The sequence below is a fragment of the Paroedura picta genome, chromosome 15 (assembly GCF_049243985.1).
Source record: "Paroedura picta isolate Pp20150507F chromosome 15, Ppicta_v3.0, whole genome shotgun sequence".
NCBI lineage: Eukaryota > Metazoa > Chordata > Lepidosauria > Squamata > Gekkonidae > Paroedura > Paroedura picta.
In genome coordinates this window covers 4,135,345-4,196,292 of record NC_135383.1, presented here as the reverse complement: position 1 = coordinate 4,196,292, position 60,948 = coordinate 4,135,345, and the positions used below count along the sequence as shown (strand labels likewise).

Here is a 60,948-nt window from a genome sequence, read left to right as displayed (position 1 = left end):
GCCTGCACATTTCCTCAGACAATGCAACAGGGATCATAATAAGAGTACAGATATAAAGGCGAAAGGCAAGTTTACGAACTTGCTCCTAATTTATTTTCTCCTTAGATCTGTACTCTTATGATGCTTGTTCCATATGGTCTGAGAAAGAGTGTGTGCACTTGAAAGCTCACGCCTTGAATAAATGTGGGTTGGCCTTAAAGGTGCCTTTGGACCCCGATGTGGTCAGGCTGCTTCAGGCCAACACGGCGACAGGCTTGAATCAGATATGCAGGCTGTTGGAGAAGGCTCTGTAGCTTCTAGGAAGAATTCGGGCTAGGGTGCAAGACCCGGAATGAGCTAGGAGGGATTTGAACTGGCTGTCCGTCCACCCATCTATCTTGCCTGTCTCTCTGTCCTGCTGCAGCTTGGTGGAGGGGGGAAGAGCAACAGCCTCTCATCTGGAGAGCCGGGTTTGCTTCCTCGCTCCTCCTCCACACGCAGCTTGCCGGGTGACCCTGGGCTCACCTCAGTTCTCTCAGAGCTCTCTCAGCCCTACCTGAGTGCCTGCTGCAGGGAGAGGAAGGGAAGGCGACAGTCAGCCGCTTGGAGCTTCCTTCGGCCGCTGGAAAGCGGGGTAGGAACACCAAGTCCCCTACTCCCCCCCCCCCCCGCTCTGTCTGTCTCTGTGGGATGCCAGCCTCCCGGCCGGGCCTGTCACTCCAAAGCTGAGCTTCCCCGTGGAGAGGAGCGATGCTTTGGAGCGGGCATTCTCCAGCGCTGCCTCCCGCCCCCACCCGCAGTTCCCCCGCCTGGAGCTGGCACCCGCACCCCCTCGCCCACGCTTGGAGGCCGGCGTCTCCGCCCGCCCTTGCAGGAAGAGGCGGAGGGCCACGTGGCCGGGGGAAGCCGCCCCATTGGCCGCCTGCAAGGGGGGGCCGTTTCCCAGCTGCTGCTTTGCGCGCTCCGGGCTTGGCGAGGCGGCCGCCCGTCGCTCCGTCCGTCCGTCCAAGGAGAAGGGAGAAGAGGGGGGGGCAGCGCCCTTGTTGCCCCAGCGCGGCGGGCCCGGGGGGAGGGGGCGTGTCCCTCCCTGCTTCCTCCCCCCCCCTCCCCGGCGCCAGAGGGAGGAGCCCGGGCCCTTTAAACGGCGAGGGAAGGAGGGAGCGCGAGGGCGCAAGGGCGCGCGCGCGCAGGGGGACCCCCTCTTGCCGCCCCCGCCCCGCCCCGCCCCGCCCCGCCCCGCCGCGGCGCTGCCAGGCGGCGGGATGGCCCCGGGGCGGCGGGGGGCGCGCGGACGCTGAGGCCCCCTGCCCTGCCCTGCCCGTCGGTCCGGCCAGGCGGCCGCTAGAGGGCGCGTCGGGGCGGGCGCTGCCCGGCGGGGCGAGTCCCTTCCTGGTCGGCGCGGCGCCCTGCCCTGCCTTGCTTGCCCGCCCGCCCGCCTGCCTCCTTCCCTCCCGGCCTGGCTCCCGCCCCGCCTCCCGGCCGCCCTCCCGCCCTGGCTCTCCTATGGCGGAGACGAAGATCATCTACCACATCGACGAGGAGGAGACCCCCTACCTGGTCAAGCTGCCCGTCCCGCCGGAGCGCGTCACCCTGGGCGAGTTCAAGAATGTGCTCAGCAACCGGCCCGCGCACGCCTACAAGTTCTTCTTCAAGTCCATGGACCAGGACTTCGGGTACGCCGGCCGCGCCGCGCTTTGGTCCGGGGGGCTCGGGACCGGGGAACCGGCGAGGCCTGCGCGGGGCCCGGAGGGCGCACAGACGGGGCGGGGGGCGAAGGAACCTGCCTGGCGGGTGGCCCAAGTGGCGCCCCAGGGGGGGGCTCGTCTGGAGGGGCCGCTGTGCGGAGGGCGTCGCTGTCAGGCCCACCCTGCAGGCTCCCCTCACGTTGGAGGGGAGCCTGCCGCAGAAGGGGCATCTCCGCAGGGTCGGCCTCCGAGGTCAAGGTTGTCCTTTTTCCCCAAAGGAGGGACCCAATGTGACCTGTGTTGTGTTGTGGGGCTTTCTCTCTGAGGCCCATGAATACAGAGGGGAGGACAAGATGTTGTCCTCACCCTCTGCCGGACTGCTGAGGCGAGACCCCCTAAGGCAGCTGTGCCCCTGACAGTCTGCCCAACAAATACCTGGGCGGCGGGGGGGGGGGGGGGTGCCAGGGCCTCTGGCTTTGCACGGAGGGGGGGGGGACGTTTGATGTCACCTTATCCGTGGAGAAACAAGAACACAGGCTTCACTTTGTGTCCGGAAGCATTTTGTTCCTTTGCGAGGTGTGTGGGGTGAAAATGAGGGGGGTGGTACTCATTAAGATGTGGCAAAGGCCCCCCTAGGTTACCTCCCCGGCCGTGCCATGGGACGTGCATGGTGCTAGTGATCGGAGCTTCGGGTTCAGGTCGGGAGTGCCGAGTTCAAATCCCACCGCTGCCCAGAGTGACCTTGGGCCGGTTGCTCTTTCACAGCCTACCTACCTCGCAGGCTGGTTGTAGAAGGTCAAAGAGGAAGGTAGAATCACGTAGGTGGCTTTGAGCTTTTTGGCAGATGGGAGAGGGGAATGAAATGTATGGACATATTTCTTGCCTCCCCGGATTCAGTCCTCTTTTCCCCCCTCTGCTTGAATTTTGACATGGGGTTCAGTGATCCTTGTAGCTGAGCCCCTACCCCTACAGGCATCCGAAATCCAGGGAACCTAAAGCGTGTAGCCTTGAACTGCCATTCAACTTCAACCTGGGATGAGGTCTCCCCACAACTTGTGGGGCCACCTGACCCTCGTCTTGTCTGAATCAGGGCTGGGTTAAAAGAGATTTGCATCATATATGCCCGGAAATGGTAGAATTCCCTGCATAATTTGCATTCCCCAGTGCGTAATTGTGCAACTTGTTAGCTGAGCTTAGATGGTTTTACATTTCTGCAGGCTCGTGCCTCTCAGTGTCGGGTTAGCCGTGGCAGCTAAATGGAACTGCCATGTTCAGGCGCAGCGTTCCTGAATGTATCACTCCTCCACATGCAAACATATGGGTGACAAATTGTACCCTTGTAGGCTTTTGGGAGGGTTCCCTGTTTAGGATGCTTCGACTCATGTTTGGGGAGGGCAGGGTTCAGCTTTCCGTTGCGGGGAGAGGAAGGGGAGGTGACTGTGAGCTGCTTTCAGAAAAAGGAAGCAAGCTGCGTGACCTTCAGCCAGTCTCAGTTCTCTCAGAGCTCTCTCCACTCCAAGTTCTCTCAGAGCTCTCTCATCCTCACCTACCTGTTGTGGGGAGAGTAAGTGAAGACGACGGTGAGCAGGTTGAGAAAAGTTGGGTACCAAAAGCCAGCTCTTCCTCTTCTCAACAGGAGAAGTCTCACATGATGTCGGCCCTTAGATTATTTCAGGGAACAAACAAACAGGAGACTAAATCCAGGCCTTGTAAATGTTTTGGGTCTTCTCGGCCTCTCCCACTTTTCAAAGGCCTGTTTTTCTCATCAGTTTTAGCACACAGCAGCCAATTGGCATTAATAAAAAAAGAACAACACCCCCCCCCCCACACACACACACACACACATGCACACAGATCACCTCCGGCCTTTCCATGCTGACGTGAATCAGCGTTTGAAATGTAATAATCCCTCGGTCATAAATCACCCCCTTCCCTCGGTGGCAGATTCCCCGGTACCTGTGTCTATTTCTGGGCATGGCACCTCGGTGTTGGGTGTCACTGAGGAAAGGTCAGGCCAAGAGGGTGGGGGGAGGACAGACCGACAAGTTGTATCCTTGCTGGCTTAAGGGGGATTCCCTGTTTACAATGTGCCGACTCACGATTGGGGGGAGGGTCAGCGTTCAGCTTTCGGGGTCCCTTGACTTTGTGTCGAGAAAAGAAGCAAGTTCCTAGTCCCTCTCCAAACCTATGTCGGGCAGTGCCTAGCGAGAGAAGGATTTCCAGAAAGCCAAGGAGCCAGGTAGAGGAGTCCCCAAAAGCAAGTTGTCCTGACCTGGGTAGCCAAGGATATCCCTCCCTCCGGCACTCCCTCCCCCCCTTCCTCCTCCAGTTCTGCAAATGGAACAGATTACATGGTTCTATCAGAGCCAATGTTGTTCTTCACCCATTGCACGTCACTCATTTTGCAGCACCCGGTGGGCAAATTCGGTTTTTTTGTGGAGGGGCTCTCGTGCACGCCGGGATCCTGGCTCCGCGGCTCGCCTGACGACAAAGCTTGCACCTGAGCAGAATGCTGATTCAGCCGCTGGGCGTTCTGCCTTCCGCGTCGTCCAGGCGGGCTCGCTGCCACTTAGAGAGATCACAAAGGAAAATGTTTTCAATCACTTTAGACATCCACGCCTGGTGTGTGTGTGTGTGGGGGGGGAACGACTTGCACAATCATTGCAGGGCTTCTGCAGTAGTGGGGGCGGAGGGGAGAAGGTTGGTGGGGTCATGGGCACTAACCAGTAGGTGCTATCTGCAGTGATTCCCTCTCCCGCTCAGATTGAGCCATTCTAGATGCTGGCAGAACGCTGCTTTGAAAGCTCTCCCTGAGTGACAACCCCCCCCACACACACACCAAAAAAAGAGGTCCATCCCTGTGTAGCAGAGTGAGGATTCGGTTAAATTGAAAGGTTGCACCCCTTTTTTCAGTTTACCCATTGCTGTGGTGTGGCAGAAGGAAAAAATGCCAGTTTTACTTTTCCCTTCTTGTAGCAAGCTCTCCCGTCCGTAGATGCCAGCCTGCAATAAGCTGATGGGCAGTAGGTTTAGGATGGACAAGGGAAATGCTACCTTACGCAGAGAGTGGTTAAAATGTTTCAGAAAGGGATGTCTGTCAATGGCCTCTAGCCATGGTGACTGCGGAGAATCTACAGATTCAAAGGCACTAATCTTCTGAATCCCAGAGCCAGGAGGCAACCTCAGGGCAAAGAAGACCTTGGCCTCTATGCCCTATTGCTGACCAGTGTGTGAGACAGGAGGCTGGACTAGATGGACCACTGGTCTGATCCAGCAGGGCTCTTCTGATGTCCTTAGGAAGGCCTCGGCCTCTCTGCCCTGTTGTTGACCAGTGTGTGAGATGGGATGCTGGACTAGATGGGCCACTGGTCTGACCCAGCAGGGCTCTCCCAATGTTTTCATGAAGGCCTCGGCCTCTCTGCCCTGCTGTTGGCCCTCCAGAGGAATTGGCTGGCCCCTGTGTGAGACAGGAGGCTGGACTGGATGGACCCCTGGCCTGATCCAGCAGGGATGTTCTTCTCAGCCCAGCCTTAGGAGCATGGTGACAGAATCAAGCCCTTTGCTGAGATTTCCGTGGTACAGATTGCCACGATGGTCTGCGCCAGCATCCCTTTTTAAAAAAAATAAAAGCAGCTCTCCTAATTCTTTGAAGGCCTGGGCTCAGGTGCCGTCTGGCTCCGCTCAGAGCATCCGCCGTACAAATTACAAGCCGGGGAGGGGAGGGGAGACCCTTATCTGCTAGGGAAGGCTCGGGAAGACAGATCCTGTTAAATTTCTAATTAGCTTCCCCGATTATAGGCCTTTTTTACTACCAGCTCGGGAGCCGCCGTAAAAATTGGATTTACCGTGGAGCACCCGCCGTCGGCACACTGCGGTTTGCCCGCCTGCCCGCCAGGCAGGGAGAGAGGGTGACCCCAGCAAAACGTCCTTATCTTCCTGTCGCAGGACTCGTGTTTGAATCTCTCCCTCCTCTCAAGTCCAAATGGAATCTTTCGGGTTCTCCCTCCTTCCCCTCTTTTCGTTTTGCTTTTGAGGATTGGAAGGGGCGTGGTGACCTTGAGAAGCCGGCCAATCAGATGTGTCCCGATCTGGATGGCTCGGCCGGTCTGGGGGTCCGTCAGGGTCAGGGGATCCCCCGGTTAGGGGATCCCCCGGTTAGGAGCGCCTCCCCACAGTTCAGGGCTGTCAGGAAGCAGGGGGGAATTACGGGCCTGGAGGCAGTGGAAAGGGGAGGAGCCCCAATTATAAAAATGGCTTCCAGGGGGCGTGGCAGAGGTGTGGCCTCTCTGACATCACTTCCAGGATTTCACAAAGCCTGAAAGATGTTTCTGGGGTCTCTCGCTGGTATGAAAAAAGGCTGCCTTAGGGAGAAAAATTGGGTATAAATGAAAGAAATAAATAGTTCCCCCCCACACACACACACATCCCTCCTGCACCCAGAAGAGGCACCCAGAATGCTCCTCTGTGGGCCAAGAGCCATGAGCATGGGAAGATCTGCTGTTAGCATGGGGGGGGGGGGAAGAGACCAGAGTGACCTGCAGCCAGAACTGGGAGAACGGAAGCGAGGGAAATTCGTTCTCCGGCTGCGCGTTTCCTGGAGGCATTTCGTCGGCCGCGGCAGGGAAACAGGATGTCGGGGCTTTTTAGAACCTGGGGTTCTGCCAGCGAGGCGCTTCTCGTCTAACATGCAGCTAAATTGACCCTCCATATTCAGAAGCAGTATACCACGGAATACAAGAGGGGAGGGACAAACGAGAAAAGAAAGGCGGGGTTGTTGTGCTCGCTAGCGAGCTTCACGAGGGCCTCTGATCAGGTGCAGGATGCTGAACTAGATTAGACCTTTGGCCTGATCCTTGCAGTGAGGTCTTACTAGTTGTGATTGCTAAATGGAACCTCCGTTTCCAGAGGCAGCTGGCCTGTGAGTCCCAGTTGACGGAGCTAAGGGTTGGAAGGTCTCTTCCTTCCATGCAGAACCCCAAAGGCTGCTCCGGCAAGAAGGATGCTGAACTAGACGGGACCCTTCCTTGAATCGAGTAACCAACTTGTGGTGGTATAGATTGCCATTGCCCTAGCCTTTTGAGGAACCCTGGACACATTTTTCAGACTTTAAGAAACCCCAGAGGTTGTGCAATGGTGCCAAATATGGTTAGAAAGTAGTAGTAGAAGAAGAGTTGGTTCTTATATGCCACTTTTCTCTACCCGAAGGAGTCTCAAAACAGCTTTCATTTGCCTTCCCTTTCCTCTCCCCGTAATGGTGTATGACGCTTTTAAGCTTTCTCTTAACCCATCGTCTTCCCACAGGGCCCCGATGAGCAAATTGGGACCCTACGCGGCCCCTTGCGGCTCATTCAGCAAACCGTGGGGCATTAGATGAGGCGTACTGTCTCCCGCTAACAAAATTCGTGATCGCCCTGGAAAAAACACATCTTTCCGCTTCCCCCTCCTCTCCGCCCCCCTCCCCGGTCTTGCAAAGCCATAATTAAATTAGCGCTGCAGCTTGAAATCCTAAGTGCAGGGTTCGCTCCCGATTTCGGTTCCTGGCGCTTTGGCTCCGTGACTCCGCGGCGCTGTAATTGGGCCAGCGGTTTCCAGCTTGGCAGAACCGTCTCTCCCACCAAGCAAATTATCTTTAAAAAGAAAGAAAAGTGTCTTTTGGGCCAGGAAAGCAAATGTGATTTTGGGGGTGTGTGTGTGTCTGTGCGTTTCGTTTCCGTTTTTCTCCTCCGTCCGGATCTGACTCCGCAGCGCTGTGCGTGCTCTCATCGGGTTGTGGCTCCCCCCTGCCCCGGATCCTCCTGCCACAATAGCCCAAAGTTCGTAATAAATAATTCCGCTGCTGGAAAACAAATGTGCAGGGTTGGGCCTCTTCCCGGCCGCGAATGAGGGGGCAGCAGGGCGTAGGCTATGGGGCTGGAGTGTGGCCAGGAGCTGGGGGAAGTCGACTGATTACCCAATGGCACTTTCCGATACCTTTGAGTGGAATTCTTGGCCGGCTTGTTTAGACCTTGCAGGGCGGGGGGGGGGGGGGAGTTCAGGTTCCCGATGATCTCAGCAGAATGGTTACGCAAACTTTTTAAAAAGCCCGCCTTGCTGCATCAGCCCAAGGGTCTGTCAAGGCCAGCGCTGTGTACGTTCGATTGTATATTGGCTTCATTTTTATCCCTCCTTGGTCCCCAAAGCGGGTTACGCCCGTCTCCGTTTTATCTTCACAATAACCCTGCGAGGTTGGGTCAAGGTTGTCCAGCAAGGCTCCATGCCAAGGTGAAGATACAAACCTGAGTCTTCCCAGTCCTTTTCCAGCAAGAGCACTGGTCATGTCACCAAGCATGCGGCACAGCAGGGCAGATTTCGGGAGGAAGGATGCCCTCTCGGCTGTGAACCTCGCCATCCGGCTCCTGCCAGGAAGCGGAGTGCGGCTTTACATGGCCGCCTTGCTTCGATCAGCGCTCTCCGTGCCCTTCTCGAGAGCAAAAACCTTCTCCCCTTTTGTCAAGACGGCGCCTCCCCCCCACCCCTCGCTAGAGAGATTTGCTCCGCCTTCAGATCTTGTTCAGAGAATTGCTAAAGCTCTCCCAATCCACTTTGAATAATCCCTTTCCTCCAGATGGAGGTTGTTTGACACATCTGCCTGCGTAGACAAAGCCCCGGAGCGTGGCACCCGGCCATTCCCCGCAGAAGGAAGGCAAACGCAGCACCGGTCCTCTTCAGAGCCAAGAGCAGAGACGGCTGTCCTGTTAATGGCCCCTAGCCACAATCGCCTAAGTGGAACTTCCATGTGCAGAGGCAGTATTATCTCAGAAGGCCAGCTGCAGGGAGGTGAATAATAGCAGGGGGGGGTATAGCTGCCTTTGTAGCCTGCTTCTGGGATTCCCATGGGCCAGGGGTGGTCAAACTGCGGCCCTCCAGATGTCCGTGGACTACAATACCCATGAGCCCATGCCAGCTGGCAGGGGCTCATGGGAATTGTAGTCCATGGACATCTGGAGGGCCGCAGTTTGACCCCTCCCCATGCCATGGGCAGTTGGTTAACCACCGGGGGTAACTGGATGCTGGATAAGATGGATCTCTGCTCTCTTGCGATATGGTGTACTTAAGGATGGAGCCTCCACGTTCTGGGGCAGTATACCTGGAACTGGAGCCAGGGGAAACAGAGGGGCGCATGGCTGTTTCCTGCACATCTCGTTTGTGGTTTGAGCAATTGGGCTGCTTCGTGGAGAGTGCCAGTAAAGGCTCACCACCTCCACAGGCAGCCGATTCCTGCCCAGCGTCGTTTTTATTTTTACAGGCTTTACAGAAAATATTAATTTGATTTTTAATTTTCTGGTGGGTGCGTGTGTGCGTGCTTTATTGCCTCGCTCGAGTGGTTCTTGTTGATTTTGCCGCAAGGGGGGTATTGTGATGAGATTCTTTGGGCTTTATTCGTTGCTTTTTATGGACGAGTTTATGGCGGGCCTCGTTTTAATTCGTTGATTGCTTTCGCCGTTTTGACTCCGCGCTTAGCACGTGTGCAGAGGTGGGGGCCTGGCGCATTTTAATTAAAGATCCCATCAGACCCCGTTCGTGTTTCCTGTATAGTTTGGGAGTTCCGACAGGCTTGGAAATACCTGGAGATCACAGAATCGTAGAGTTGGAAGGGCTCATAGAGGCCATCTAGTCCAACCCCCTTCTCAATGCAGGATCAGCCTAAAGCATTGGGAACGGTGACTTCTTGCACTTTTGATGTGATGCTTCTGTTAATGCAGCCCAAGACTGCATTTGCCTTCTTTGCTGCCGCATCACACTGTCTGCTCATATTTAACACCTAAGGGGGGGGGGGTGCCTGGATAGCCCAGGCTACCCTGACACATCAGATTTCTGATCCTAAACAGGGTCAGCTCTGGATATTGTTTAGATGAGAGATCTCCAAGGAAGCCCAGGGAAACTGTGCACCCTGCGATGTAGGTGGGCTGAGAGAGCTCTGATGGAACTGTGACTGGCTCAAGGTCACTCAGCTACCCTCCTGTGTCTCAAAGCGGCTTACGATCGCCTTCCCTTCCTCTCCCCACAGCAGGCACCCTGGGAGGTAGGTGGGCTGAGAGAGCTCTGATAGAACTCGGACTGGCTCAAGGTCACTCAGCTACCCTCATGTGTCTCAAAGCGGCTTACGATCGCCTTCCCTTCCTCTCCCCACAGCAGGCACCCTGGGAGGTAGGTGGGCTGAGAGAGCTCTGATAGAACTGGGACTGGCTCAAGGTCACTCAGCTACCCTCATGTGTCTCAAAGCGGCTTACGATCGCCTTCCCTTCCTCTCCCCACAGCAGGCACCCTGGGAGGTAGGTGGGCTGAGAGAGCTCTGATAGAACTGGGACTGGCTCAAGGTCACTCAGCTACCCTCATGTGTCTCAAAGTGGTTTCTGATCGCCTTCCCTTCCTCTCCCCATCACACATGCCCTGTGAGGTAGGTGAGGCCGAGAGAGCTCTGATGGAACTGGGACTGGCCCAAGGTTACCCCACTGGCTGCATCAGGAGAAGGAGTGGGGAGTCAAGCGTGGTCCACCACGTTGGAGGGTGCCGCTCTTAACCACTAGGCCAAGCTCGTTCTCCAGCAAACGGAGTGGCCATCCAGAAGGGCAGTTGGCTCTCACTGTTGACCCCAGGGAGCAAACCCCGTTTCCCACCAGGACTGCTACTCGAGTGCAGGGGTAAGCACACCCATCCTTTTACGCATATGGGAACCCTGGAAGATGCTTGCTCCCATGACCCGCTCTTCCCCCGCTGTTGGTTCTTTGACCGAAGGGTATCCAAAGAGAACTGTCGAGAGCCGAGCTTGCAGGTTGATGAAGAAGGTGGAAGAAAGCTCTAGGGAGGAATTTCGAAATTTCGGAGGGCCTGGGTTTGGAATTCTTGGCATCTCCACGGCAGGAGTGTCGGACCACCTCGAAAAACGTCTTGAGAGCTAATCAAGACCTGGGAGCAGCTCTTGGACTGAAGCTTTTTCACTGTGGGGGGGAGGGACTGTTTGTGCTCCCCCCCCCGCATGACGCATCTTTCCCCCTCACCTAAGAGAATGCACTCTTCTTTGCTCCTTCCATACTTTCCGCCATGTGGCCCATCCCTAGTCCGAGAGCAGAGATGCAAGACAAAGTTGCTAGTGGACTTACAGCTTGTACCCTTCCTGTAGACAGCTAGCTTGTCAGGAAGAAGGGCCGGGCTGGCGGGGAAAAGTGGTCTATCAGTGCAACTGGGTCTCAGGGGTAGAGTTAGGAATTACGTAAATTAAAGGGCTGGTTTAGAAATTAAATTTCTCCACCAGCCCTCCCTGCAGGGCGGGCTCGTGGCGGTTCACATCATGAAATTCATACAAAGTCAAAATCGTAAAAGTCAAAATTGTCTGGAGAGCCTCAGTTTGGCCACCCCTGCGCTGCACCGAAGAACCTTTTCTATCTCTTTCACGGCTGCCCTTCCCAGCCTCGGTCTCCTTCGGATTTCCCGGGTGCCGCCTCCCATTTGCTCCCAGGTGGAGCCAAGAGAGATAAAACCTCGGACACGTCCCATTTCTGCATTGTCCGCCTGGTCGCCTGCACAAAAGGGCTCTTGTCCTGGTGACTGCCTCGTCGTCAATAGCAGCTTGCGTTCTAATTGGGATCGGCTCGGTATGCCCAGACGGGCGGGCAGGGAGGCAGGCAGGCTGCGAGGTTGGGGGACGTGGCTTTCGCTCAGCTGGGTGTTTTCCAGAGATTCCCTTCCCACGCAAGAGCCCTCGTTCTCGGGAAGGCCGACACGGCGCTCATCTTGTCCTCGCGCTTAATTGAGAAGGACACGCTCGGCGAGCAAGGACAGAAGGCGGCAGTGTGCGGGGAGGGAAGCCTGCATGCTCACCCCGAATTCAACCCGTGCGGGAGCCTGGTCTTTTGACGGCACCTACGGGGCTTTGTGGGGGGGGGGGGAGGCCCGTTCAAAATGGGTCCTCGTCCGTAGACAAAGAAGATACTATCTCTCTGCATGTGGCGTTTGGGGACACCCGTGTCCTTCCGAGGAAGCACGTCCGTGTTCAGTCCATATGGATCGACTGTAATGGAGTCACGGAGAAGATGAGACAGGGAGTTCTCTGGCTCTGTTCAGGTGGCCTTCCGGCAAACCGCACGATGGAGGGCTGGGAGCATGCTATGGGGCGCCAGAAATGGGGGAGAAGGAAGAGTCTGCAGAAATGGTCTGCAGGAAGAGGCAGAGGGGGAAATGAAAGAAAGGACTGCACTGTTGTTATTAGTTTGATTTCATTCATTCTGGGGGCAAGCAGAGAGGAAGTGTGCTCACAGGAGCAGGAAGAATCAAGACACAGGAAGAGGTTGTCAGGAATTTCCTAATCTGAACATGCTAAAAGCACATCTCCAATCTCCCTGTAGGATATTCTCCATATGGACAATACGGGTTTTGCATATTCCCCATTGGGGTCTGGACAAGCGTCTGAATTTGGCCCGTCCTTGGCTGGGAGTGTGCTTCTGTGTTTGCGTGTGAGAGAGACAAAGAAGCGCCATCAAGTTGTTTCCGATCTGCGGCAACTCTATGAATTTAGTGACTTCCGTAATGGCCTATTCTTAATAGCCTTGCTCAGGACTTGCATGCCGTGGGCCGCAGCTCCCTGGACGGAATCGATCCAGCCCACGCTGGGTCTTCCCCTGTGCTACCGTACACGAACTCTCCGATCGGCGCACCAAATTCCTGAAATGTAGGGAGCACACCTCCTCCGCGGACTGGTGCAGGTACCCGACTGGCTGCCTCGCCCGAGGGCACATAACCGAGCTGCAGCTCTGTCTCGGGAGCGGGTCAGGATCCGATCACGCTGGCTACTGGGAAGCGCCCAACAGAGCTGCCTACCGGGGCAAAGGGCGGTTCAAAGGAGAGAGGGCCAGCGAGGTAAAATCAGGCAGGCAGACCCGCAGCGGGGCAGCTTCCTCTGGGGGGCAGCTGCAGGGCGCACGGGAGCCTTCTAATTTGCGCATTGATCGCAGCACGGAGCCGGTTCCCCTGCTGCGCATGAGAGTCCTCTGAGAAGCGCCTGGGAGTTCCAGCTCAGCGGGCGCACTTGCCTTCGGAGAGATGTGAGGCCTGTGATGGGCAGGCGCACCAGAAGAGCGGCAGGGGTAGGGGGTGGGGGTGGGGAACGAAACCCCTTGTGAACAAAACTCTGGCATTTGGCTCAGCCACAGGGCCAGGGACCCTGCCCGAAAAGTTGCCTGCGGGCTGCGTCAGCCACGGCCACCGAGACATTTGAACCGTCCTTTGGCACGTGGGCAACCAGCAAGGCTTTAAAAATGTAGGAGATTTTTGCTCCAAACAGAACCGTCCCATGTCCTAAGAAAAGGAGTATTCCCCCCTCTCCCCGGGTTGCTGACAGGGTTGCCAACTCCAGGCAGGGAAATTCCTGGAGACTTGGGGCGGGGCATGGAAACAGCGGTGTTGCATGGGAGACAAGGGCGTCTGATACCGTAGGGCAGGGGTGGCCCAACCGTGGCTCTCCACGTGCCCATGGAGTTCAGTGCTGGCATGGGTTTGTGGGAATTGTAGTCCATGGACGTCTGGAGAGCCACAGTTGGGCCACCCCTGCCCTGGAGCCCTTTCTTGGAAGCAGCCCTTTTCTCCCTGGGAGCTGTTCTCTGCCTTCTGGAGACCATTGGTTATTCCTGGAGTCCTCCAGCCCCTGCCTGGAGTTTTGCAGCCCTCGTTTTCCAACCAGCAGCTGAGAGAAAGTTCAGCGTCATGACGAGCCACGGAAGCTTTGAGGACACGAAACGTACCTCCTCTCGATTGCCCCCAGGCTCTCTGCTCTTCCGGCTGCCCTTTCCCTCTGCCATGTCTTGCCCGGGCCTGTTTTGCCCGCCCCCTCCATCCCTGTCCCACCCCCTTTGCAGTCACTTCAGGCGCCAGGAATGCCGGCGTTCAAGATTCTCTTTAAACATGGCCCCTTGTTTACCCGGAGACCGGCTTGAAAGCCTTGCCGGCATTCCCAAGTTCGAGAGGGTACAGCTGGGCTGCCTCTCCCAGTTTGCCGGGGCATGTTAAGGAGGGGAAGAGAAAGAGAGAGAGAGAGAGAGAGAGAATCTCCCTCTGCCAGCAGCTGATAGGAGACCCGAAGAGCAGTTCCAAGCTACCAAGGCAACACCCTTGAGCAATTGGTAATTTAAAAAAAAACAAATCCACGTCCTAACGCTCATCTCTCCAAACCTTTCTCTCACTGAGTAGCCTGGCTTTCAGAAGATGCATCTCAGGAGGCCCTAGCTGTGATACCCGCAATGGAACCTCCAGGGGCAGGGGCAATCCACCTGCGAACATATGCAAGTGCAACAACAAGGCAGGCCTCAGGGTCCTGCTTCCCGGAAACCAGTTGTTGTTGGGAAGAGCCTACTGGGCTGGCCGGACCCTTGGTTCTGACCCAGTAATTCTCCTCCCGGGAGGCCTTAGCTGTAAGACCCAGAGTAGGCGCCTGGAGACCCTGTTGTCATTCCAGGAGAACTCCAGGCCTCCCCTAGAGTCTGGCAACCCTCTTACATCCCAATATCAGCCCTGCGTGGGTTGCTCCCCCCCTTCCTCCTTTTTATTTTTTAATTCTCATCAGATGGAGATGGCTAATTAAGGAATCAGCCTCCGCTTGGCTGCGTAAACGCCGGAACCCCCCACGGTTAGGGCTTTGGTGTGTGCATCTGTGTTCGGGCTTCCTCCCCGGAGTCGGAGGTAGGCATTTGGCCGCAGAAGGAAGAGAGACAGATTGCAAAGGAGCGCGCGTCATTCCATGTGTCTCGACCCAGTCCAAATTAGGAAAGGAGCCGGGGTGTTTCAGGAGACGCTGTTCAGAGCTGGCCCTGCTGTTGGCGTCTGGTCGTTTGCCCACAGGACAAAATGCTAGGCAGGCTGTTATGCATGTGAAGAAGGAGGAGGGTTGGTTTTTAGGTGGCGCTCAGAGAGCCCTGACAGAACTGCTCTGAGAACAGCTCTATCAGGACGGCGACGAGCCCAAGGTCACCCAGCTGGCTGCACGTGGAGGAGCAAGGAATCGATCCTGGCTCGCCGCTGCTCTTAACTGCTATACCAGGCCGGGGGACTCCAGGCTTATTGAGTTATCCTTTCTCTGCTCAGTTGGGGACACCTGCACTCAGGGTTGCCAATCGCCAGCTTCGGCCTGGAGATCTTCTGCTATCACAGCAGGTCTTCTGGCGATTAAGATCAGTTGCGATTCCGGGAAATCTCCAACCAGCAGTAATTTTGGGTGCGTTTGGTGCTGCCGTGAAGGACATTAGACACGCGGGGTATCCCTGCATCTCTCTGGCTCCAGGTGTGGCATCAGATGCCACCAAATTGCCACGTGCGAAGCATCCCCTCGCTGTGGGAGAGTCCCGAGGCCTGCTGTTAGGAAAGGAAAGGGATTCCGTGTGGCCAAGGAGCCTGGCTGGTCAGCGGGATGACTTGCAGTTTCTGGAGCCACTGAGAAATGCACAGCTGCCCTGAGAGGTGGTGCATTTCTGACCATTAGCAGCTTGTCGTAGCATAACGTGCCTGCTAGCCAAGGAATGGAGGGGCTCCATTCTGGGGCGTGTCCCGAGTGAAAGTTCACCCCCGCCATTGGCTAATGAGGCCACGGCCTCTTCCCCCCCGGGGAATCGGTCGGCCTACTGGCCTGCTGTTTTTGGGGCTCCCGGGGCTCAAAGTTTGCTTCTGTGCAGCAGTCAGGACGGCCGCGGAGGAAAGGGCCGTCCCAGCCGGAGTGCCTCCTCGCAGCCCAACAGGTTTCTCCAGCCTTTGGATGACTGAACCACCTGGTCAGACCGGGCAAGCAAGAAAACCGGCGACGAAAGAAAATTGGTTCATTCCCTCCTAACGATGTGGCTGGGGGGGGGGCAGCTTTGTCTCCCACCCACCCCTTCCCTGGCTTTTAAATTACCGTTTGGCCCTGCAGCAAAAACTGCAAGGTATGCCTGAATAACCTAACCAGGAACCTAAACAACCGAATTAACCTCACTAGGAAGACAGCTGTTCAAATTTCATCTCCATGTCACCCCCACCCACCCCCCGTAGGCTCCAGAATGGGGACTGGCCCACATTGCAGGATTGTTGTAAGGGTCAGTGAGCGAAAAGACCAAATGTACCGATCCGACAGAGCCTGCAGTTTACAAGACAGCTCCTTCTCAGCAGAAAGAGCCTTATGCTTTACCGTTGAGCAACCACAGGAGGTTGGTGCCAAAGAAGGTAGAGAAAAGAAACAAGCAACCAGGTGGGGTTACACCCTGGGCCACCACATTGGGTGGCGTCCTTACGACAGCCTGTCTGCCTTGGAGAATGGGACCGTCGCCCTACCTTCGCAATCCCAAACCCAGCCTTACTGAGCCAATGGAAAGGATAATTAGCCACGGCTGTTTCAGCATTCCCTGCAAGCGCATTGTTCCCGCATCTTTTCCTGCGTGTTACTTCAGCCTGCGTTCCGGCAATATGGCGCGCAGAAGGACAAGGGAGAGCCCTTCTGCACAATTCAGTCCCAGCCTCCAGACCCTAGCTGCAGCACTAGCATGCCCCGGTAGAAGAGCCCTGCTGGGTCAGACCAGTGAGGGTCCATCTAGTCCCGCATCCTGTCTCACGCAGGGGCTGACCAGTTCCTCCGGATGGCCAAGGCCTTCCTAAGGACACAAGAAGAGCCCAGCTGGATCAGGCCAGTGGTCCATCTAGTCCAGCATCCCAGAAGAACTGGTTGGCTGCAGATAGGGTCCAGGTGCCAACCGCTGGCACTGCTCCCCACCTTATTCCAAGTGACCACTTTTCAGATACTCCAAGAGAGCCATCCTGTCCCCTCTCGGCCTCCTCTTCTCCAGGCTGAACGTTCCCACGTCCTTTCCTTTCTGCACAGGGTTTCCAGGCCCTGCCTACCTCCCAGGGTGTCTGTTCAGGGAGAGGAAGGGAAGGCGATTGGAAGCCGCTTGGAGACTCCCCCGGGTGGAGGCAAAGGCTTCTCCACCTCTGTCTTTTCCCTCTTCGCCTCCTTTTTCTCCTTCTCCCGTGCTTATTAAAACGGGCTCATTCGGAAGGTGTTTATGCCACATTAGCTGGCCCTGCCCTCCTTCACGCCGCGTGCGTCCCCCTCCCGCCCTCCATATCTCCAGCTAAATTTATGCAAATGCCTTCTCCGCCACTCGCAAGTCTTGTCTCCTGAGGGGGTCTGCAGCGTGTGCTCCCCCCCCTCACATTCATCTTTCTCTACAAGTGGGGAAGAATGCTCCTGCCCTCTCCGGCTCCCCTCCCCAATATTCAGAAATTGCTGGAGCCACTTTGGATAGATATTTATAGATATGCATGCAAATGCGCCACTGTCTGCCAGCCGAGCATGTTTCCAATGGCTGCGTGGTGCGCTTGAATAATAATGGGGCCCCCGGCTTGCTTTTTGCTTATTAACCATCCAGGCCTCGCTGGCTGCGGGAGGAGCCAGAAGGGCAGCTTTGGAAGGCCTCGATCCAGGCAGGCGGGACGGCTCTCCGGGGAGCCTGTTTGGTCACGGGGTGAGGAAGGGGCAGGGGCACATGTGGCTGAGTTGAACAGGCCGGGGGTCTTGCTTGATGGACCGCGGGTTGCCACAGTTCGGACGTGGGGCCGGGTCCTCGCAACGCATGCACTGGCTTGGTGCCAACCCAGCTGTCTGTCATTCAACCGGCACGGAAGATCTCTTGGCTACGGCAAGGTCTCTTCCAAAGCTTAGAATGGGCTCCTGGAAGCCCTTTCAAGCCGGGATTCCAAACTGCGGTTTCCTGATAAAGCACAAAGCGCGGTTTGTGGTTTGGACCGAACGGCCGTCTTAACGCTTGGTGATGGCTGTGAAACCTTAGCAGGCTGCGCATGTGAGTGGGGTGGTGGTGGTGGGAAGGAGCATGCCAACCATGAGATCTTCCAGACCGGCGCACAAACCTGTCAGGCGCACAAACCCTCATTTGCATGTTCTGCACGAAGCACACTGGTATCGTGCATTGAGTGCACACAAACCCTGGTTTGCTGTTCTGTGTGAAGCACACCAGTATCGTGCATCAAGCGCAGAGGAAGCAGAAAGTAACACCTTTGCATCCCGAGGTGCGTTCTGATGCCTGTGAGGTTGCCACTTCCGTTATCATAAGGAATTATATGTCCAGCAAGCTTGTCCAGCTAGCAAGATGCCCTGGGGGGCCTGGGTGTCTTAAACCCGAGCTGGGTTTCCATATTCCAAAGGTCACGGCCCAAGTTGAGTAAGCCAGCTCTCTATTCACCAGCTTTTTCTCCTTGTTGCCTTGAACTTCCACCCAGCTCTTGGGCACAGTCTCTCCCCCCCCCCTCCTGCAAGGGCTATTTTAAGAGCTGGTGGCTCTGACGGCCTAGACGTAATTGTTCCCCGGAGAGCGTGAAAGCAGAGCTGGTCCGAGAGCTGGTCCGTTCAGATAAAACCTCAACTACGGCGGAGCTCCCAGCTGCCGGCTGGCTAAAAGGGCAATCTCTGAGCGTTTGTCTCCTGTTGTTGGAGTTCGGAAGCAACCTCAGGTGGGATTTTGGCTGCCAAGTCCTTACTGGGGTTCCCAACCTGCAGGTGGGGCCAGGAGGCCTCCTGGTATTTCAGCCAATCTCCAGAGACCAGTCCCCCTGGAGGGGGGGATTGTACCTTGCTCAGCTCCTAGGGTTGCCAGTTCCAGTTTGGGGTCTACCTGGAGATGGAGGCTAAGAAGGGTAGGGTTTGGGAAATAAGAAAAGGATTTTTGCTATATATTCCCTATCATGTAATAAAATCACAGTCTGACGAAGAATGCTTGCCCTCGAAATATCACGCCTTGAATAAATCTTTGTTGGTCTTAAAGGTGCCACTGGACTCCGATTTTATTAAGAAAAACCTCCGACAGCCTGCCGTCATTAGCAGCTTAAATTTATTTTTATTTGCATTTATTTATTTTTAGATCTATACATTTTGAATGCCCGTAGCCAGCTCTTGCACCAAGGCATGCTCCTTCTTAAAGGCATTTAAAAAAAACAAAATTGATCCCCCCCCCAAAAAAAGCAGTGCAGTTAAAAATGGGGGGGGGGGGGAGAGAGGGGCCCCTGGTCCTCCAGTCAGATGTTCCGGGACCTCGTAAATAAAAGACCATTTGCGGCGGTAACCCCATCCAACCCCCGGGACTGCATAATTTATCTCGCGCTTCTCCTTCCTGCCGTCAGAAGGACGATCTGAACGCTGGCGATAAAACCCAGCAACAGCTGCCAGCCAGCGACTCTGCCCAGCTAAGCCGAGATTCAAAGGGGGGGGGGAGGCGGGGAAGAGTGCCTGGTATCTTTGCCTGCCGTGGAGATGGCCAAAATTTAAAGGACACCTTGAAACCTTTTCCCTGGCATGGCAGAGCTGCCAGGAAACAGACAGACCCAGAGTTCCCCCCACCCAGTTCAGTCCTGGCCTCTCCTCCCGTCCGCAAGGCAGGGATAAGGCTGCTGGCCTGCCCTCTAGGGCTGTTGTGTATGCAGAAGCGCTGAAGATAATTTCCTGCATTTGTGGTCAATATGAAGTTGTTCTGACCCCCGGATGGTAGGCCGAGTGGCTTAGAGCAGGGGTAGTCAATTTGTGGTCCTCCAGATGTGCATGGACTACAATCCCCATGAGCCCCTGCCAGCATCCGCTCATGGGAATTGTACATTTTTGCTGCCGTAAAAATGATAACTTTGGCTTTTTTAAAAAAAAAAGGGATTTCAGGCCGCTGAATTCCATGCTGGGTTCAGACCGGGCAAGGGTATTTTAGGAACTGCAGAGGTTTGTGCTACTTCGTTCTGGTTTGCTTGGTGGCTGCCGGCCGCCCCAGGAATTCCCCACACGGAGTCAGATTGGTGATGCTTGCAGAATCGTTCCACAAAGGTCTCTACGGAATTTGAAGTTCTGGATTCCCCGCGTTTTATTTTGACCCTCTGCAACTTTCTGCCCTTCTCAGCGTGCATCTTTCTTTCAGATCCCTGTGGCACACTAGCGCATATACACATGAATTCGATCGTGTGTCAGCAGCATAGGTGCCTATGGGGTCTGATTGGATGAACTCATGTGCTGGGTTGTGCTGGCAGCCTGTAAAACAGAGAGAGAGAGAGAGAGATGAATGACCAGCTGTTTTAAACTTCCCCTGAATCCGTTCTGAGAATCGATTTCGCTCGATCGAGAGGAACTGGGAGGTTGAGGAAACAGAAGCCGTCCACGGAGCAATCACCGAATGGGGCAAAGCCGTTCATCCCCCCAACCTACCCAATTAAATTCCGCCCCTGCGGCTTGGGTACAAACCACCCAAGGTACCGCTGAAATATAATGATTCACTCCAACAGTGACATTTTGAAAAATAGCCACAGCTGCTGTACTTTGTGTTCTAGCGCGATTTTTGCCGCCTCTCAAAGCCCAGCTGGGAGTAGCTGTTTTGCTTCGTAGCCCCGGGGGCTGAAATCGGTATTCCAGATTGCAGCAGAGCTGAGAGCGATTTCTTTGCTGGCTGCGCGGAAGCAGCGGCTGTCCGGCACTGCCTGGCTGAGACTTTTTGGTGCATGGTGGTTTGTGGCGATCTACTAGGAAGGGCTGTCTTGGGAGGGGGGTGGGTGGGATGCAATCGCACCGTGCAGTGATATCAAGTGGTATTGCTCTTGCATTTTTATCCTCACAACAACCCTGGGAGGTAGGACAGGCTGAGAGCACTGATTGTCCCAAGGTCACTCAGCGAGCTTCCATGGCTCAAGCGGGGAATCAAAGTTTCTCAGATCCCAGCCTGACACTTTGACCACGACACCCGGCAGTTCTTAGAACCGACTATGTACAAATTGGATGGAAATCAGCCCTCGCTTGATCCCCCCCCCCCTTTCGCGGTTATGTTTCTGTTTTGACTTGGCTCTGGAAGACTCGCTTCTTCTCTTGTGGTTTGTGTGGCTTTTTCACAGAGCGGAAGAATTGAGGGGCTCGTAAACAGAGAGGGGCTCTGATTTCAAAACCGAAAAAAACCACACATGCTGGGCTTCTATTGGGCTTCGTTGTTAGAGACCAACATTGATTTTGTTAGGGGGAAAGAAAAAAATGCATTTGTTTTCCGGAGGGGAAACGCAGCAATTCTTGGTCGGTGGACCCCCTTAGCAAGTTGCAAGAGAATTGTTTGTGTGTCATAAGGAGTCGGTCGATTCCTTCAAACCAAGTAAGACTCGACAGTTCAGTTTCTCAGCGTATCGCCTTCCTTTCCTGTCCCCACAACAGACACCTTGTGAGGCAGGTGGGGCGGAGCGAGCTCTGGCAGAACTGCTCTGTGGGAACAGCTCTAAGAGAATTGTGCCTGGCCCAAGGTCACCCAGCTGGCTGCACGTGGAGGAGCGAGGAATCAAACCCGACCCTCCCTGTTACAGCCCGCTGTTCTTAACAACTACGCCAGGATGACTAATTTATTTATTTATTCGAAAGAAAGAAGATACTGCGTATTTCCAAGAAGTTCTGTTCATCCCGCCACTGGGAAGGGGAAGGGACCTGCTTTGTGCCCATAAGTTTTTCCTTGGTGGGCTGAGGCAATAAAGAGTGAGGTTAAATTCCCCTCTCCCCAGGTCTGAGCATCCAGGTTCTCTCTCAGGGTAGCATCTTTCCTCTCCCCTCCCAAGCTCTCTCTCTCTCTCGCTAAAGTGAACATCCCTTTCACTTTCCCCTGCTAAAACTCTCTCAGCCTCTATTGTAGTATTTATGCAAATCCCGCACCCTGAAACGTAGGCGTGAACTTTTGTGGCGATGACAGTAACGTTCTTTTGCAATGGGGTAAAAAAATATATATTTTTTTTAAAGGGAGGAGGAGAAGAATTAGCTTGGCGTTGCATTCAGATGAACTCTGCGTGGCTCAAATTGACTCTCTGCTGCTACCGGGAGCAATTAGCGCTTGCCTTGATGAAGCCTTGTGTTTGAGACAGGTCTCCTGTGACATAGCCTCTGGATCTGCCAGGGCGTGAGCGATGTCGTTTTTCGGAGGCCTCTTTAACGTGGCTGTTTGCTGCAGTCGGCACAGAGTTGCCGCTTCTTAAGCAGGCAGCGGTTCCGCGTTGAAAGGGGCAGGACTTTGATGGCCTGCTTTGGAAAGCTGGCATAGTTGGTATTTGGGCTTAGACTGGGAAGACCCGAGTTCAAATCCCTACCGTGCCACGAGGAACAGTACTTCCTGGGAACTGAGAGACACGGGAAGGGGGGGACACATTTGGGAGATGCACCTCCCGTTTCATGGGCTGCTCCTAAGCTGAGGCCTGATATTTGATGCTCTGCCACGCCACCTTTCCTGATGGCCAGAAGGTGGTATTGCAGCTTTCAGGCTGTTAAAATCAGAAGTCCGCCAAAGGTCTGGTTCAGTAGAAGGTGGATTTGTGAGCCACGGAATAGCCATCTTGGAACTTCGCTAATATCCAAGCAACAAGAGATCAGTTCCCCTGGAGAAAAGAGCTCCTTGGGAGAGTAGACTCCACGACATTCTGCCCTAAACCCCGCCCACTCCTGGCTCCGTTCCCAAAATCTCCAGGTCTTTCCCAACCCAGAGCTGGCAACCCGAGCAGCAAGCCTGCACCCTCCCTGTTTCTTTCCCTTTAGCCACCAGCAGATGCCTTTCAGTGAGCCGGGAATTATCCCTTGTGCGTCTGCATTTTTTGGAAATGTCCTTTTTCCCTGACCGCAGAAGGGTAGATATAATAACAGGAGGCCTGTCGATGTGTTAAATATGCCCCTCGGACAAGGTGGGCCTCGGGTGCCGATCGTGACGGGGGCCCGCCATCTTTGATCAAGCAGCCGGCGGGACACGAGATCCGAAAGTCGGAGAATGTCCGTCGTAGCTGCCGTCCATGTTGTTCCGTGGTCTTACGTAACCTTCTGACGTTTCCCTTTTCTCTTTCCGCCCCCAGGGTGGTGAAGGAAGAGATTTCCGACGACAATGCAAAGCTACCGTGCTTCAACGGACGTGTCGTGTCCTGGGTATGTCGAAGTCCGCCGTGCGCCGTGGGATGTGCATCGGTAGAAGGGTCCTGGGGGGGGGTCCTGGGTTGGAAAATCCTGGGGGGTGCGGGTTGGGGGGGCCTGGGGAAGGTGGGGCTTGGGGAGGGGAAAGGCTTCCGCTGGAGAGAATGCTGTAGAGCAGGGGTATTCAACCTGTGGTCCTCCAGATGTCCATGGACTACAATTCCCATGAGCCCCTGCCAGCTGGCAGGGGCTTATGGGAATTGTAGTCCATGGACATCTGGAGGACCACAGGTTGACTACCCCTGCTGTAGAGGACACTCTCCAAAGCAGCTCTTTTTCGCTAGGGATTCTGATCTGGGTTATCCAGAGAGCTTTTGTAACAGCAGGGCATTGCTACATACCCCTTGGTGTCCGGCATCTTTAGTGGGCACCCAAGGAGGCCTGACTAGGGCCAGTGTTGGGTGGGATCGTTGCCCTTTTAACGGCCTTCAGAGAAGGGAGGAGACATCTCGGCCATGCGCTGACTCGACGGGACGGCCTCACCTGGCTAGCCGAAGTCCTTCCTCTCTTGCGCTGCCCAGACCCTTTTTACGAGACAGTCTTCACAGTGACGCTGCCACAACACCTCTTCGTCCTACCGGTGGAACTTTTGCAAGATGTTGTCCCCGTTGGGATCCTGTTGAAAGACTTGGGCCCCCCCCCGCACCTTTTGCAATGCCACGCACTGCCCCAGTTTGGGACTGATTCACACGGGCCTGTGCAACGCTGCACAGAGGCACCTGACAATTAAGTATCTGCGATCTGATTCCCTCGGGCCTGCAGCCAGCAGTGGCCCGCAGTTTGCAGCCAGTTTTCAGCAGGGTCCGCAGCGCGTTCACCCTTGTTTTTGGAGCGCGGCGCTGCGATCCGACTCACGGTTTTACGGCTCTCGCGGGTGACTCATCCGGCGAGTGCCTCCGGAGCTGAGCGGGGGCGGATTTTACGAGCATTTGGGCTTTGGGTGAGGGCTGTTCTGGATCGACGTACCTGGTGTTTATTCAGATGCACACTTTCTGTTTTCCGCTGTTGTGAGACTTGTCCTGCACGGCCCCGCTCCGTCTGACACCGCCATCTGCAGCACGACGGGTCAGCTGTGCAGGGAGGGGCCCTTCCTTGAGAGCCAGCGTGGTGTGTCATGGTTAAGAGTAGCAGATTTCAATCGGGAGAACTGGGTGTGATTCTCTGCTCCTCCTCCTCCACATGCCAGCCACAGTAGCGCATCATGCCTGTGGATTTCCAGAGGTCCATGGACTACAATTCCCATGAGCCCCTGCCAGCACTTGCTGACTGGCAGGGACTCATAAGTAATGTAGTCCATGGGCCTCTGGAGAGCCACAATTTAGCCATCCCTGCGCATCGAGCCCTCCCTTCCCTTAGGTATAAGGTGGCTTTCCTTTGGGGAGGGGCTGTGTCTCTGCTTTGTCTGCCGAAGGTCCCAGGTTCAATCCCCATCATCTCCAGTAGGTATTGAGAAAGACCTCAGCCTGAGACCCGGGAGAGCCGCTGGCAGTCTGAACACACAATACTGACTTGGGTGGGCCAAGGGTCCAATTCAGGCAAAGGCAGCTTTGTGTATTCACAGGCGCGCAGGTGTACTTGGCCAGTCGGTTAATCCAGCTGTCCTCCAAGCCTTCTCGGCTTTCCTCCTGTTGCCGGGGGAGAATTTCTCCCTTCTCTGCTGACCAGCCCTTTGGAAGAAGCCCGGATCCCTCCTGCACCAAAGGGCCGGAGCGCCTCCCCGCCTCCTGGCAAGAGGCTTCTCGAATGGCGGATCTTGTTGCCTTTGGATCTCCGCTTGTGTCAGGAGCCCGTGGGCCGTGCACGCCAAGCCCTTACGCAATTAGAACTCCCTGCCCTCAGTTTCCCCTCCCAAATCAGGTTGGCGTCCGGCCAGCCCCGCTTCTCCCCAGCGCCTGCCAAAGGGTGAGCTAAGCGATATCATCTTCCCATATGTGTTTTTTTAAGGTGGGGAAACAGAAGCAGGTCTCAAAGCGGGTCGGGAACAGCTCCAGCATTATCGGTCGAGAGCCGGTGTGGCGGTTAAAGCATTGGAATAGTGAGACCCGGGTTCGAATCCCCACTCTGTCATGGAAACCTGATGGGAGACCTTGGGCTCGTCATACACTCTTGGCCTAGCAGGGTTGTTGTGAGAGATAAAACGGAGGAGAGGAGAACGTCTTAAGCTGCTTTTGGTCCCCATTTGGGGGAAAGGCAGGAGATAAATTGGGCGAGGAAATAAATAAAGACCTCTGTCTTTCCTAAGCCTTGCAGATAAAAACAGGGAGACAGTCTTGCTCAACCTTTACAAATGTCTGAGACGCTAAGCTGGAAATTGGGGAGAGGGTCGGTCCTGGGTTCAAGTGTCGCCTACTATGCAGGCGCTCATTTGATGACCTCTTTTCTCGATTTCACTTTCAGAGCTACCGGGGTTGGTTTTGTTGTTGTTTTCCTGGTTTCCTGTGAGTCCCAAGCCTCTCCTTCAAAGCTGTGTCTAGCCACACCTGCAATTTGTAGCAAAGATATACAATTGCTAGTAAAGATGTCATTAGCTAGCACTAGCAATGAAAAAGAGGGGGGAACCAGCGCACAGCCCAAAGAGGGGCGTGCGGGCCTGAATCAGGAAACCCGGCAGCACGAACATCTTTCTTGGTGAAAATTCACCCTGATTGTTCCCAGTCGCTTTTTGCCCAATGGCCCGGGGCTTTCCGTAAGCATTCCACCACCACCTCCTCAACCTTCAAGTCGACCTTGCAGGATCGGGACCCCCTACGCTATCTTGGGAGCGCTTAAACGCCTGTCCGACGGAGAGGCGAGCGAAGCTCGGGATTTCTGGCTGATCTCCACGCTCCTGAAAAGCTTTCCCCCTCCACCTCCGGCAATCCCAGCGTGGCCACCCTGCTGAGTCTGAGGCTTTTTCTTCGCAGAGAGAATAAGCCGTTTCATGTGCCGATTCTGACGCCGGCCGAACCCTGCCGGCAGATGAGCCGTGCGCTGTAGGCCATTTTCCAAGGGGAGGCATTGCGGCAGGGGAGAGCGTCCTTTTCCCATTCGCCGCCTCAGGAGCGACGGGCGCTCCCGATTGGTCGGCGGTGACGTCATGCTTCCTTTTCTTTGGCTGTGACGCGGATGCCTAATGCGGCCAAGGGTGGGGGACATCGTGGCAATAGCGTATATTTTCTGACTTTGCGGCGTACGGCTCCGACACGTATTGATAAAATCGTTCCATCTTACGCTGCATCTCGAAGCAACGTGGGGGAGGTCGTGGCTGGCTGGGTTTGCCACCACCCCAAGCTAAATTGCCAAGTCATGACCGGTGGAGGCCTTTAGCACCTGGCATTTGTTGGCAGCTAGATACAGGGTTGGAGGGCTGAAATGCCCAGAGTTGCCAGCCAGTGGGAGACTGGGGGGGGGGACACGTAGGGGGCGCCGTTGCGTTGACAGCATGTCCTTCTAGGTCCTACAAACTTCCTGATCGCAGTTATCTGAAGCACCTTGTCCCTGTAGAGCAGGGTTAGTCCACCTGTGGTCCTCCAGAGGTCCATGGACTACAATTCCCATGAGCCCCTGCCAGCGTTCGCTGGCAGGGGCTCGTGGGAATTGTAGTCCATGGACCTCTGGAGGACCACAGGTGGACTACCCCTGCTGTAGAGGACAGAAGCAAATTTCAAACCCCGAGCTCTCCCTCTCGCTCGCTCCCCTCCGCTTTGCCTGTCTCACGGGTCTCCTCGCACGAAAGCCGCTCCTGTCAGCAGGAAAAAGCACTCACTTCCCTGTGAAGCGAAAGGGAACTTAATGCACCTTTGACGCGAAGGGAACTTAATGCATCGGGGCGACTTTCTGTCAGGATCGTAACGGGGACGGGAGGCGCGTGCGTCAGCTTCATCCTTCCTGCCGTTTCTCCTCCCTCTGTTTCTGTGTTGTTTTTTTTTTTTTAAATCACGTATAAATTATTATCAGCAGAGCGGCGCCTTGGGGAGAGACAGTCGCTCCGGCTCTTCCTCCGTGCGCCGCCAACGTGCTTCTTTTACCTGCCTTCCCTGTTAACGTTTCCCTCTGCACGGCCGTCACTGGAATGTTGATTTTGGTCAGCCTGCGGTCGGGCTGAAAGCGGCCGCTGCCTGTTCTTCCGGCATCTCCCCCGTGGACGCTGTTTGGGCTGATAGATTGACCCTGATGAGAAATGCGTCGCCATTCCAGAAAAAAATCACTTTCCTTAACGTTTTGGGCCTTTGGGGCGCACGTCCCTCTCGCTCTCCTGCGTGATTCTTCCCCGCCTCATCCCTCTGCCTTTTGGGCTCCCTCCGGACTTGTCCGTCTGCAGCTCGCTCCGGAAATTTATCCAGTTGACAAATGAACTCATTATTCTGGTGTAGGATCGCCTGCCCTCGCCCGCCTGTGGAGAAAGCGATGATCCCACCGAATATTCAGCCACGCTATGCTTACCGCGAAAGGGCTTTGAACGGTGTTAGAGGGGGGGTTATGGAATTGGGAAAGGGTTGCAGGCCTCCACTGAGACCATGAAGTCAAAGACTTTGGGAGTGTTTGAACCTCTGATCTAACTATCAGGATTCCCCCCTTTCTCCACGTGCAGCCTGCTGGGTGACCTTGGGCTAGTCACAGTCCTGATAGTTCTGTTCTCGCAGAGCAGTTCTCTCTTTCTCTCTCAGCCTCACCTACCTCACAAGTTGTCTGTTGTAGGGAGAGGAAGGGAAGGCAATTGTAAGCTGCTTTGAGATTCCTTCGGGTAGTGAAAAGCAGGGTATAAAAACCAACTCTTCTATGCTAGAGGAGAGCTCCGAATGCGGATGTCCCAAATCTTACTCTGACTCTCTAACCACTCCGCCATTTTGCCCAGTTGTCAAGGGCGGCTGCTAGTGACTTTTGTCCTCCAAACCCTTTCCTACGCAGCCCCAAATCCCAAATAAGATGTTTACGGGAGACAAAACTCTGTCCTCACCCCAACCGTCTAGTGGTGGCATTTCGGCAGGGCTCTTGGCTGCTGCACATGCTTGTTTTTGGAGATCTGTGGAGTCCGGTCTCTTTCGGGTCGTCTCATTCTCTCTCTCCTCTGTTCTTTCAGCTGGTCCTGGCCGAAAGCTCCCATTCGGACGCGGGTTCGCACTGCACCGAGAGCCACACGGATCTTCCCCCTCCCCTCGAGAGAACTGGAGGCATCGGCGACTCCCGACCCCCTTCCTTCCAGTACGATAAGTTTTAGTCCTCTTTTGTTGGCTGCCTTTTCCTTCTTACAGGAAATGCATTCGCTGGCAGGGGCTCATGGGAATTGTAGTCCATGGACATCTGGAGGGCCGCAGTTTGACTACCCCTGGCTTAGGGCATGCTTACTGTCGGAAGAATCCACCCCCTCTGTTGTGAGACAAGACGCTGGGCTTCTTAAAAAGCACCTGACAGACCGTGTTGTTCTAACCGCTGCCAAAGAATTTCTTGTTAGTCAGTTAGTTAGTTATTTACTTGATTTTTACATCGCCTCTCCAGCTGGGCCGGCTCAGGGCAGCGTACAAACAAGCATGCCAATGCAATTTTGAAAAGTAGATTAAAATTGGTTGAAAATGCGAAATGGTGACAGGGCCGTTCAGTCAGCGAAATACAAACCCTTTCAGTGCTTCCTATACACTCCCCAGAGCCAGGGTAAGATTTGGGGCTTCTTGTAAGGATGGTAAGGGACGATAAGTGGATGGGGCCCCGAGAGATGTAAATTGAATCCTGCTCTGGATAAAGAATCTGCTTGCACAGTCAGACCATTTAAGAGTTCAACCTTCCCCATTCCCTTTCCAAACCCATCTCTCTCTCTCTCTCTCTTTAGCTTCTTTTCAGGACCACATGGCAGCTCCTGCATACCTTTTCTACCCAAAAAGAAAGCCTGTGGGAGGGGGCGGGGGATCCAGGGAGGCTCTCCTCGGCCTCCCAAATTTTCCCAAGGTTCTGCTGCCCTCTTGTGGCTCTCCCGGCGCCCTTGCGTAGTTTCGGTCACGTGACTCCACCGTCTTTGTCTTTCTGACCCATCCCCAGTTGGGAAGAGTGCCAAGGGGGCAGCACATCGGTGCTGTGTTCTCCGGGCAGAGCTTTCCAGCCCAACCTGCGAGAACCCTCAGCCACCTGGAAGGCTCAGAGTCTCCCGGAGAGGAAAGGAAAGACTGGTGGAATCGGGCGTTTTCCAGCGTGGCGTGCAGGCGGAGCAGGCCTAAGCCAACTCAGAGAGATTAGGGATTGCCCAATGTTTCTGCATGACCGTTGTACGTACTTGGCTACGTATTTTATAGGCTTCCTGCACATCACTCGGCCATAGGATAAATTAAGGGAACTTCCCTTGCTGCCAGCCGGGCCCAGATCTTGCCCCCCGCTCCGTATCCACAGGGAAAAGCTTGGTCCTGTCCATCTGTGGGTTTTTTAACAAGTTTCTGCCGCCCTGTCCTTGCTCCAAGAAGCTCGGAGCCTTCCCCGTTGTTTATCCACGCAACGACCCTGTGAGGTGGGCGAGGCCCTAAGCGGGAGCTTCACGGCTTAGGAGGCATCCGGCCTCGACCCCTGGCACGGTTTTACAAAGGGCGTGGTTCGGCTCTGCGCGTTCCCATTGAATTCACTAACCCCAAAGAAAAGCCGACGGGTGAGTTTCGACACATTTCCCTACGGGATAAAGCCTCGGCTGGCTAGGGGCACATGACCCAGGTATCGTTGGGTTGAGAGGTTCTAATTACGTACGGGAGGGAGGAGAAAGCCGCCGACCCACCTGGAAACCGAAATTAGCACCAACTCTGGCGGGGCCAGGGTGTTCTCGAGCGAGCTACGTCCAGCATTGGCCCAATCTTTGTTTAAATTAAATTCAGAAGTGGAGATGTGGATCGATAAATCATGGCAAGACGTCCGGACTTTGATGCTTGGGGGTTTCTGGGGAGGGGGAATCCCTTTTGGTCCACCTCTGCCGGGAGTAACAAAAAAAGCCATCCGCAGTTTGGCCGCCCCTGCTGTAAGTGATGTGAAAGACCTTGGCGTGAGACCCTGGAGAAAGCTACAATACGCCCCCTGATGTCTGGTCAGTTTAAGGCAGCTTCCCGCGGGACCATCATGTGACCTTGGGCCAGTTGTGGTTCTTTCAGGGCTCTCTCAGCCTCAACTGCCTCGCAGGGTGTCTGTCGTGGGGAGAGGAAGGGAAGGCGGTCGGAAGCCGCTCTGAGACGCCTTCGGGTAGGGAAAAGCGGGGTGTGAACAAACCAGCCCTTCTTCTTCTCTTCAGGATTACGGACTTTGTAATTCAGATGCACGTGTGAAGGCAGTTCCTACAATTAATGAGATAAGGTAGCTGTGAGTGTTTGGCTCTTGGAAAGCTTCAGACAGCGGCTCCTCGTGTATGCTGGAGGCAGCTTTTGCTGAATCCTGATACTCAACATCTGACAGACAAGCACTCTCCACCCCGCGGTCCAGCTGCGGCCGTACCCACCCCCACCCCCCGATTTGCCGAAGGGTTTGAAACGGCTTTCCGTGTGCTTCCAGCAACCCCGCAGGAGGGTTTTCGGGGCCTGCACTGAAAAGACACTGGCTTGTGTGGAAGGACCGTCCCATCTTGTCCCTTCCCCTTTTCCCGCAGCCCCAACGCCGCGAGCAGCCGAGACGGGCTGGACAATGAGACGGGCACGGAGTCGGTGGTCAGCCACCGGCGAGAGCGGCACCGGCGGAGGAACCGAGAAGGCCACGAAGACGGTAAGCGTCTCCTGCTTGTGGCGCGCCGGTGGTGCCCCCCAAAGGATTACGGAGATGATGTGTGTGGAGTCCTTTAAATATTGCATAGCAATACTCCGCTTTCTTTTCGGTGCGCATAAATCTTTCGCCTTTTACTAAATATTGCATAGCAGACTTCTTAAAAAATACTGCTTCTTGTTGATCATACTTTATCTGCTGAGTGTCACTGCGGGGTTAAAATCCTCGAAAAAGGAGGTGGGGGTGGGGAGGGCAATGTCTGTGTATCACTGAAACAACCCCAAAATGGTGACTGGCGGGGGGGGGGGAGAAAGCGGGTAGGGATGGGGACCGATCAGAAGGTGGGAAGATCTGAGAAGCGGATAATATGGAGAGGGGAGCAGCAACTGGTATCTTTAAATACAGCTGTGTTTCTTCTGGAAAGAAAGCATTTGGAAAACGAAGTTTTGTTGGAATGTATTTGGGGATGCCCAGCGGTAGGCTTCTGTGGTCCTTAAAACGCTCCGGAACGTCCTTGCTGTGACGCACACGGGATCGCCCGCATTTGCAGAGTGAGGCCCAACAGCAGCTCAGGAGCTGATAGCAATTTATTTTGCAGCCTCTCCACCCTGAAAAGAACTACCTCCTCCAAATGACGTCAAAACCAGAGGAGGTTCGGAAAGCCCAGGCTTGAAGAACAGGGGAGGAATTGCTGGGGGGGGGGGAGCGACGGAAGCAAGAGACCTCCTGTGGGAACAGGGCGGGGGGGGGGAATGCAGCGGAGGCAGCACAGTTTTCCCTGCATGATGTTCTGCGGGCATTACCGAAACCCGCCCTTCTCTTCCGCCCCGTCGTCCTAATTAGCAGAGACTCCCATCTGTGCTTCTGTTTTTGGAAAACCGCTAGCTGAAGGGGAGGGCAGTTGTCAGAGGGACAGAGAGAGAGAAAGAGAGAATCTCTCGCCTCCTCTTGAGACAACAGATGCCTTTGGGAACTGGAAAAGTTGACCGGGGCCTATTCAGAAGGAAAGTGGAGCCGGGCACTTAATTAGGCATGCGGGAGGTCCGGCCGGGCGAGTCCTCGGGACCCCTTGTGGACGGAGACAAAGCTTTCTGTCGCCAACTCCTGCTTCTTGAGGTCCAGCCACGGGGAAACGAGAGGCCTGAGGAAGTCTAATTAGGCAGATAATTAAGAGAGGGGGCTTTGTTTGTGTTGGGAATGTGCTAGAGAACACCCCCCCCCCTACTACCACCAAATGGGGCTAGTTTGTGCCATCCGGGTCAAGGCTGCCCCATCTTATACCAATTCAAGTCACTGATCTACGGTCAACATTTTCTCCGGGGTCTTATTACCCGTTCCCTGACCCTGTTCACTGGAGATGCTGGGGACTGAACCCCCGGGATCTATTGAGCCGCAGGGCCGCCACCCCTATATCAGCACCAGCAATTAAATAAGGGAGGGGCCTGGCTTGTAGCTCTCCCAATCGATCACTGATCTCCAGGTTACAGTGATCAATTTCCCTGGAGGGAATGGCCGCTTTAGAGGGTGGTATTCTGCTCCCCCAAAGTCCCCACCCACAGTCTGCCCCCCAATCTCCCGGGATTTTCCAACCTGGAGTTGGCACCCTGAGCTTTGTATTTGTTCCCTGCTGGGGGTGGGAAGGTACAGTTGCGCCCCCTGTCCGTCTGCAGCGGGGGCGCTGAAGCGCAGCTGACCAGCATATCTCTCCGTCGATCCGCTCCTGCGTCCCCTTCCAAAGTACGAGACCTCCAAACCCATTCTTAGGTTCCGCTAGAGATCCGGCCACCGGAGCCAGCAGCTGTGGTCGAAATGGCCCACTCTCTTTTCCCGAAGCGAGAACCGGTTTTCCGGCGTGCCCTAATTGGGGAGGACTCGCCAAACGTCCCCCGAGAGACCACCGCTGTGTGGGAATGTTTCTTTCATCGAGTTTTCCCCGACAGTTCCGGTTCATCCTCTCCTGTTCTCCTGCTGCCTTCTTTCAAGGGCCCGTGTTTCTGCCAGAATGAGGCCTTTGGGGCTCCTGATGAAAATCCAGGGCATGCTTTGACCTCTGGAGCGAACCCCCCGTCCTAATTGCCCTTCCAGATTAAAAGGACCTTGCCTGGAAATCTCAGCTACCTTTCCAGGGAGCCAAGAGGTCAAGCCGCCTCCGTCATTAGTGGGGTAACACCTTTCAAGTCCCTGAGTAGAGAACGGAGAAGGGACCGGAGGAGCAGAGACCTGCTGACGGGCTGGGCCATCACAAAACGCTCAGGACCAAAGTGGAGGGGCAAGAGATATTATTATTATTATTATTATTATTATTATTATTATTATTATTATTATTAGATTTATATCCCGCCACTCCCTTGCGGCTCCCCCCCAATAAGTAACGGCTGCGGCGGTCTGCAGCCTACCCCTAAACAGTGACCTTTTATGGACTTAAAAAATATTCATGTGCGATACGCTCGATATTAAAAGAAATAAACGATTCCCGAGATTGCTTCCCATCGGAGTGAGATACAAGAACCCCGAAGATAAATAATCCGTCGCCTAAAATGAAATGAGCAGCAGCGGTTGAACGTAAACAGCGGGATAAAGGAGATAGATCTCATAAGCCTTATTGCTTGGGTTTTATAAGCAACAGTTAGCAAAGCTCCCCCCCCCTCCCCTCTCTCCATTCCTCCTCCCTCCAGCAAAACCACATCAACACGAAATAGATACAGGGGTAGTCAAACTGCGGCCCTCCAGATGTCCATGGACTACAATTCCCATGAGCCCCTGCCAGCTGGCAGGGGCTCATGGGAATTGTAGTCCATGGACATCTGGAGGGCCGCAGTTTGACTACCCCTGAAATATTCAGCATTCTGGAAATTGTTGGAGTTGGCTTCTAAGAGCCGGCTTGTTCTTCTGCCCTGCTCTTAAACGCAGTAATTAGCAAATGCTGCTTTCTCGTGAACATGCGCCCGAAGCCGCCTTGTACTGAATCAGGCCATCGATCCATCCAGATCAGTGTCGCCAACTCTGACCGGCAGCCCCTCTCCAGGATTTCAGGGCCTTCACATTGTCTCTTACTGGTCGTTGGAACTGGAGATGCTGGGGATTGAACCGGGGACCTTCGGCGTGCCAAACAGAGGCTCTGCCCCAAGAACAGCCCCCTAATTTGCCAGATTATTTTCTGTCTTCACGGTTACTGCAAGTTCAAATTGCGCTTCACGATGTTTTGTGAAATAGCTGTGCCCACTTTGTGTCCCCCCCCAAGTAGGGAAGCCCCTGGCAATCCAAACTGTTCTGGGAAAAGGGGAATTCTGCTTCCTTGCCTGCATTAGGTGGCTTTTGGCACCATTCGTTCTGCATTGTTTGCTACCTGGCAACATTCCCTGTAATGTTTCCCCCCCCCCCTTCCGAGCAAAGCAGATCACATCCTGAGCAGAATAGAACGGCTGCAATCTTAAAAGAGGCAACGGGCAGTGCAGGATGCGACGTGGTTCCAGATTGCTGCTGTGCGGGGGCTTCCTGCATTAATGAGCTCATGCGCACAGTTTGGAGGGAGCCCTGCCAACCGGTGCGGTTAACTCTGGGCTTGTGAGTCAAGGGTGTTTGGAGTCCCACCTCTAACCTCAGACAATCTGGCCAGCTGCTGAGATTTCAAATGCATCTTGTACGGCTTAGAAGGCCACCTCTTTGCAATGAGGAGGAAGAAGCCGAGGTTGTCAAGAAACTGGATTCTGTGCTGGCCTTTAATCTGGAGACCTGGGTTCGATTCCCCACTCCTCCTCCCCTTGCAGCCGGCTGGGTGACCTTGGCCCAGTTGCAGTTCTTCCATAGCTCTCCCAGCCTCACCTTCCTCACAGGGTGTCTGTTGTGGGGAGAGGATGGGAAACGTGTTTGTAATCCGCTTTGAGACTCATGAAGCCAGCTGGGTGACCTTGGGCCAGTCGCAGTTCTCTCAGAGCTCTCTCAGCCTCACCTACCTTTTAGGGTGTCTGTTGTAGGGAGAGGAAGTAAAGGTGATTGTCGGTTGCTTTGAGACTCCGGTTAGTGAAGAGCGGGGCGCAAATAACCCAGCTTCTTCCGATGCCATTTTAGAAAACCTGGAAGTAAACGCAAGCAGTGTGTATAATTGTGCACCTGCTCTTACCCACACGCAAGCACAAATTCACCCACACTGCACATTGGTCCAGTGTAATCAGACGCGCAGTCAGGACCATAGGAAGGTAGCTTTCTTCTCCTTTTCCCTTCTCAAGGGATCCCATGTCTGGGCTTGTCCTTCTGTCCTCCGGCTACTTCCAGATTGTTGCTAGGGGTTTCTCCCTCACCCGTCCCAGTGAGCTGAGCTCTTTTCATTTTCTCTCCTAATCCGTCCAGCCAGACCTGCTCCCATGTGGCCGTCCTCTTGAGCCCTTGGCGTGGGTGGTCCTGCTTTCCTGTCATTCCTAGACGCCAGACGCGGGATTCCGCGGGTGACCCCAACTGGGCCGTCTGCACATTCCGCGGCTGCAAATCCCAGCTTGCCGCGCACAGTCCCTTGCCGGAGTTGCGGCGCGGCCCAGCTGTCGGACGAGGGTGCTCGGAAAGCAGGTGCCTCCCCCAGGCACCGTCTGGTTCGCGTGTTCTGTTTCTTCATTTCTTCTTTAAGGCGTGTCCTGACAAAACCCCAAGGGCTTCCGGCTAAAAAGAGGGGCTAATCTGGCGAGCTGGGTTTGATTCCCCTCTTCCCCACGTGCTCCCAGCCGGATGGCCTTGCGCTAGTCAAAGTCCTGATAGAGCTGGTCTCACAGAGCTCTCGCGGCCCCGCCTACCTCGCAGGCCATGTGTTGCGCGGGGAGGAAAGGGAAGGCGATTTGTAAGCCGCTTTGAGACTCCTCTGGGCAGTCAAAGCAGGGTATAAAAACCAACGCTGCTTCTTCTCCTTTGGCCTTTGACTCAGCCACAGGGAAACACCTATTAGTTCAGGCAGCCGGCTGACCGTACGTCCCAGACCCCGTTGACCGGCTGGGAGAGCATTTGCATAACTCGCCTTTTATTGGCTAAATTCCAAGGGGGCGGGCTGGAGGCAAATCCCTCAAGCCGAAAGCTCGAAAGGGAACATAGACAAACCCCAGAAGAGCACCGCTGTTGCAGCTGAGAAAGAGCAGGTATGTTTTGGGGTGGGGCTTTTCCACCAGGTGGGGAAGAGGATATTTTGAAGTGGGTGGATCGATGTGAGCACTTCTCGGATGTAGCAAAGAGATGCTGCTTAGATTTAGGTTGTAAGTTGAGGACGGGGGGTGGGGAGAAGCCCCCAAAGTATTCTAGGGGGGCACACAAGCAAAACAGGCAGTGCCTTCTTCCTGGCTCTCGAAAGCCGAATATCTCTAATTCAGTCTAATCCCAAAGACCGGCTTGCAAGACCCATGCTAGGCTGCTAATGATGATCCGTAGCTGCTAGAGGTGTGCGAACAATCTCCGAGGGATGTTAAGAACATAAAAGACCCAGCTGAAGTGGGGCTAAAACCCACTTTACGCCACTAGCCCCAAAACATTTCCTCTCTCTTAAAGGGTTTTTTTCTTATTATGCCGTAGGAAAGGCCCTCATTTTTGTTGCAAAAGAGGGAAATTGGATAGCATAGTTGACTGTTTCATCATCATGCATTTGTATCCCTGAATACTATTAAATTCAGCGGATTGGCAGTCATAGACCAGTAAAAGAAACAATAATAAACATTGAGAGGAGCATCAATCTCCATTGCAGAGATTTAAAATAGAGAAATTTCAGACTATAAGGGTGTGATATAACAACAGGTAAAATGTGCGTATAGAATAAATAAAATAAGGTCCATTGGTCTAACATCCTGCATATATAGTCAGGTTCCTTATTTGTCACAACACATCTTAATCACACAGACGCAATATTTGACTGCTTGCCTTGAGATAAATGAGTTTTCATCAGAAAACGACCTTTCAAGGTAAGCCTTGCCCGTTCGCCCTGGGGGTTTCTCTCACGGGAGAAACAAAATCCCCCCCCTTCCCATAGCTCTTTTTAAAACGAGCAGCAGAGAAATCTGTGATTCCGTGACTCAATTTGTCCACCACCACAAGGACAATATCTTCTCTCAAATACAATCCCCTAATTTCTACCCCACCAATAGAGCTACCAGGAAAGCCGCACGTCTGGCCCAAGTAAAGACCCTCCCAAGAGGATAAACACCTAAATGCGTAAGATACAGCGCCAGAGACAAAACATCTCTCCACTTTCCCAGCGGCAAAATGGGGGGAATCTTTCCTTATACTCTGAATTTTGCTAAAATCACACATTTTGCTAAAGCCGTCTTCTCCTCCCCCCGCAGCCCCGTGGCTATAATCTGCCCTTGCTGGTCGAACGGCTTAAGGACAGGGGGGGTTTATCCGGGGCATCCCTAGGATCCCGCCTTGTTAAAATAGCAGTCCTCTAAAAGGATTTGAGCCTGCCAAAGAGAATTCTGTGAAAGACAAGTGACTGTTCTGTCTCTCGAGGCGACCGTAGATGCAGAATTATCGGGGTGGGTTGGGGGGGATTTGGAGGCGTCAGTTCATTTTAAAGGTGATACAAGCCATTTCTGTTCTGTTTCCCCCCCAGACCTTTGTGAGACCCGGCGCTTGGTGGTAGATTTTCCCCTCAGGCCAAGACCACCTTGGGAAGTCTGTCACAGAGGAAGTAACATCTTGATCTGTACACGAATTTCATTTTCTGTCATTTCTGAGGGCTTCAGGAATGGCGTTGGCTTAATACCCCAGCAGGAGGGCTGAAGCTATGCATTATTATTAAATATTTTTCTCCCACCAAATCCCTCTGGAATAGCCTTGCAAGGTACTTGGGTCCTTTTTTTAAAAAACCTGCACAAGAACCAGGCGAGAGACCGACTCCTTGGGAGCGTTGTTGGGTCGGGGCAGGCCAGAAAATGGTCACTGCAGCGTTTTTTGAATGTTTTGGACGAGGCCAGATGCCGCAAGACGGGCGACGTGGACAGCCGTGTTCCTCTCCAAGACCCAACAGCGACAGGAAACGCTGTGCCACGTGGGGGCGTCGTTTTTTAAGGCCACTGGAGCCAATCAGATGCTTCCCAGAAGCGCCACCTCCTGTACATCGCTGTAGGTATTGGGATTTTTAAGGGCAGCTCAGTCACAAATACCTCTCAGAGTAACTAGTGGGAAAGTTGTGGGCGGGGATAGGGATACAGGCCACAATGCTAGCTGCGACATTGCATCACTTCCTGTTAAAAAAGGAAGTGACTCGGGTAGCTCTAGGAATCACTGGAAGCTCTATGGTACAGCCATAGAGTTTCTGGTGATTCCTAGAGCTACCCTATTTCCCTTCTGGATATTTTTTAATGGTAACGGTGTGACGCCGCAGCTGGCAAATAGGATCCCTATCTGAGGAGGTGTGTAGTGCCGTTCTCTTAGCCTCCCTGCTAACTTGCTCTTCACCCACACCCTCACTGAGTCAGACCCCCGTCCGTCAAGGTCTGTCTTGGCCACTCCAGCGAAGGGTGCCCAGTGGGGGCCTTCTGCATCCCCTGTTACCAGATCCCCTAACTGCCGATGCCGGGGGTTGAACATGGGGTCCTCTGATTCACAGCCCCTTTGCACAGGAGTGAGATGGTACGCTCTGTATTACTGACAGGGCTGTCCCTCTGTATTTGAGCAGGAGTGTGCAAAGGGTTAAAGTCTCAGACCCTGGGTTTTTATTCCCCCCCCCAGTTGCCCTCTGAGTGAATTCCTGCACACCCCTCCTCCTGCCTCTCCCTCCCGTTGAGAAGGAAGCAGCATAAACAACTGATGCGGGTCATTAATTTTCGATAATAGACTGGGGCTCGTTTCATCTGGGATCAATTATTGACCTGGGGAAACGAACGAAGAATACGCGGTCAGCCTTCCATTGGACACCTGGGACCAGCCGTCCCTTCCCGTCCAGATGAAGGAGCCTTTGCTCTTTTCCTCCCCAATCCGTGGCCCGGCCGGTCAGCGTGGTCGCTGGAGCCTTGAGGACACAGGAGGCACCGGGAGGTGCCCAAACACGTTGGCCCCACCGGTAATCGCTGGGAGGAATTTGCTCCTGCCAAGTCGCTGATCCGCATTAGACTTGCTGTCCCACATAGTTGAAGACTGTCGGGGTGCCAGGAGAAAGGCCAGCGGTGTTAGGCTGGTTGGCGATCCCAGCCCCCTCCTCAAAGACGGCTGGGCTGTTCGCTCCCAGCTGTAGCATGAAGAAACTGCGGATCCCAAGAAGACGGCTGTTTTGATTCTGTTTTTGTGGCACCAACCCAGAGCTCGAGATCCGCAAGTCTTTTGGCCCCCAAGAGCTTCTTCTGAGAAGAGCACGTTGGCCTAATCCAAATGCCCCTCCGTGTGGTCACCCGGGGGTTGCCAACCATCAGGCGGCACCCGGAGATTTTCTGCTATCACGATTGATCTCAACGACCGAGCTCAGTTCTCCTGGAGAAAGTGGCTGCTTTGGAGGGAGGACTCTGGAACATTATTCCCTGCCGGGGTCCCACTTCTCCCCTAAAACCGCCGTCCCCAGGCTCCACCCCCCCCAAAATCTCCACGTATTTCTAAGGATGCCACAGGACTTGGGGACCCCCTGGAATTACAGCTCATCTCCAGGCCAGAAGAAGAGTTGGGTTTTATACCCCCTCTTTTCACTCCCCAAAGGAGTCTCAAAGCGGCTTACCATTGCCTTCTCTTCCTCTCCCCACAACATATACCTTGTGAGGGAGGTGAGGCTGAGAGAGCTCTGAGAGAACTGGGACTGTCCCAAGGTCGCCCAGCTGGCTGCATGTGGAGGAGTGGTGGGAAGTCACACTTTATTGGCTTTTCTGCATATTTGTTTTTTTGTTTTTTTAATTCTCTCCCCCCGTTGGTAGCAACCCTCTCTCCCTCTTGGCTGTGGCCACTACAGCATCCCTTTCTGCCTATGCCGTTCCCCTGAACGATCCCAAACAATCAGGGGTCTTGGGGGGAAAAGCACAATGCTGCCGAGGAACCCAGCCAGTTAAGTCGGGCTGCAAGATAACATTACAAAGCCCGTTTCAACCACGGGCAGGTCTGTTTCCGTGAATCTGGACCCGTGTCAGGGTGGGCGACGCGCTTCAAACCTCACTGCCCAGTTCGCCCCGACTAATTCTGCCTTCTTCCCCGCAGTCTCCCGCATCAATGGGCACCCCAAGCAAGACAGACATCGGGAGCACCCACCAGGCTATGACAGTTCGTCGACGATGATGAGCAGCGAATTGGAGTCCAGCAGCTTCATAGAATCGGAGGAGGATGAAAACACAAGCAGGTACGGGGACCGCCAACCGTCTACTCCGAGGCTTTGTCCCACCCGGCATCCGTATAGCGACTTATACAGTTCTGCCCTCCTCCACTGTGGTCCTCTTAACAGCCCTGTGAGTTAGGTTGGATCCAAGGTCACCTGGGAGTTATGAGGTTGCAACCTTCTCTTGAGAGCCAGTTTGGTGTCGTGGTTAGGAGTGCGGACTTCCAATCTGGCATGCCAGGTTCGATTCTGCGCTCCCCCACATGCAGCCAGCTGGGTGACCTTGGGCTCGCCACGGCCCTGATAAAACTGTTCTGACTGGGCAGTGATATCAGGGCTCTCTCAGCCTCACCCACCTCACAAGGTGTCTGTTGTGGGGAGAGGAATGGGAAGGCGACTGTAAGCTGCTTTGAGCCTCCTTCGGGTAGGGAAAAGCAGCATATAAGAACCAACTCTTATGATGATGATGATGATGATGATGATGATGATGATGATGATGTGTCGGGGGGGGGGAGTGTGAGACTGTGGAGGGAAAACTGGATTCAAAGCAGCCCTTTCCTCCAGGGGAACAGATCTTTTTAGTCTGGAGATGAGCTAAAATTCTGGGAGATCCCCGGGTCCCACCTGAGGGCTGGCATCCCTAATTCACGGCGCCTTGGATCGTCTTCCCCTCGGCATTTTGAAATCTGCCCCATCCCTCCTTGGTCTCCCAAGAGAACGCAGTATCTTTTTTTTCCCCCTCCTCTCCTTCCATTTTAGTAAATAAATGGAATATCTCCATAGCAGCGAGATATGCGGCCGAACAGGATTAAGGAGCAGGCAGGGTGAGCTGCTGGAGCCGGCCAGACTCGGCTAAATCCCAGCCTGTGTTTTAATAACGCGGGGCCCCTCCGTGCGTGTCGTCGTCCCCCCCCCTTTTTAAAAAATACAAGCCCCTAGAGGCTGCCGATGAGGCCCTCTCGCTTTCTGAGCCGGGGCGGCCCGTCTTGGCATGAATGGGGAGCCGGCTGGCCAGGGAAAGGAACTGAGCGTCAAGTGCCAAGGTATGTTGTTTAATATCACAAAGATGATGTTCATAAGCGGATGAGACATTCCGTCGGCAAGGGGGGGAAAGGGGAGGGGGGGAATGGAAGGGGCTGGGTTTCTTTGCCCACAGAGAGAGCACTTGTCCGAGAGGGAAATAACAAAGCTTTTGTCCGGGGCTACAAGTGAAAGCCTCGGAGAGCTCCGTTTAAAAGAGCCGGCATTGTGTCTACCTGGCTAGGGAGGGGAAGGCACCTGCTGGACGCAGCCATGTTTGTCTTGCAGAGAGAGGTAGAACTGTCCGCGGCTTTCCCACCCGTGAGTACTCTGCCGTTTCGGTTCTCGGGAAGAATTGTTTGCAGCCAGGAAGCGGTTGGCTCGGATCTGCTGACAGGGGCTCATGGGTATTGTAGTCCATGGACAACTAGAGGGCCGCAGTTTGACTTCCCCTGTGCTAGATGGATGCAGACTAGGTGGAGGCCTTTTCACGCGCGGTTTTAAAAAGGGGAGGTTACCGCTTGCAGGCAGGTCCCAAGTTCAGTCTCTGGCGTCTGTAGTTAAAGGATCTTTCTCTGCCTAGGGACCCACTACTGGTCAGACAGTACTGAACGAGATGGATAAGTAGCATGGCTTCACATAAGGCTGCTTCATATGCTTGGAGTTTCAAGCTGCCGCGAGGCTAAATACCTCTTTGTGCACTGAACTCCGATTTAGCGTCTCAAATTGAGCGGCGAGTCCTGAATTCCCAATTTGGACGCCCACCCCTGCTCTCCCCCCTCCTGGTAGTCCTAGCAAACCGCTCCCTCTAAGCCTCAACCTCCTTATCTGAAGTGAGAGGATGCTGACACCAGATTGTGAGCCTTTACAGGGTTGCTGACCTATGAGGGGGCTTGGAAATCTAGCATTACAATTGATCTCGGGGTGACACCTGTTTCCCCTGGGGAAAATGGCTTTTTCGGGGGGTGGACGTTGTGGTGTGATGCCCCGAGGAGGTCCTTCCAATCCCTAGGCTCCACCCTCAAATCTCCCGGAATTTTGCAGTTTGGAGTTGGCAGCCGTAAAAGATTGCAAGGTGCTAATGTGTGCGGAATGCCCAGAGTGCTCCAAAAGAATTCAGTGCATAGGAGAACTGCATTGCGTTGGCTTTTCCAAATTTGAGAATTCCTCTGTTTTCATTTGCGAGGCTATTCACGACCAGTTTGCCCCTTAAAAGGTATTCTGAAAGGAAACTCAGTGAGCTTACACACGGGGTGGAGTGGAGGAGACGATATCCTGAGTGTTCTGCTTTATCTGTGATGCAGGTACCTTTCATGGCCGACACTCAATCAGAGAGATAGAAAATGCCTTCAAAGGTGGAGGGCAGGAACGAAAAGCCAAGAGAGAAAGAGACTGCTAACCTGAGGTCCCGTTCTCATAATTCTCGATTTCATTCTTGCACAGCTAGAAACGTAATATGCAGGGCACAAGACACTCGAGGAAACAGGCAGACCGTGCCGAGTTTCAGCTGCAGCTCCCCGGTTGAATATATAATTTGGAATTTGTAGCTCTTCTTTCTGAGTGGGGAGAAGAGCTGTTTTTTTATATCCTGATTTTCTCTACCAGAAGAAGTCTCAGTCGCTTACAAACACCTTTCCCTTCCTCTCCCCACCCTGTGAGGTCGGTCGGTGGGGCTAAGAGAGCTCTGACAGAACTGCTCTGTGAGAACAGCTCTTCAAGACTGTGACTAGCCCAAGATCACCCAGCTGGCCGCATCTGGAGGAGCCGAGAATCAAACCCGCTTGCCAGCAACGCTCAATTCGAGGCATAAGCTTTCGTGCGCGCGCCTGAGGGAGTGTGCATGCACATGAAACTTACACCTTGAATAAAAGTTGTCAATCTTTAAAGGTGCCACTGGGCTCAAACTGTGTTCTGTTCCCAGTTTGGACCCCTGCTAAAGGGTTCTGTATCCATGAGAAACCTTCCTACTTTTTAAAAGAAATATTTAAACGGAAGCGGCCCTGTAGCCAGTGAATTATTGTTTTAACAAAGGCACATCAGCGGTGGGATCTTGCTCTGATACATACTCCGGGATTCTGCCGTGAGCATAACTCCCCTTCCTGTTTTGGCCGCTCAGTGAAGGGCTAGGCCGGCCAACGACGCCTGTTTCTGGGAGCTGCGCTGCAAATGTTTGGGGCTGAGATCATCGCTTGCCCATTGCATAATTTAAACAGGCCATTGTTCCTCCTCTCCCACCCACCCCCACCCCCACTTCCTGTCCAGATACCAGATTTTTTTCTGACCACCTGCTTTGGAAAAGGGGGTATTAGAAAGACTAAAATCAGCACACATCTGCCCCTTGTGGTGAGCCAAAGACCTGCAGGCAGAAGACTTCCCCAGTCTGGGACATATGTCAAATTCCACACTGGTTCCCCAAACAGGTTGATCTATAACTCCTGTTTTTTTTTTTTGCCTGCCTGGCAAGCAACCACTGGAGGGATATTGTGGCTCGTTGGCTGTTCGGGGGTCATTTCCCTGGCCAGCTTGCAAAACAGGACTAGATGGCCCCTTGTTCCGATCCTGTGCAGTTTTTTGGTCCGTTCTCATGCATGCTAGAGAGCTTAGTTGGTTGACACCCCACCTCCACCACCTGACTTGGTACAGGTCATAATTGTGACTAACTCTTTGGATTTCCCTGGGCGCTTTTCTGGGTAGCCCGGTCAGGACCACCCAAAAGCCCTGGGAAGAGGCAGGGCCTTCCTGACCTCTGCTAAACCCAGGTTTGATTTATGCTTGGCCCAGGAGGAGGAAGGGGCTGCTCTCGCTTTGGAAGGAGAAAGAAAGCTGTAAATTATTATCGTTAAACCAAACAGTAATTTCAGGTTGTTACGACCCCCGAGGCCACCGGTTCCCAAGCAGCGGAGAAAGAAAACTGCGCTCTCTCTCTGTAATTAAAAGCAGGTCTCAGATTGCTCATCGAGTTGAAAGGGTTGCGTCCCTGGTTTGAAATGATCGTCTTGAATGCACCTCTGTCCACCCGAGCAGTCAAAACCTCAAGATCGCTAACCAGCGTCCCCACAGCCATGATGCTATTCAGTGGGGTGTAAAGGTTGCCAGCCAGCCCCCCACAAGTTTTGATGAGCAGCAGGCCATGGCAAGCCACCTCTGAATGTCTCTTGCCTATGTCGTCACCATAGGTCAGCCGTGACACAACACCACAACAAGAAAGAGACATGGAAGTACGGTCCACCGATGTAGACGGCTGTATATGTGTCACCAGTTTGGTGGTTTAAAGAAAGAGGGTTTCTTATTCATTGCAGTCATGTTCTGAATTTCTCCTCCTCCTCTTCTCCAGGCTGAGTAGCTCAACGGAGCAAAGCACTTCGTCCCGCCTCATCCGGAAGCACAAACGCCGGCGGAGGAAACAGAAGATGCGCCAGATTGACAGAGTAAGCCTGCTCAGAGGGCAGGGGGTGGGGGAGTGGAATTCCGTGGTAGGCTGAAGTTGATGATAGTTTAACTAGGTGGCCCTTAATATTAATTAAACAGCCCATTTTTTTAAAGAGATGTATTCTTTAATAAAGCGCACTTAGGAGAAGCATGAACAGTGACTAACTTGGAAAAGGTGTCCTCCTTTCACTCTCACACTGAAAGGAAAGCTTCTTCGAATGGGGGAATGCCTCTTCTGAATGGGGGAATCTTCTGAATGGGGGAATGCCTCTTCTCAATGGGGGAATGCCTCTTCTGGATGGGGGAATGCCTCTTGTGATAATTTTATTCTTTAGCAGACTGCATTATACAGCTATACAACCAACTAAGATTCCTTTAACTGAGCCCTTATTTAAAGGATGTTGGAAGACACTGTTCTGAACAAGCCGTTTTGGTCGGTTTTAGAGAAGCAGGGCAGAAGGGGGCTTCCTCTTCTGAACTGGCTGTGCAATCAATGAACTGATTTTGTAAATCATTGGGACTCTCGTTCAAACTATGTCTCACCCCCTCTTTACTGCGTTTGTATGCTTCTTTGGACCACTGGGCTTCTCAGAGCAAATTACATTTCCAAATCCATCTGAACACAAACGTTAGCGATGTATGCCAGCATCCTTCCCACTCGGAACCTGTTTCAGGCTCAGTGGAAGAGTGCTTGGCTGCTTCTTCCCCTCCTCTGCTGGAGTGTCCTTGGTGGCAGTCGAGAACTCATACGTCCACATCCCCCCCCTCCCCCAGCTTAAGTTGTCTCCTGTTTCTCTCGATGAGCTTGGCCAATCAGCCCTTCCGTTATCCACCTCCCATGGATTCTTACAAGCCTCTTTTTGTGTCTTCCAGTCGTCCTCCTTCAGCAGCATCACGGATTCCACCATGTCTCTGAACATCATCACCGTCACTCTCAACATGGGTGAGCCATCACGGAACGTTCACAAACATTCTGACTGATGAAGGGGAAGTCGCTTTTGCCTCCCTTAGCCGGCCGTTCTAGAAGGTCGTGTTCTGTATCACGTATTCTCCTCTGTCCCCTATTTCAGAAAAATACAACTTCCTGGGGATCAGCATCGTCGGCCAGAGCAACGACCGGGGAGACGGGGGGATCTACATCGGCTCCATCATGAAAGGCGGGGCGGTGGCGGCTGACGGACGGATCGAACCGGGGGACATGCTGTTACAGGTCGGTGCGAGCCAGGGCCCCTTCTCCATCCATTTCAAGGCAGAGGCGTTCGGTGGACATGGGAGAAGGCAGTGAAGAGCCTCTCTTTATGTGGTCTGTGGGCTTCGGCGTCCTTGTGCTCCAGCATGCCCCAGCCCTAGCTGGCTGTTTCCCTAGTCATCAGACTATTTTCCCCCAAAGGACGTGAGATTCTGCCGGTTTTCTCTTGTGCCTGGAACTTCTCCCCAGAATGCCCACATGGTGCCCTCTCGCTCTCTTAACCTCTCTTAACCAGTTGTTCTCCGAGGCCAGTCAATGCACACAATTCTTCTTTATCTCAACACAATTTTAGTTGGGTTTCATATGTTCGCTGCCTAGAATCCTAGAGTTGGAAGGGAACTCCGGGGTCATCTAGTCCAACCCCCTGCACAATGCAGTCTCAGTGTAATCTAGCGCTCCCAAGTGGTGCTCTGAAGACCTGGTCTCTAAGACACAACCTTCTTGCATTGCATTCCAGGTGAACGAGGTCAACTTTGAGAACATGAGCAATGATGACGCAGTGCGGGTGCTGCGAGAAATCGTCTCCAAGCCCGGGTAAGTGATGCTCTTTTTTATCTATCTGTCTGTCTGTCTGTCTGTCTGTTCCCACTGTCAGTTCATAGTCTGAGGAAGAGTGCTTGCACTCAAAAGATCATGCCTTGAATAAATCTTTGTTGGTCTTAAAGGTGCTGCTGGAGTCTGATTTTATTGTCTGTCTGTCTGTCATGTTTATATACCGCCCTCCCTGGAGGCTCAGGGCAGTTTACACAGAAGGCCAGCAGTGGTCTTAAGACAGCTAGGTGGTCATTTCCTGGACTTGACTCCCGTTCCGTTTTGTTTTTGCAGGCCCATCAGCCTAACTGTCGCCAAGTGCTGGGATCCCACCCCAAGGAGTTATTTCACAATCCCCAGGGGTGAGTGAGCCATTATTGTGGCAAGAAGCAACCGCATGGAAGGTCAACCACCGAAGAAACATTAACAACAACAACAAAAAAAGATGCAGTCAATCAGACCTCCAGCGGCCAGTCAGAAACTCTGCTGGGCAAAAAAACCCAGTGGCCCACTTTCCAGAAACACTTGGTGGGCACCAGGAAAGGTGTCTGCAGGGCTCCGTGGTGCCCAGGGGTGCCACGTCGGGGACCTCTGGCCTAGGGGATTCCATCCCAAAGAACGTTCTACTAACCTTGATTCTTTGCCTTTCTCTTTTGCGCCTTCCAGCTGAGCCGGTGCGGCCGATCGACCCCGCGGCCTGGATCTCTCATACCACGGCCCTGACGGGAGCGTACCCCCGTTACGGTATGAGCCCCTCCATGAGCACCATCACCTCTACCAGCTCCTCACTAACAACCTCAATTCCCGATTCGGAAAGTAAGTCACACTGCCGCCAGAACCGGGACGTTTTTCCTCCTGCGCAGGGCCGGCAGTGTAGAGCTGTACAAAAACGAAACAAACAAAATACACAAAACGGAAGAGCGGCAGCAACAAAACGACTGGTTTTTAATTTGCACTTTGTGGGGAGCGTAAAACTTCTCTGTTGCAGAAAGTGTGGCCCTTTAAGAGAGAGAGAGACACAGAGAGAGAGACAGAGACAGACAGACAGAGGCAGAGTAGTCCAATCAGAATGTCCCGAGCGAATGATCTCAGCTCCAACCTTCACCCCATTTGGATGAAGGATGGCTCCTGATTTTCTCTGGCCTTCTGGTCCATAATGTCCAGTATATCGTTTTATGGAATATATCATTTTATGGAAAGGAGCCAACTGGCCATATAACAATTCTTGCATTTCTTGTATTTTATGTATGCTGGTTTGAGTTGATGCCTGACCATTGATGAAGGTGCCAGTGCCAAAACGCATCTGGTCAGTAGAGACGTTAGTAGCCATATATGCATTAATTTTATTGGGGCCATGCTATAAGCCTTGGGTTTATAACTTAAATAAATATTAGTACTATATTTTAAAAGACAGTGCAATCCTATGTAGGCTTAAATTCATTTCCCTTATCTTTTTGGGTTCTGGGTGTTTGAGCCGGAGACCTCCTGCATGGCAAACAGATGTTTACCAACTGAGTAATGGACCCTCCCCATGGCTCTCCACAAGCTGGCTATGACTTTCCACCCCTTATTTTGGGGGAGGCACACATGGTTTAAGTGCTCCGTTTAGTTTAAGCTTGATTTTCAACGGATCACACCCACATTTAGGAAGGACCCACGTTTAGGAAGGATCACAACCCACATTTAGGAAGGACCAGTTTTCAGAAGCGTGGCTCTGTCTGCACTAATTCCGGAATCAGCCAACTTTCCAACCCCACCGGTTGTTTGCATCGTAGCCGGGTTGCCCTCTCCAGAACAGCCTCCAGCTCTCTAGTTTTATCGCTCCCCACAAGCTCCAATTGGAATGTCCTTAAACGAAACCACACGTCGCTTTCTCTCGCTACTAACCGAACTAACTTCCAGGCAAAGCCGAGGCGTCGCTGCAGAGCTCTGGCCGCAGATCGCTTACGGGCCCCCGGGAGCTTTGTGGCCGAACGGCATGCGGTTGATGATGTGTGCTGTGCGTTTGGGAGTGCATGGCGAAAAGATGAATGTTCGCAGTCTGTCTTCTGCCACACGCTGCTTTCTCTTTTTTTTACAGGCATGGACATGCGTCTGGGGGGGGGGGGGGGTCTGCCAGTGACAGGGGTCTAAATTCAAGCCCAGTTGGTGGGATTAGAACAGGGAGCCTTTCTGGTCAGCTCAGTACTGCCCTTGATGGTGAGCAGAAGCATGGCAGGCGGAATTGACACAATGAAGTTCTCCCGGGCCCTATGCCGGGCAGCGCATTAATAGCCTTTGTGCTTTGTGGGCGTGTAACAAATTGCCAAACCATGCTCGGGTTTTGCCTGGGCAGTAGTCAGTTTGGTTTGTTGATGTGGAAACAGCGTAGGCGCCAGCCATAGGGAAGATCGCTTAAGATGCGCGGCGGAAATCCGTTACGGAAGTCATTGTCGGCCGGCAAAATGTAAAGGACACGGAGGCGTGAGGTCCTTTGAACACAAGGGGCCCTACCTTCTTTGAGCCTGCAGGCAGATTTGAAATTCTGATACAGCGGGGTAGGTACTACGACAAAATGATTCAGTGAGGCTACCGGAAAGAAGCTTTCGCATGGCTTGGCCCTTGCAAGGCGGCTCTGTCCACCTGCAGCTTCGGCAGCTGCCCCAGGGTCAACCGCCTCTGCTTCTGCCCCCTCTGCGCAAAACTATCCCCCCTCTGTCTCCCCTGTCCGCTTTGTCCCTGGCTTCGCTGACTGCGAAATCTCCCCACCCCCATCCCCCTTTTCCGGTTTTCAGAACTGGACGAGTCCCCCTTGACGGTCAAGAGCGACATGGCCACCATTGTCAAGGTGATGCAGTTGCCAGATTCGGGCCTGGAGATCCGGGACAGGATGTGGCTCAAAATCACCATCGCCAACGCGGTCATCGGTGAGTCTCTCCGGCTCTCGCGGAAAGGCCATCCCTTTGGCATTGTGTTCGTAAAAGAGCGATGTGATGGGGATGTTTGCGCTTGTGGGTTTTTTTTGTTTGCTTGAGAATTTGGTGAGTCAGGAAACTGGCCGGGCCTGTGGGCTCCCTGCCCACAGTGATTGAGGTCAGTCCTAACCTCTGTGTGCAAAATGTTCCATTTCTTTTTCTGGGATGGGAGAGGAAACTCTGGCCGAAGTTTTCCACAAGACAAGACTGCCTCCTGCTGCTTTTGGCGTGCAAGTGCAGTCAATTCGCACAATGGTGTTTTGTTCAGGGAGAGGTTGAGACAAAATGGTCCCCAATCCCTCCTCTCGAGAATTCAGATCCCCTCTGCTCTCTCCCACTTTTTTTCGCTGTGCCAAGAGGCTGCTTCCATGCTGACCCAAACCAAACCCAGGTTTGCTAAACAAGCCCCAGTTGTCAACCATAGTTAAGATGGCAGATCAGAGCATTCCCTCTTGAGAGCCAGCATGGTGTCATGATTCAGCGCAGCTGGCTACACGTGGAGGAGGACTGAGGAATCAAACCCAGTTCTCCAGATTAGAGGCTGCTGTACTTAACCAATACACAAAGCTGGCGGATTGTTTAAACTTCAAGTACAACGATATAGGCTAGATATCAGGAAAAACTTTTTCACAGTCAGAGTAGTTCAGCAGTGGAATAGGCTGCCTAGGGAGGTGGTGAGCTCCCCCTCACTGGCAGTCTTCAAGCAAAGGCTGGATACACACTTTTCTTGGATGCTTTAGGATGCTTTGGGCTGATCCTGCGTTGAGCAGGGGGTTGGACTAGATGGCCTGTATGGCCCCTTCCAACTCTATGATTCTATGGCCTGTATGGCCCCTTCCAACTCTATGATTCTATGAGCGAGGGTAAAACAGAGAGCGATCAATTACTAAGTCTGTTTTCACAACAGCTTTGGAAAAAATCCCTATGAAGGGAGAGGTGGCAGCTCTAATATTAATGTAATTCTGCGGCTACATTTGACTTCACTCCAGTGTGAACACTTCCCCGCCAGACTGGATTCTTCCGTCGGGTCCCGCATCGTTCTCTTACCGCCTATTTCCCGGCTTACAGGAGCAGACGTGGTCGATTGGCTCTACACGCACGTGGAGGGCTTTAAAGACCGAAGGGAGGCCCGGAAGTACGCCAGCAGCATGTTAAAACACGGCTACCTCAGGCACACTGTGAACAAGATCACCTTTTCCGAGCAGTGCTACTACGTCTTCGGAGATCTCTGCGGCAGTAAGTCAGACGGGCAGCTGGCGAAGGCAGGCTCGGCTCGGCCACCCAGGGCCTGGTCGGCGTCCCGATTTCAAAATCCACACTGCGCCACCTTCTCGTTCTGTGAGCTGCCTCGAGTCTTCACGAGAGGGGCAGACTTCAAAAAATTAAGAGCACAATCCCGAAAAAGATTTCTCATGAATCGGCGCAGTATGGCAGCTAGAGGGCTGGACAAGGACTGGGTTGGCTGAGCCACGAAATTTACGTCGGGCCTGCCGTTTTTTCTCCACCTGACTTGTTGTGTGAGGTTGTTGCAAGGATAAAATGGGAGGGAGGGGGTCGTGCCCTATCTGCCACTCTGAGCTTCTGCAAGGCGGGGTGGCGGGGAGGCTCCTTGACTCCTGTGCCGAAAATCTCGAGCGTCTCTACGTTGTCTCAGGACTCCCCTCTGTTTATCTCTCGTCGTTTCCCCAGCGCCATCCTCACGTTTCTTTCCTCCCGCCCAGATCTAGCGGCGCTGAATCTTAACAACGGTTCCAGCGGGGCTTCGGACCAAGACACCCTCGGCCCCCTCCCTCCCTCGGCCACGCCTTGGCCGTTGGGTCACGGCTATCCTTACCAGTATCCCCTCGCTCCTCCGTGTTTCCCGCCGGCATACCAAGATCCCGGCTTTAGCTACGGGAGCGGCAGCGCGGGGAGCCAACAAAGCGAAGGTAAGGTTTTCCGTGGAATCGACTACTTGGAGTCTGTTCCATTCCCCCTGGCCGTTGGCTTAATTTTCTCTCCTCCCCCCGTCCCCGCCATGCCCCCTCGCTTTGCTCCGCCCTTTCTCTTTTCGTTGGTTTTTTGTGTGCCTCATGCATGGAGCGTATTCCTTTTTTGCTGCAGAAAATGGGCTGGTTAACGATTGTTTTAACAAAGCCGCCTGCATGGATTCACAGTGTCTTGGACCGCCTCGAAGGAGAGCCGTTTTGGTCTCCTTCGGTTGTCTCGTAACCCTGGCTGATTGACTTAATTGGTTCAGTCCACCGAGAGGCCTGCATAGGGAACACTCATGTTCGAATCCCCGCTCAGACATTGGCCTTCCTCCGTACCAGTTGGCATGACCAGTTGCTGCAGTGGTTGTAGAATTACCACGTCAGTCACATGGCCAGCCCTGGGGCCAGCGTGTGAATCCCCGATTTATACGAACCATAAAGGCCACAGACGTGTTGCATGAGAATGTCCAGATAAAAAAGGGTACAGGAGCCCAAAGAGTTCTTGGCTCTTCTTCCTCAATCCCTGCCTAGTGACAACACCTTTGCTGTGGCAACTGCTGTGTCATTTTCCTTGGGGGGGGTGTCTCTTTGTAACTGTTATTCCCTTGTTTTGTCCTGAGCAAGCCTTAGACTGAAGGATCCCTAAAGGAATGGCTGGGATTGGTAAGCTTCTCGCACCTCTGTTAAAAAAAAAAAAAAACACTTTTGGTCCATAGCATGATCATCTAGATTCTTGTCCTTCCAAACATTTAGCTTGTTTTCTCCTTTTTCTTTTCCCACCTTGCTTATTTTCATTTGAATGCCCTTCCCAGCCTCTCTACTGCTCAGGCTGTGAGCAGCAGCGTGTCAGGTATGTCTTGTGCCAGTTTCAGTTACGAGGATATCGGTTACAAGTTATTCAGGACCTTGGAGAGTTCCCAAGTGAGTTAGAGGTTGCTCCAGCAGGGTTTTGTGTGTCGTTTCTTAAAAACTCAGTTGAGCAACAAAATTGCAAAGCTGATAAGTGGATTGGCCCAGGCGCTGCCCCTTAGCTGAAAGCAATTTCTTGGAATCCTGCACTCCAGGGTGATTCAGTGCTGCTGGGAGCTTGCAAGGGAATCTAACCCTTTTCCACCCGCATGTCCTCTTCCTTTGCATGATCCGCAGAGTTCTTATTTTTGGTCTCGAACACAGACCATCTTGGGGTCCGTTATCCCTGAGCTGCTCCTGCTGGCCTTCATCTTGAGAGGCTTCCTCTCCTCTTCCTCTCATCCACTGCCGAAGGTGCCTGAGCACCAATGCCTGTTCCCCATCGTTGGCAAACAAAGCAACTGCATAAATGGTTTATCCCACCGGCATCAGCCTAGGTTTTCACCTATGCAGTATCTCATCCCCTGCGGCGTCCCTGGGCTCCACCGCGAGGACAACCCTCTAGAAGTAGGCAGGTCACTTCCAGTCATTGGCGCCCGTCCTGCAGGCAGCTCTTCTGGAACTGCCTTTCCACCACATTGCCTGATAACATAAAAATAACTGAAGTGGGTTGGAGTCTCAAACCTGTTTGCGCAAAACGCTGTGCTCCGTTGGGACTTCAAGAGTCTTCCGCTACGTTTCAGAGGTTGCTTCTTTGCTCCCCTTCCTTGGTTCATCTCAAAAGCCATCCTTGTCTGTGCTGTTTTGCTATTCTGTCGTCGCTTCTACACAGCCTCCCGGCACCCATGCATGATAGAATCTCATCCGCTTCTGTCTTAGCGGCCGCGAACCAGTCAAATTCGGTAACCGTCCGCAGCGCGGGTGCTTCTGTGCCGTGCGGGAGTGTCATTGTTGAAGTTCCACAATGATTCCAAGGGGAACCGGTTTGGGGAGCGGCAAAGGAAGGCAACACAACCAAAGCTAACCCACGCTCCTCCCTGTCTCCCCCCCCCCCACCCCAGGAAGCAAAAGCAGCGGCTCTAACCGAAGCAACAGCGAGACGAACCGGAGGGCGCTCAACCGGGAGAAGGATCGCAAATCGGCCGGCAGCGGCAGTGAGTCGGACCACACCGCCCGGAGCGGGGGAGGGGGCGGCATCGTGCGGCACGAGCGGCCCCCCAGCCAGCTGAGCCACCGCAGCCACGTCTCCACCGCCCCCAGCGACAGGAGCCCCCGCAGCCACCACTCGTACGGGCCCCCGGGGGTCCCCCCACTTTACACCCTCCCCAAGCTGGGCTCCAAAGTCTACGGGACGAGCGGCCCTCCTGGAGGCCCTCCCGTCCGAGAACTCGGCTCCGTCCCCCCTGAGCTGACGGGCAGCCGCCAGTCCTTCCAGAAGGCCATGGGCAACCCTTGCGAATTCTTCGTCGATATCATGTGATCGGAAGTGCCTTCAGAGACTCTGCAACAAGGGTTGGTTTCCCCAGCCCCAGCCCCAGCCCCACCCCAGCGGGGCTGCTTTTTAGTCAGCGAATCGATGTCGGACGCTTGGAACAAGCCCAGGGGGTTGGCGGGTGGGAGAGAAAAATAAACATTTGACTGTTCTTGCATGTCACAGCTTTCTGACCCTCGATTGTGCATCGCAAACCAACGAGGAAGAGAAATCCTGGGACGCTGGCTATCGGCCAATGGGTGGGGTCTCTTGTTTGCCCCCTCCCCCTTACCTTTGTTTTCCTGAATGTGGTTGATTGGTGTTCTCTTCACATATAAGCTTTGTTCTTAGTGGCGCCTCTTCTCAGTGCAATTATACTGTATCCTTCTTGGCTGAATCAAGGAATTGAGATTTTGCATTACACTTTCCCCGTCATGCGTATTTGCACCTTTCTAAAAGAGAAATCGATTTTATTTTGTTTGTTTTTTTTGCTTTCGAGCTAAGTTGGCGACTTCTGTTTTTTGTTTTTATTTCCTTGCCCGCCGGCAGCTGTGAAATCCAAGCAGAGGGCCGTTCTTGGAGGCTCTCTTCCAGAGGTGGGCGATTCCGTACCGAAGCTGTCTCGTTTTTCTGAGATGCTAACGCTCAGAAGGGGGAAGCCGCTTGGTAGCAGGAGAAGGGCCGACGTCTGCGATACGGTCACAGTTCACCGCCCTGCACTTTGTGGTGGGCCTTCTTGTTCTGCACTTAACAGCCAAACAGCATCCTTGTGTAGCATCACCGTGGCGCTACCTGTACGTTCGTTCTGTATGAATAGAAGCCTCAGAGTGGCTGTAGCATCTGCCAGTCTTTTAAGAGCTGCTACAGGCATCCATGCAGACGACGGGTCTGCTGTCCAACTCTCTCCTTAATATAGATGCTGCCGCAACCAGTTTTATTTGCTCTCGGCTCTGCATTGATCGTGGAATCAAGGAAATGCTCGACGTCTTCGTTCTTCCCTCTGGCACAGGTTGTTTTCTGTCCTACACGGAAGGTGGGAGCCGAATCCAGCTGCGTACAAAAAAGCCTCAGGTCATTGTAGATCGTTTGGGTGGGTAGCTGTGCTGGTTTGCGGCAGCAGGACGAGGTTTTGAGTCCAGTGGCATTTTGTCGGTCTCAGAGATGCCCCTGGGCTCAGACGTTGTTCCGCTGTAGACCAGGGGCAGTCAAACTGCGGCCCTCCAGATGTCCATGGACTACCATTCCGTGGCAGGGGCTCATGGGAATTGTAGTCCATGGACATCTGGAGGGCTGCAGTTTGACTACCCGTGCTGTAGACCAGGGGTGGTCAACCTGTGGCCCTCCAGACGTCCATGGACTACAATTCCCATGAGCCCCTGCCAGCAAATGCTGGCAGGGGCTCATGGGAGTTGTAGTCCATGGACGTCTGGAGGGCCACAGGTTGACTACCCCTGCTGTAGACCATGTAAGGAATATAGGAAATCATAAAATTCAATTCCAGCTAGGCAGCCAAACAGCTGATGAGGCCCTGTTTGCATAGAATGCACTGTTAAATTTCAAAGCAATCATGGGACTTCTTAAAGAGAATATGTCCACCTGCCGCCTCAGATGGTTTCGTGTTAAATTTTGGAGCAGCAACCTTCTCACTCTGCAACGGCTGCAAATGGAATTTCATGAATGTGCAAAAAAAAAAAAGGGGGTCTTCTTCTCGAATCTTTGCTGCTGCGAAAACATGCCCCACTTTCTGACGCAGAGTGAGCAGAGGAAAAGAGGGAACCATCCTGCAGGTTTCTCGAGTAAGGAGAGGAAAGCTGGAGCTGGGAGAGCCCTGATTGGCTAGCGCCTGTGACGTTAGGAACATACTGCTGGAAAAATGTTTGTAATGGTTAGTGCAAACAGTTTGTGATTATTGGGGAGGGGGTTAGTTAGAGGAAAGTTGGATGCATACATGAACGTGCAAGTGAGAGGTGCTTAAAAACGGCCGTTGAAAGAGTAAGAGGAGAGCCAATGCTGCTTAGTGGTGCATTCAGTTTATGAGACACGTATGTCTATAAGGGAGGGGAAGCTTGGCTTGTAGCAGAGGTGAAGAACACCCTGCGCTCTTGTGAGGAGGCCTTCTGTCGTAGCAGACGTTAGCAGGGCTTTCCCGTTTGCACAGAAGCTTTTATGCTTAGTCCTCCGGAAGCCCAAAAACCCTCTCCATCTGCCTGCCCCAGCCTGATACTAGCTGTGAACATCAGCAGGGCTGGGCATTCCTGTGTGCTGCAGAAGTCAAAATCAGTGAAACTGGATTTTGTGGTAGAATTTGCACGCAGACCCATATCGCTCAGGGTTGATTTTTTTTTTGTTTCTTTTCTTTCTTTCTTTTTTTTTTTTTTGCTTGGCCAGACCAGGGAAAACAGGAGCAAGGACCTCCATTCCCAGAGCTCCTTTCCCCAAGCCCTAGAAGCACAACTTTAAAAAAAAATTGCTCTGTTGTTACCACTTGAGTATTATTACAGAGGTTAAGCCTCTTGAGTAACGTGACTTGGCTTGAACACAAAGATGTGACTTGGCTGGAAAGCCAGGGCACCGTGTTATGTAGAGGTGGCCAAAGTGTGGCTCTCCCAATGCCCATCGACTACAATTACCATGAGCCCCTGTCAGCATAGCAGGGGGTCATGGTTATTGTAGTCCATGGACATTGAGAGAGCCACAGTTTGACCACCCCTGATGTAGTGCGTGATCCACCATCAGGATGAGGTGTAACATCTCAGAAAGACCACAAGGGTGGGGGAATGTTTTGTGTTTTCACGTGTGAAATGTCCCAGAATGTTGACTCTGTTACTCTTGAGTACCTGCAGATCTCCAGTAACCCATCTGTGATTGTTTCTGAACAAAAATGCCTCCTGGGACCTCCTGCATGTGAAGCAAGTGATCTCCCATGGAGTCCTTCTGCTCATACGATTATTCACATGCGTACGTAGCTTTTTTCCCCTGATACCGGTATCGGAAAAGCAGCCTCTGGGCTGGACGCTAAAAACTAAAAAGCTGGCATGGCACCTTTTTGATAACCCCGAGAAAAGCATCTGTAAGAGCTGATAGAATGGAATTTCCACTTTCTCTTTCCTTTTTTCAAGTTTGTGCAAACGGAAGGTTGTGGTCGCAGTTCTGTGCGGTCTTAAGAGTGATTGTGTGTCAGTGACAGTGAACTCAGTCCGATGCACTCCCTAAGGCACGTACGCTTAGGCCTGTACGCTTACGGTGAAGGCAGAAGTCACATGTGAGGGGTGAAGACAGAGGCAACAGAGGGTGGGGCAAGCAAATTCAGATCCCTCCCTTCCCAAGTCAGCAGGGATTGCACCAGGGCACCTGCCTGGTGATCGACTAGTGTTTTTTAGAAAATGGGCCTGTGGGGGGGGGGGAAGGCTTCTCATTGGCCGCTGGAGATTGGGTTGGCTGCACGGATTATTTTAAAAGATTGCTTTGGCAGCAGCTGCCGCCACAGGACCACCTATACCAGGGGTAGTCAAACTGCGGCCCTCCAGATGTCCATGGACTACAATTCCCAGAAGCCCCCTGCCAGCGAACGCTCCTGGGAATTGTAGTCCATGGACATCTGGAGGGCCGCAGTTTGACTACCCCTGACCTATACTGTGTGACTGAAAGCAAAGTTGTGGGAGCCATTTTGTGGCTGGCTTCACTTCCTAGGGCAGCCATTTTGTGGCAGGGCCCGCCCCACTGTGTCGGAAATCCAAAGGGGCCCAAAGCCTCGGGAAGTCCCTGTCAGAGGAATGCAGGAAGCGTAATTTCCGACTCCTTCCATCCCATTTACTATATTACAACTGTCTTCCCTTTCAAAATACTCTCTGTCTTCACCAGTAAGAGACTCGATTGATGACGCTGGATAAACTCCACGCCCATCCTTCCTGTTCACAGCTACGTGCCCCTCTATGTGGTGGATTGTTTTGTGTCACTTGGGCAGCCCACGTTGACGGATTGACAGTGGATGATTGTTTTTTCCTTCCCGGGTTGCCGAGACTCTTTTCCTTCTGTTTTCTCCATGCAAACAGCAAACCCATCACGGCAGCGACAAGAACGCCGTGTGATCGTCTCTCTTGGAAATTGCATTTAACCGGATTGTAACGAGTGACTTTTAAGGGAATGTTTAATTCTAATCAGCGATTAGAAAGACGTGTAAAGAACTTCGTGTACAGTAGAGAAGAGGAACAAGTCAAAAGATTTTAATTAGCGGCGGGGGGGGAGAGTATCTTTAACCCCCGCCCCACCTTTCCTTCTCTCGAGCGCGGTCCTAAGGACATCTTTGCGCCGGGGCTGCCTTCATAGCAGCGTGAACCACACCATTCCCCGTTTTAAATGTCTATTCCATAACTGAATTTTTTTTTTGTAGATACTGTATTAAAAAAAAAATCTCAAGTGTCTGTATAGTTAATATATAGCTGCTTATGTGTAAATGCTATTTTAAACACTAAAAAAAAAAACCTTTTAATTTTATGTGACAAAACGCACTTCCTGTCTTGCCTTTCGTTTGCGGGGGGGGGGGTTGTTTTGGTTTTGGATTGTTCTGTCCTCTATGCAGAGGTTCTGGGAAACCAGAATATCTCCAGCCGCCTCCTGGAGGTTAGCAACCCAAATTACTTGGTTCCTGCCACGTCGGACTCCTCCTCTGCGGGAGGAGTCCCGGGCAAGCTGCAGAAGTGACCCACGGTGTTCATCCGGGGCGCAAAGAGGACGACGTAGCACACCTGGTAATAGCAGGAGCCAAAGATGGCGAAGACGCTGGCCAGGCCCGCAAACACCTGGAACAAGGAGACGTATTTCCCTTGGGAGGTGGCGTAGGTGGGCACAAAGAGGGTCCAGATGATGATAATTAAGACCACGGCGAAGCTGACGGACTTGGTGGCCCGGCTCGGGACCCGCTGCGAGCTGCTTCCCCAAAAGGAGCAGAGGCAGCAAAGGAGAGCCAGGCAGTAGCTGTAAGCGAGGAGCAGGCCGAAGCCTGGGAAGGAAACGTCCCGGCATTGCAGCAGGAGGGTTCTTTGCAGGCCCGCGTTCTCCTCCAAGGACGGCGGGTCCCAGAGATACCAGAAGACGCAGAGGAAGCTTTGGGCGGCCGAGTGGACGAGGACGCTCAGAGCCAACGCGTGTCTCTTCACCCAGGCCCTCGTGGGGGTCTGGGGCTGTCCGGTGCTTTGCACCACCTTCCCGAGTAACGTCGCCAAGCTGACGGTGAAGCTGATGAAGAACAAGGGCTGCCTGGCCATGCAGACCGGGCCGGAGGGCTTGGCGAGGAAGAAGAAGCAGCTGCTGCAGAGGCAGGTGGAAGAGAGGAGGAGCAGGCAAGTCGGGAAGGTGCCGATGTGGCGCATGGCCGGGGTGCTCCTGTACTTGGCGAAAATGCCGCCGATGACGGCCACCTGCACCAGGGCCAGCACGGTCAGCGCCAGCGTGATGAGGGGAAGGAGGTCGGTCACCTCCAGGTACTCGGTCGTCCTGTCCTGGCACGTGCTGTTCAACTTGAGGAACCATTGGTGCTTGGCGCACTGGGTACATTCGCTGGGGTCTAGGCAGGAAAGGGACTGGTCAGGCAGGCAGGGAGGGTCATCCATTGGGCCAAATTTCAGCCCTGGCATGGGGGATTCCAGCTATGGTCTGGGAAACACCAGGATATTTTGGGGATGGAACCCAGGGAAGGCAGGGTATGGTATGGAAAGGAGAGGCGTATAATGCCATAGGGCTGGGGTGGTTCTTCAGATGGCCATGGACTACACTTCCCATGAGCCCCTGATAGTATTTTGGCAGGGGATCATAGGAACTTCCGTTTACGGAACCATTTGCATTTTGACTGAGAGTTGAAAAGCAAAATCGCTTGGGCACAAGGTGGAATTTGGGCCTGATCCAGCAAGGATGTTCTCAGTTTAGAGATCCAGCTCACCGTTTTTGTCCTGGAAGGACCCTGTCGGACAGTCCTCACACTGGTAGCAGCAGTTATGTTCGCCTCGGAGGTGTCTCTTCTGACTTGGCTTGCAGTCCTGGGAGCACCTGGATAAGGGGGCCTTTTGTAGAAAGGAGGGAGGAAGTGACGCTTTTACGAACTGGGGACGGTTAGACATTCAATAGGCAAAGAGTGGACAGACTCATCTCTCACACACAAGCGCCAGTTCTCAAAAGGATTATTGCCCCGTGCACAATATTACAAATTGCCAAAGGTAGATCACTGCCTGCTGTATTTATTGACTCTCCGGTTGTTAAAACTGAACCCTCTGTGCTGTGGGAAGGTGGGATTTGGGGAAGGGAGAGCAGATTATAATTCCATACAATGTACCTCCCAAAGCAGCCATCGAGGGGCTGGTGGGGCGGGCCTGGCTCAGTGGCATGCAGAAGGCCCCAGGTTGAATCTCCACCATCCCCAGTTCGAAAGACCAGGGAGCAGGTGACCTCTGCCCAAGAGCCACAGCCGGTCAGAATAAATTCTGACTTGGATGGACCGATGGCCAGATTTAATATAAGGCAGTGACGTGTGTTCATTTTCTCCAGGAGAACGGAACTACGTCAACTGGGGACTGTTCGTAATTCTAGGAGATTTCGAGCCGCCACCTGGAGGCTATAGGACCTGGAGTGCAATTCATGTGCAACTCGATCACCTGTCCATCCACACACACACACCCCTCAAAATGGGGGACATTTCCTTGCGAGCCTGAACCTTTTTATCTCTCGTGTGCCACCGGATCTCCGATTCGTTCACGGTGAGTTTGCGTCGCAAAGCGTCATAGCCGCCGATGGGCACGAGGTCGAAGTCTCCGGTGGCGTTCCAGCTCCAGAGGAGCAGATCGTAGCCTGTCGGCGGGTTGCCCTTTCGATCGAAGTAGACAGGCTGCGATTCGACAGTGAAGTTGACTTTGGCTATTTCGGTCAGCAGCTGTGAAAGAGGTGAAGAACCCAGACATTGCAGTGAATGGAAATCACAGATCGTGTTAAGTCTTAGTGGGGAAACACATCCTTTCTTTGGCATCTTGGTCAAACTGCTTTGCAAGACGCGGGCCAGGTGGTAAGTAGGGATGCCAACCGCCTGTGGGGGCCTGGGGATCTCCTGGAATCTCCAGATTACAGAGATCAGGTCTGCTGGAGAAAACGAATGATTTGGAGGGGGGACGCCCATGACAGTGTACCCCCCCCCACCTCTCCTTGCTCCATCCTCAATTGCCCAGGCGTTTCCTAACTTGGATATGGGAGCCCCCAGTGATTGGGGGAACCTGGGGGAACCTGGCAGCTCTAGAAGGAAGAAACCTTCGTAAGGATGTAGCCTTACAATATGCTCCTCTGCTCCTAAATGTGTGTTTTCGACATGCCCTTATGGAGTTTCCAGTAAGCAGATCTTGTAAGCAAGAAATCTCTTGATTGAAGTAAATGGTGAACAAAAGCAAGGGTTTTCCTTGCTGAAACTGACAATTGAAGCTACAAGCCCACTTTTATGCATCCCCCAGAATCGCCAAGTCAGATCTTGGCACGCTCACCAGCTCACTAGCGTGTCATGCCCCCATTTTCCGAGGCTAGTATTTGGATGGGAGACCTCCAAGGATTCGGATGCAAGGAGCACTAGTGGTCGTGACACAGCAGTAAGACGTAGCAAACCACCCCCGAGTGCCCCTTGCCTGGCAGCCAGACAATCTTAGAATCAAAGAATCATAGAGTTGAAAGGGACCTCATGGGGAAGGGACCTCATATCATGTTCTGCTGGATTTTATGGGACCCACTTAAGTTTAAACGCCGTTGGTAGGATGGGCTCTGCTTTCCCCATGCTAGGCTAACATCACCCAGTGGGATCCCTCCTGCCACCAGCCATTACAGCCAAT

At 53.5% G+C, this 60,948-nt stretch overlaps 1 protein-coding gene and 1 long non-coding RNA gene across 4 annotated transcripts; one reads left to right on the top strand and one right to left on the bottom strand.

Annotated features, from left to right (window-relative positions):
- The first annotated feature begins 922 nt into the window (after positions 1–922).
- DVL1 (dishevelled segment polarity protein 1) lies at positions 923–57,589 on the top strand. Of its 3 annotated transcripts, XM_077311133.1 has the most exons (16): positions 923–1,652; positions 22,557–22,626; positions 27,731–27,852; positions 30,254–30,366; positions 39,505–39,643; positions 43,974–44,067; positions 44,942–45,011; positions 45,139–45,278; positions 45,775–45,851; positions 46,143–46,210; positions 46,515–46,664; positions 48,623–48,754; positions 49,871–50,038; positions 50,524–50,730; positions 51,400–51,438; positions 52,686–52,825. In XM_077311133.1, exons 1-15 carry the CDS (start codon positions 1,483–1,485, stop codon positions 51,408–51,410), a joined length of 1,731 nt encoding a protein of 576 aa, XP_077167248.1. In that variant the 5' UTR covers positions 923–1,482; the 3' UTR covers positions 51,411–51,438; positions 52,686–52,825. The 3 variants fall into 3 exon arrangements, with proteins under 3 accessions (XP_077167248.1, XP_077167246.1, XP_077167247.1); XM_077311131.1 differs by lacking the exon at positions 51,400–51,438 and having other exon boundaries at positions 924–1,652; positions 52,686–57,589; XM_077311132.1 differs by lacking the exon at positions 51,400–51,438 and having other exon boundaries at positions 925–1,652; positions 46,515–46,592; positions 52,686–57,589.
- A 992-nt stretch (positions 57,590–58,581) lies between these two features.
- LOC143824743 (uncharacterized) lies at positions 58,582–59,973 on the bottom strand. The gene is made up of 3 exons (XR_013226855.1): positions 59,799–59,973; positions 59,031–59,151; positions 58,582–58,658 (listed from the first exon to the last, which is right to left on the bottom strand). It is a non-coding gene; the product is annotated as an uncharacterized LOC143824743 (long non-coding RNA).
- Between the last annotated feature and the right edge of the window lie 975 nt (positions 59,974–60,948).

Bases quoted from the DNA above. Each gene is read 5' to 3' on its own strand.
- DVL1 (XM_077311131.1), top strand. From the start codon at position 1,483: ATGGCGGAGACGAAGATCATCTACCACATCGACGAGGAGGAGACCCCC. The intron at 22,627-27,730 runs GTATGTCGAAGT...CTGTTCTTTCAG, and splicing joins ACGGACGTGTCGTGTCCTGG to CTGGTCCTGGCCGAAAGCTC. The intron at 48,755-49,870 runs GTGAGTCTCTCC...CCCGGCTTACAG, and splicing joins CATCGCCAACGCGGTCATCG to GAGCAGACGTGGTCGATTGG.